Source organism: Neophocaena asiaeorientalis, unplaced genomic scaffold, assembly GCF_003031525.2.
Source record: "Neophocaena asiaeorientalis asiaeorientalis breed wild unplaced genomic scaffold, Neophocaena_asiaeorientalis_V1.1 scaffold283, whole genome shotgun sequence".
NCBI classification, from domain to species: domain Eukaryota; kingdom Metazoa; phylum Chordata; class Mammalia; order Artiodactyla; family Phocoenidae; genus Neophocaena; species Neophocaena asiaeorientalis.
This window is the reverse complement of record NW_020172827.1, coordinates 2,456,503-2,528,591: the sequence shown is the minus strand read 5'-3', so window position 1 is coordinate 2,528,591 and position 72,089 is coordinate 2,456,503. Positions and strand designations below refer to the sequence as shown.

General features: G+C 41.7%; 2 protein-coding genes across 3 annotated transcripts in view; one reads left to right on the top strand and one right to left on the bottom strand.

Moving 5' to 3' along the window:
* ALDH9A1 (aldehyde dehydrogenase 9 family member A1) overlaps nucleotides 1-5,800 on the top strand; it is a 28,733-nt gene extending 22,933 nt beyond the window's left edge. Inside the window, exons 9-11 of the mRNA XM_024741977.1 lie at nucleotides 412-553; nucleotides 3,351-3,463; nucleotides 5,046-5,800. Coding sequence (XP_024597745.1) covers nucleotides 412-553; nucleotides 3,351-3,463; nucleotides 5,046-5,140 — 350 coding nt within the window. The 3' untranslated portion in view covers nucleotides 5,141-5,800. The remainder of the gene's footprint in view (nucleotides 1-411; nucleotides 554-3,350; nucleotides 3,464-5,045) is intronic.
* Nucleotides 5,801-22,837: 17,037 nt separating this feature from the next.
* MGST3 (microsomal glutathione S-transferase 3) lies at nucleotides 22,838-44,131 on the bottom strand. Of its 2 annotated transcripts, none has more exons than XM_024741984.1 (6): nucleotides 44,113-44,131; nucleotides 28,211-28,334; nucleotides 27,027-27,100; nucleotides 26,116-26,173; nucleotides 23,793-23,865; nucleotides 22,838-23,083 (listed from the first exon to the last, which is right to left on the bottom strand). In XM_024741984.1, the coding sequence occupies exons 2-6, from the start codon at nucleotides 28,325-28,327 to the stop codon at nucleotides 22,947-22,949; spliced, it is 459 nt and encodes a 152-aa protein (XP_024597752.1). In that variant the 5' UTR covers nucleotides 28,328-28,334; nucleotides 44,113-44,131; the 3' UTR covers nucleotides 22,838-22,946. The 2 variants fall into 2 exon arrangements, with proteins under 2 accessions (XP_024597752.1, XP_024597751.1); XM_024741983.1 differs by lacking the exon at nucleotides 44,113-44,131 and adding an exon at nucleotides 40,977-41,100.
* Nucleotides 44,132-72,089: the final 27,958 nt, after the last annotated feature.

Here is a 72,089-nt window from a genome sequence, read left to right as displayed (position 1 = left end):
CCCCGAAACATTACTTTTTGATGCTTCATAGAAGTTCATCATTGGGTTGTGTACCATTCACGTGATCATCCCATCTATTTTGGATGTCTAGTGTGTTGCTTCTAGTTTTGACTGTCACAGGGATGTTGTGATGGAAGTCCTTGTATGTACATCCTTGTACACCTCATTAGCTATTTCCTTATGATGAATTCAAAAAAGTAGATTTAGAATGAACACAGAGGCCGTGGCTCCTTAATATGTAGTGTTAAATCGTCATGCAGAAAGGATGCTCGGATTTATATTCACACTGAAAATGTCACATTGAAATTTCTCTAAAGCCGTGTATTCACTGTTTACTATGAACAGGAAATTTTAACGTGCCAGAAATAATCATTCCTTTGCTGATGTTTGGTTTTTTAATAATGTTTGCAGCTAATTGTAGAGATGACATGACCTGTGTGAAAGAAGAGATTTTTGGACCGGTTATGTCCATTTTATCATTTGACACTGAAGCTGAGGTTCTGGAAAGAGCCAATGATACCACTTTCGGACTAGCAGCTGGTGTCTTCACCAGGTAGGTGGGGAAGGACACCCCAAGTGGCTTTGAAGAAATGGGGCTGCAGTGTCTTCTTAGATATTTAATTGATCTTATTCCCTCACTGGAGTTTGCCCTCACTGCATTTTCATCAGCACTTTCTATTTGCTTCAGCTAAAGTCAAAAGATGGCAAAGTAGCATTTCACAGTTAGCCCTGAATAGCCAGAGAACCCTAGTGTTGAGTTTAAATTAAGCTATTAGCTTTATTGATGAAAATTCTATCCTTTTTTCATTCATACATTGAATAAATATTTAAGTTTCTGATCTATGTAAAGCATCATGTTAGGTGCCTGTTAAAAACATGTATGTCAAGGAATTTAGAAATCCATAAGCATATGAATACTGGGCAGTATCCTTCAAAGCCATGATTTTTAGCTTTATAGAAGTCCCTAAATTGGAATGCATTGTAACACATGTGGGCCTTTTTTCTATTGTTGTGTATTTAGGGTGCTATTTCCAATTTTAACTGTTGCAAGTAATGTTGGGATTAATATCTTTGTACATAAACTTTAACCACTATAAGAAAAACAGAAAGTGATTTCGGAGAAAAATTTCTTAGAAAATTCTTGTAGGTTGCTTGTTTATGTACAAAATCTGATTAGTCTTTGGCAGTAGTAGGCAGTTTTCTAAGACTGTTTTACACTTGGGATTATGCTGTTTCTTTAGTGACATACAAGGTTATTATTTTTTGTAGATTTGTGGTCAGGAACGTGGGATGGAAGACCCAAGTCTCCCTTGAGGACCTGATGTAGTAGCTTCTTTTTGAGTTCTGAAGAAAAAAATGAGGAGCTACTTTTTTTTTTTTTTAATAGACTTTATTTTTAAGAGCACTTTTAGGTTCACTGCAAAACTGAGTGGAAGTACAGAGATTTCCCAGCTACTCCTGCCCCACACATGCATAGCCTCCCCCATGATCCACATCCCCCACCAGAGTGGAACAGTTGTTAGAATTGATGAAGCTACATGAACACATCTTTATCACCCAAAGATTATAGTCCACATTAGGGTTCACTCTTGGTGTGCATTCTATGGGTTTGGACAAATGTATAATAACTTGTACTCACTGTTGTAATATCATACAGAGTAGTTTCACTACCCTAAAAGTCCTCTCTGAGGAGCTGCTTTTTTGTTTGTTTTGTTTTGTTTTGCTTTGTTTTTTGGGGCTGTGCCTCACAGCTTACGGGATCTTAGCTCCCCGACCAGGGATTGAACTGGCGGGCTCTTTAGTTGTGGCATGTGAACTCTTAGTTGCAGCATGCGTGTGGGATCTAGTTTCCTGACCAGGGATCGAACCCAGGGCCCCTGCATTGGGAGTGTGGAGTCTTAACCACTGCACCACCAGGGAAGTCCCAGGAGCTGCTTTTTTTGATTTGAGGATTGAGTGGGATAAGTCTCTCCTCTTGCTTTGCTTCGCCACCAAAATACAGACAAAGGCCAGTTACAAAGGAGGGTAACTCCTTTTTTTCTTTTTTTAAACAGCTTTGTTGGGATAATTCATGTACCAAACAATTCACCTATTTAAATTGTACAATTCAATAGTTTTTAGTATATTTACAGATTGTACAACTGTCATAATCTAATTTTAGAACATTTTCTTCATTCTAAGAACAATAACAGTTACTCTGCATTTTCCCCTCCCCCCAGTCCCTGGCAACCACTGATCTACTTTGTCTTTATAGATTTGCATATTTTGAATATTTTACGTAGATGAAATCATACAGTATGTGACCCTTCACGACTGGCTTCTTTCACTTAGTTCATCTACTGGCTTCTTCTCAAAGTTCATTTACTGTTATAGTATGTATCACTACTTTATTCCTTTCTACTACTGAGTAATATTCTGTAGTATGGATATATCACATTTTGTTTATTCATTGACCCATTGACAGACATTTGGGCTGTTTCTACTTTTTGGCTATTATGAATAATGCTTCTGTGAGCATTCATATATGAGTCTTTGTGTGGATATTTGTATATTTCATTTCTGGTATATACCCAGGAGTGGAATTGCTGGATCCTATGGTGACTCTGTGTTTAACTATTTGAGGAACTGCTAAACTGTCTTCCGAAGTGGCAGTACCGTTTTACATTCCCATCAGCAATGTATAAGGGTTCCAGTTTCTCCACATCCTAGCCAGCAATTGTTATTGTCGGTTCTCTTGATTTTAGCCATCCTAGAGGTTGTGCAGTAGTGTCTTGTATCAGTTTTAATTTGCATTTCTGTGAGTTGTCTTTTTACTTTCCTGATAGTCTCATTTGCAGCACAAAATTTTTAAATTTTGTCAGTGTAATTATTCTGTTTTTTCTGTATCTGTTACTTTTGGTGTCATGTCTAAGAAGATTGTATCTAACCGAAGGTCATGAAGATTTATTCCTGTTTGCTTCAAAGAGTTCTGTGGTTTTCACTCTGACATTTTAGGTCAGTGACCCATTTGAGTTAATTTTTGCGTGTAGTGTAAGAAAGGGATCTTCCTTCATTCTTTTGCATATGTATATCCAGTTGTTCTAGCACTATTTGTTGAAAAGACTATTTTCCCCCATTGAATTGTTTTGGCATCCTTGTTGCTGCTGCTTATTTTATACATGCGTTTGGATGAGACTATAAAATTCAAATCCTTATCTATTTTGCATGGATGGTATAAGATTTAAAAACACAGTTTGAAGAAACAAGAATTTGGCAATGTCTTGAGACCCTTAGAAGTGACCGTCTAACTTTTCCTGGTAAGATTGTAGCAAAAGAAACTGTGAATAACCAATGCATTTTTTTCTTCATAGGGACATCCAGCGTGCCCACAGAGTGGTGGCTGAGCTTCAGGCTGGAATGTGCTTCATTAACAACTATAATGTCAGCCCAGTGGAGTTGCCCTTTGGTGGATATAAGAAGTCAGGTGAGGATCTGGGAACCGTGAAAGCAAACCTCCGTCTCTAGAAACACTGGTCATAATTCAGTCCTTATGGAACAGGTTCCTAAACCTGTGTGTGTATCAGAATCACCTGGAAAAGTATATGAATTCCTGGTCCTCCCCAGGCCCATTGTATCCGTCTCTGGGAATGGAAGCTGAGCATCTTTATTTTTTCCAGAAGCTCTCCAGAAGTCTTTGAGGTGTAGACTGGATTGTGAACAGCTGACATATATCTGAAAAAGGTTTATCTCGTGGGTAGGATTACTTTTTCCTCACAGTCTGTGATTGCCATTAAGTGTAAAACCACCCCTAGGCGTTCTAACCATGGCAAGTTTGTAAATCTAGTCTGTTAGGAGATTTGAGGCATCAGGAACATAGCCATTACTTTGAGGTTCTTTCTTTGGAGTTTGTTGCTAATTTCACCAATTCTGTATGAAAATTGGTTTGGACTTTGTAGGTGCGCCATTCTAAGAGTCCGACCCCTACTCTCCTGGCAGATATTTATGGCCATCACCGTGTTGGCAAACATATAAACACGGATGAATGATGATGAGATGGTGGGTGTTAATTTGACAGTTTTATTTGGTATTGCGTTTGGTATCATTCTGGCATTCTCTAGTCATACTTCACTAGTCATCCTTGTCCCTATGGGGTACCTGGAGGAGCTGTAACACAGACCTAAAGGCAGGGTAGGAACCAAGGCTCTGTTTTATTCATTCATAACCCTCAGTTTGTTTGGAATCTGCAGCTTTGGCCTCAGTGGGGCCTCTGAGGCCAGCTTTCCCTTCCCTAAACCTGAATCTTTGGATCAGTGCCCATGGATATGCCTATATGAGATGAGAGGGACAGAAAGCTGGCCTAACATGCCCAGTGGGCTCCATGCTGAGAGGATTTGGAAAGGAACAAAAGGCAGAGTGAGGCCTTAGCAGGGCCATTGTGTATGTCGCATTTGGAATGATGCCCCCTGGAGATGTGCATTTTTGGAGACTGGGCCTTGCTCTTAGGATGCAGAGCCTGCCTCAGTCTGGGGTAGGGGACACAAGGAAGGCTGTCCTGTAACCTCATCTACTATTGATTGGGCAGTGTCTTGGCTTTGAGTAACCTGAGAGCCTAAAGGGTCCACTCCCCACGTGAGTGGACAGAGTATAAATAGTAGGTGCTCTTACAGATTTAGTATAAGAGAAGGTTAATAAGCCTATTATGTAGAGTTAAGTTCTAAGTTAGCACTGACTTTCAAAGGCATCAGGTTGATTGATAATTGTAGAGAATGCTCTAATGCTTGATAAGAAAGTCTGAACATTTTTCGACCTTAGTCTAGAAGAGTAGATACTAGAAGTTAAGAGTCGTACTGGTAAGAAATGAAACCTAAATATTTCCCCGTCCCCGAAGGCTAGTGTGTCACTTTTCCCACGTCTAGCTCCACAGTTAATACATGCAGTTGAGGACTTGATCCCAGAACTTCTTGGCTCTGCACTCTTCTCCAGCCCTGGGAGCCGTGCCTGTTTCTGCAGGTCACTGTGGCTGGATTACCGCAATGGCTCACCCTCACCCCTTCTCTTCCTTTCAGGGTTTGGCAGAGAGAATGGCCGTGTGACAATTGAATATTATTCACAACTAAAGACTGTGTGCGTGGAGATGGGTGACGTGGAGTCTGCTTTTTGAAAACGTACAGAGAAGCCAGTGAACACGGCCGGGCCTGGGAATAATGAGAAGCGGCTCTCTTGTCCGCGGCGGTGCAGCCACCTACCAGTTTAGATCCAGAATGTTGGCCATTCAGGATAAGAGAATGGTTCAGTGTTACTCTTCATCTCTCAATCAATTTCCTAAGTGAAAATGTGCGTAAGTGCCTTTTAGATGCTAATCAAGAAAGCTGTGATTTTCCTTAAAGCAAATTTCTGGGAAATCTTTTGAGAGCCACTAGCCACTACTGGAAAACAGGGGGAGGGACCAGGATTGTTCTTCCACAGAGCCGACCCACTGACAGGTTCATTCTCTAGCTTGCTTTAAAGAACCCGTGCCTTTATAGAGGTTCCTGGGGGAATCAGCAGAGATTTCTGCTCCTTGACGTTTTTAAAGAGATGGCCCCTTGTCATTCCATTCAGAAGGCTGGCAGTCGGGAGAGAGGGCTTGGCTTATTAATAGACGGGTCTGTTTGGTGTGAATGCTGACTGGCCAGAGCCAGCGCTGTGGGGATGGGGGAAACCGGCTCCAGTCCTTGAGTTACAGCTTGCTCTCTTATGACAGAAGAGTTTCCTTTTAAACGTACAGATTATTTGTAATCCACTGCAGTATACTGGAACTAAATAAATCATACCGTCAGTCCTTTCAGTGTCATGTTTTGAAGCTATACACATCTCAGGGTTATAGGAGGACACAGGATAGGGCTAAAGTTAAACGTTTAAGGCAGAGGATTTGACCTTCTTTGCAGTGAGTACATGTGGGCAGGCTTCTGTTGCTGTAATGAACTTTCAGTGGCCCATTCAGACTTCTGGGCTCCATGTTCTTCCCAGACCAGATAAACTGGGCCTGTCCTTAAAGGGCTGTCAGATCATGGTGACTTCTCAGACTGTTGCAGTGATCCTCATCTTGCCCTCTTATCTTCCCTTCAGGGGAATAATTTAGATTTAATAGTGGTATTAGGGTTCTCCAGAGAAACAGAACCAATAGAATAGAACAGATACGTATAAGAGAAGATTTCTTATAGGAATTGGCTTACGTGATTATGGCGGCTGCGAAGGCCCACAGTCTGCTCTCCATAAGCTGGAGATCCAGGAAAGCTGGTGGTGTAAAACCAGGAGTGCTGCTGTCTGAGGGCAGAAGATGGATGTCTCAGCTCAAGCAGAGAGAGTGAGTTTGCCCTTCTTCTGCCTTTTTGTTCTATTTGGGCCCTGAATGGATTGGATGATTCCCACCACATGGGGAGGGCCGTCTGCGTTACTCAGTTCACCAGTTCAAATGCTGATCTCTTCTGGAAACACCCTCATAGACATACCTAGGCATCCCATCGCCCAGTCAGGTTGACATGTAAAATTAATAATCACAGTAGCTAAGAGGTAAGGGATGATTCTTGTTACTGGGCCTGCATCTGATTATCTATTATGATGGGCAGAAACTGTAGTTAGAGGATGAGAACAATTGAATCAGCCTCTCTCGATGGATATTCGCACAGCGGGCACATAACGTGATACCGAGCAAGGCCAACAATGATCTTACCCTGGGTCTTCGGGGGTCACCCTGGGTCCTTGTGTGACTTCCACAGTAGGAGCCGCCTGGGAGAAGACAAGTTTCTGGCAGTTCCTCTGAGGAGAAAACAGCCAGGGAAAGGGAACCAACATTTGAATACTCCCTGCGATCCATCTGCTACTTCCCTTCTCATTGAATACTCACACTAAACATGAGGAAGTCGTTAGCCCCAATTTTCAGGTGAAGAAGCTGAGAATTGGAGAAGCCTGGACCACAGCCAAGTCAGTAAGTTGAAGAGTAGAGTTCCAGTCCAGCTATGTGGGACTTTAACTCTTACGCTTCCTGCTCTCCGTCCCCGATTCCTAGACCTTAACTCATTGTATTCATTCCGTATGACTGCTGTAACAAATTACCACAAATGTGGGGACTTTAAAACAACACATTTATTATCTTGTAGTTCTGGAGGTCAGAAGTCCAAAATGGTTTCACTGGGCAAAAACCAGGGTGTTGGCAGGGCATGCTCCCTCTGTAGGCTCTAGGAGAGAATCTTTCCCCTCCTTTTCCAGTCTCTAGAGCTGCATTCTGTGGCTCATGGCCCCTCCTCTTTGTTTAGTAGCAGCAGCTTAGCATCAAGTCCCTGCTTCCATTGCCTTCTTTCTCTGTGTGGTCAGATCCCCCTCTGCTTCCCTCTTATATGGACACTTATGATAGCATTGAGGGCCCACCAGATGGTCCATAATAATCTCTTATCTCAAGATCCTTAACATAATCATGTCTGCAAAGTGTCCTTTTGCCATAAAATATTCACAGGGCCTGAAACTTAAGATGTGACATAGCTGGTGGGGGGCATTATGCAGCCTACCGCACCCAGTGTGGTCCAAAGTGTGTTCCAGGATGTCATCAGCTATCGTACTTCACAAATTTACCTGAACAAAGATTCTTGTTTGTTAATGAAGCATCTTAGGAGAGTAATAATATGTACAAAATGCACTTAAGGAAACATGATTTAACCAAGAGGCCAGGCCTTCCTTTGATGTGGAAGAAGCTGTATCATCTAGTTAAATGCTCCTGGAGTCTCCATTTTCTCTACTAGTATTTTTTTTTTTAATATTTATTTATTTGGCTCCACCAGGTCTTTAGTTGCGGCACACAGGATCTTCGTTGTGGTGTGCAGGATCTTTAGTTGTGGCGTGCAAAGTCTTAGTTGTGGCATGTAGGCTCTTAGTTGTGGCATGCGGGATCTAGATCCCTGACCAGGGATCGAACCCGCGCCCCCTGCATTGGGAGCATGGAGTCTTACCCACTGGACCACCCAGGAAGTACCTCTACTAGTATTTTGATTAACTTTTGAAAGTTAAGCAGAAGGTACCCTTCTTTTTCCTTCTCCCATCTAATATTATCTCCTAGAGGTAACTACTGTTAACATTTGGGTGCCTATCTTTCCTAGGATTTTCTTAAAGGTAATAACTGCCAACTAACCCTGTATCCTCATGAGGCCACATGTAAATTTATTCAACTCATGTCCTTTTATATGCATTTTAAGATTTATTTGGTTGACAGCTTCCTATGCTACAGCGTCCTTTAACTGCTACTGATAGAAATGGTTTTGGAATTGTATTAATGAGAGAAATAAGAAAACCAAGACCCATGTTGGCTTACTCCTTTGCAATAGCTCAGAGTCCTGATCTCTGGCTTGGCTTTTCTGTGACTCCAAACAGAGGCAGTCTCTCACTTCGGCAGGTTTTTTTCAGACAAAAGGTGGCCACTGGGTCCCTTCTTTCCTCCTGCTGCTCTTTATTTCTTATACCTTCAATCCTCTTGCTGCCTAAGGCACGAATCTGGCAGAAGGAAGGTGGGCTACAGTTTACTGACACCATCCACGGAAGTCATCCACCAGGAGCTTCCGGAGAAGGGGGGCAACCCTGAGTTCCTTGCCTGCTTCTTCCAATGGCAGAGTCTCCACCCTAGCTTCTCTGAAATGCGTAGTTCTGAGTTTGGCTTTCCTCAGAAGTAAAAATGATTCCTTGGTTTTTCTTATACCTAGAGACCTATCTTTGTATTTCTTTTTACAGTGTGAGGGGGAAAAAATCAGCAAAGGGGAAAGAGGAGACCAAGTCTTAGCAGTTAAATGATGCTGTGAAAAACTATCAGAAAGTCAGATCAGCAGTGAGCAAATCTCTTCAGAGTAAATCAGCATTCCTCATGCTCTTGCTTAAGGCCCTACTGCGGCTTTTAGTTCAGTTAGAACACAGTCCAAACTCCTCACCGTGACCACCACTGCCCTTCTCTGATTCCGCCCTCTGTCACTCTCCCCGGTCACCTGTGCGTTACTCTGCCAGGCCTTTTCTTGCCTCAGGAGCCTCACACTCACTGTCCCTCTTCCCCAGAGAGCATGTTTTTCTAGATCTTCACCTGTAGGCTCCTGAAAGCCAAAAACTAAACATTCACCTCCTTAAATCTGCAGTTGGCCGCACACATCCTTATCCCACTACACTGTTTCATTTACTTCAAAGCATTTATCACTGTTTGAGATTACAAGCTTATTATTTCTCCGATTAGAATGGAAACTCTAAAAGCCAGAACTGTCATGCCACTGGGCTCAGAAAGTACCTAATGTTTGCGTGAGTGAAAGGATTCGAAGGGCTGGGGTAGAGCCTTGGTACTCAGTGTGGCCCAGGGGCAGCAGCCTGTGCTTGTTTGACCTGTGGAATCTCAGTTCTCACCTCAGGCCTCTGAATCAGAACCTGCATTTTAACAAGACCCCCAGGAAGTTCTTACGCAGGACAGTTTGCCAAACGCTGGTTTTAGAGCAACATGATCGAAATACCCAGAAAGAGCTTAAAAAATACCGAGATTCTAATTTAATTGATTCGGGGTGTGGTCTGCTCATCTGGATTCTTAAAAGGTCCCTGCTGGGGTGAATTTAGGGGACAGACAAGGTTGAGAACCACTGCTTTACTGCTGTGCTATCCAAGTACAGTCGCCACTAGCCACATTTAGCTATTTAAATACGATTAAAACGAAATAAAAACTCAGGTTTTTAGCTGCCCTCGTCACATTTCAAGTACTCGATGCCACACATGGGTTGTGGTAACTATAGTGGACAGTGCAGTTGAATAATACTTCCATCATGTCAGAAAGTTCTATTGGACAGTGCTGCCTAAGAGAGGGAACTGAGAGAGCTGTTTTTGACTGAGTTAGGAGAGCATCTTTGGAGGCAAGTGATACAGGGATGAAAGGAAAGTGGGGCAAACTCTGGGGGTGTCCTTGGAACATAAGAAGATAACCTGGTTGCTGACTTTTGATGGATGAAGTTTCACCAGCAGGTGGCTCTCCTGCTTCCTACCACACCTTGTGCTGGCAACTGAGCTGGCCCTTGGCCACGGGAGCACCGCGCTAGGTTTGATCCTCAAGAACCTTATACAGTAAGGACAGGTGGAGGTCAAGATGGCGGGATAGAAGGACGTGGAACTCACCTCCTCCCACAAATACATCAAAAATACATCTACATGTGGAACAGTTCTCACAGAATACCTGTTGAACGCTGGCATATTTCAGACAACCAAAATTGCTAGATCTTAAAAAAAAAAAAAAAAAGAAGTAATTAGGACAGCACCTCCCCTGAGAGGGAGCTGTGAAAGAGGAAAAGTTCCCTCACTCTGGGAAGCCCCTTCAGTGGATGGGAGATCAGCTGGGACAGAAAGGGAGCTTCAGAGGCTCGGAGGGCAGTGCAGTAGCTGCATTGTGGTAGGCAGAAAACAGACCTACACAGACGGTCCTGGCCATGGGCAAACTAAATGATGCAGAAGAATGAATAAGTGATCTGGAAGATAAAATAATTGAAATCACCCAGTCAGAACAGCAGACAGACTAACGAAAAAAATGAAAGCAATATATGAAACCTATGGGATAATATAAAGTGAGCCGATCTACACATAATAGGGATCCCAGAAGGAGAAAAAGGGGATCAAAAATGTACTTGAAGAAATTTTGGTGGAAAACTTCCTAAACCTAAAGAAGGAAACAGATATCCAGGTACAGGAAGCACAGAAGGTCCCAAACAAGATGAACCCAAACTGACCTACACCAAGACATCTAATAATTAAAATGGGAAAAGTTAAAGCAGGCATCCTGAAGGCAGCGAGAGAAAAACAGAGGGAACCTCCATAAGGCTATCAGCTGGTTTCTCTACAGAAACGTTGCGGGCCAGAGGGAGTGGCAAGATACATTCAAAGTCCTGAAAGGGAAATATCTGCAACCTAGGATGCTCTACCCACGGAGAGTATCACTTACAATAGAAGGAGTGTTGGGCTGCATCCTGCAGGCCTACAGGCCTTGTACTTGCCCATCCTTGAGACCAAAGAAAGATCCTGGAGTCAGTGATAGAGACCTCAGTGGTTTAATGGGTGGTGGATCTTTCATGTCTGAAGCAAGACCCTGGAACGACACCCCACCATGTGTGGCAGACAGTGGGTAGGACATGGCAGCAGTCTTTGTTCCTGGGGCGAGGGCGAGGTTACCAGTTATAGGGGGAATTGAGGTCAGGATGGCTTATCAGTTACCAGGGAAACTAGCAGAGGGGCATGCTCTTCACCACCCCATTAATAAGTTATCATGGTGGAGATATTCTGATCTGAAGATTAGAACAATCACTAGCTGGGTTGGGGGCAAGTATGTAGGAAGGTCAGTCATGTGAGTAGGGTGTAGGTGAAGCAGGCACTGGTTGAGCAGGGGATGTACAGAGAGCAGCCATCTTGGTGGCCTGATCATACACTCCACCCGTACATAACGCTGCACGACCCTCACAATCTTGGTCTGCCCTTCTGTGATATCCCTGGGGTCAGGTATGTAGGGGGGCACTGCAGCCAGATGCCACAAATACAGATGGCAGCAGCCAAAGAGCATCAAGAGTAAGATACCTAGTAGGCTAAGAACAGTCATTTGCCAGAATATGGGCAAATTTTGGAGCCAAGCACTTACTGGGGTAATGGAGAGGGAGTCAATAGCAGCAGTGCCCTGTCTGGTTATAAAGAAGGTAAGGCCAACCCTGTTTTTCACAAATCCCGAGCAACCCCCATGGGGAGGAGAAGGCCTCGGCTCTAAAAAATACATTCTGGTGGAGTTAGCAGTTACCCCATGTTTTGTTAGGGGTGGACGCATTAGGTCTTTCCAAACAAAAAAACAGTTAATCACACTAGTTGGACTTGTGTGTCCAGAAGCCAGCCTATTCCACTCCACACAGCATAGCCTGGGTGGGGGGCTCATGGGCAGTCAAAGTATATGATGTGTTACATGGTAATGTTTACCGACAGGGTCCTTCTGACGTACTGGCATGTGGGATAGGAAGATGGTAAGGGTCTTCCCCCGCCCCTCCCCCACCCCGCCACTGTCAGTCGTCTCCACATGGTCACATTAGCCAGGTCGATTTTTCACGGAAATCCAGAGGGAGACAACAACGGCATCTTGCTGTTGCCATTAACCCAGCAATTAGACTCTTTTTTCAGTGAGGTTATTGTTGCTGCTCAGTCCTCAAATAGATTTCCTCCACTCGGGCTAGGGACAAAATGTAAGACACCTAACAGGCACAGCACAGGGAAGATCATGACCATTAAGCAAAATACAAGCCGTATCCGTATTCTGAGATAATATCAACCACACCTGCCTGTCGTTTTTGTCCAGGTCTGTAATATAGTTCAGAAAACAAGTTTTCAGTAATACAGGAATATGTCCAAAATCACACCTACAGTGGCCACCTAGGCTCCTCCAAACTGGCTGTTGTGGAATTCCTCAGAAGTCTCAGACTGAGTTCCCAAAAGGCCTTTCAAGGCCAGGAAAGCCATACCAGGGCCTGCCATCAACTCTGCCTCGGTGGAGTCCTCTCTTGTAGAAGTCCCCCAAATATTGAGATTCCTGCACATGCCAGGAGACAGTCTTTCCCATTCACCTGCTTGGAACCCAAGAGTCTTCAATTTCTGGAGGGACCAGGTAGAGAGAAAAGAAAAATGTTTCAATTCTACCCATAGGTATAGTTTAACAAATTGCTGGAAGTCATAACTAACTTGAAGGGAAGGGCTTCCCTATATCTGAAAAACATAGATCAAAACCAGTAATACTCCAGACAAAAACCATAAAAATTATAACCATATACACCAGTTCACTCAGTAACGAATCCTTTTAACTTTTTATGAAATCATCAGGTTTTCCATTAGCATTGTTTGATTTCTTACCCAGTTCAGCACGATGAGCTGAAACTTATGAGACCTGTGCTTGTCAAAAAGTCCTTCCTATGAATCTTCTTGAAGATGGAGCACTTTTTGCAAGAGCATCAGAGTACAACAATAATTGTCTATAAATGACAGAAGACTTAAAAAGGTATAGTTAAACACCTGATTACAATGTAATCAATAAAGAAACTTGGTTATAATAACTAGAATTATGACATTATAATCTTAACCCTTAAAAACCTTAATCTCTGGCAAAAACCAAGGAGTAATTGTGAACTTTTTTTATACCAGCATTTCCTGATTGGAAAACTTACGCTTTAGTCTTCCTCTCCTAAGAAGGCAAAGGTAGGTAAACTTAGACCCACCTGGCAATTAATGTTCCAATATTTTATCCTATTTGAAATGACCCAGACAGTCAATGAATTCTCTTCATTTAGTTTCAAGTTGCCAAAATCTGGAGAGACTATTTTAGATAGACATTCCCAAAACATAGTAATTCCTAGAGAGTTTGTCCCAAATCTCTTATCTCATTTACGTTTCCTTAAAGTTTCATTATATCAAGTTCTTTTATTTTTTTATTTAATTAATTAATTTTTGGCTGCGTTGGGTCTTCGCTGCTGTGTGCAGGCTTTCTCTAGTTGTGGTGAGCGAGGGCTACTCTTCGTTGTGGTGCATGGGCTTCTCATTGTGGTGGCTTCTCTTGTTGTAGAGATGGGCTCTAGGCGCACGGGCTTCAGCAGTTGTGGCATGTGGGCTCCAGAGGGCAGGCTCAGGAGTTGTGGCACACTGGCTTAGTTGCTCCACAGCACGTGGGATCTTCCCGGACCAGGGCTCTATCCTGTGTCTCCTGCATTGGCAGGCGAATTCTTAAACCACTGCGCCACCAGGGAAGTCCTCAAGTTATTTTCCTTGCTGACAGATTTGCAACAGATATATTAAGGTCTTATTTTACCTCTTGTAAACCTAGGTACAACAGAAGTATTATACTTAACACTGATGACTCTAAAGACATATCTATATTAATCAAACCAACAAGCTTAAGTAGTTTCAATAGCAGATATCAGTTCAGTACTGAATATTTCCCAGATCATGTGAACCTGAAATTCATTCTGGACAGTTTCTTTTATCTTTCTGAGAATTTATGTAAGTGCTTAATTTCTTTTAAGCCAATTAAACAGAGCTCATCCACAAACCAATCTTCGCCATGCCATTTGGAGACAGAGACACATCATATTTATAAGGTACACATAGACATACATATATCTATATAGACACAGAGACCTCACAGTTTTCCTAGAATTTAAGAGGGTCTCTTTTTCCCCCTTCACTCTCAGGTAGATTATTTACATCTCAAAGGCACAGGAAGAGAAATACCATTTCCTTCTAGAAAGCTAATTTCCTCTAATGGCATATGCAGAAACCAGTTTTAGAATGTCAAGAGTCCCATCTTGGACATTTTCATGGAATTTTTTCAATTTCTGAATAGCTAATTCAGTTTAAACAAATAATAGTGATAGACAATAGTACATATCATTCACTCACATTCATATCCATCACTTTCAGAGGAACATGCATCAGCACTCAAGTTACCAGGACCCCCTAACAAGGGTCAAAACCAAGGAGAGACAACAGGATTTGGACTCATATACTGGGGCACTCATGCACACACCCAAGATTAAAGCCAAACCAATTATAAAAGGCTCATTTTAATACAGTAGCAGAGCCTAGGCCATTGTTCTCCATACTCTCTTGGCAGACCTCATTCATCAAGGACAGCCACCACAGGGCCCCACGTACTAGTGGATAGCCACCCCAGGATTTCCCCTGCAACTTATGGGCCCCATGTGTAGTGGACGGCCACACTGGGATTTCTCCCACAACTTTTGTACCCCATGTGTTAGTGGACAGTCCCTGCAACTTTCCATTTCCTGATATCTCTGTGCCCACAGGAGTTTCCTGGGTCTCCTTGCTGGCTTTGTCAATTGTTGGGCTGCACCCTGCAGGCCTACAAGCTCTGTACTTGTCCATCCTTGAGACCAAAGAAAGAGCCCCGAGTCAGTGACAGAGACATTAATGGTTTAACGGATGGGGGAATCTTACATGACTGAAGCAAGGTCCTGGAGCAACACCCCACTGTGTGTGGCAGATGGGAAGGACGTGGTGGCAATCTTTGTTCCTGGGGTGAGGGCAAGGTTACCAGTTATAGGGAGAATTGAGGTCAGGTTGGCTCATTGGTTACCAGGGAAACTAGCAGAGGGGAACACCCTGTCACTGCCCCTTTGATAAGCTATCAGTCATGGTGGAGATATTCTGATCTAAAGGTTAGAACAGTCATTAGCTAGGGGCAAATATGTAGGAAGAACTAGCTGAGGTGGGGGCAAGTATGTGTAGGAAGGTCAGTCATGTGAGTAGGGTATAGGTGAAGCAGGCACTGGTTGAGCAGGGGATGTACAGAGAGCAGGAGAACAACCGTCTTGGGTGGGCTGATCATACAAGGAGAGAGAAAGAATTTCTCAGACATGCAAAAATTTAAAAGTACAGCAAGACTAAATCTATCCTGAAAGAAAGATTAAGAATCTTCTCTAAATAGAAAAGAAGCAAGAATCTATAAAGGAAAGAGAAAATCACAATAGGAAAGTAAAACACTAAAATAAGCCAGTATATAGATTTAAAAAAATCAAAAATTTTTTTGTGGAAGTGATTATAACTACAATGAACAGCAAAAGGATAAGCATGAAGATGTAAAAGAGGATATCAGAATCATAAAATGTGGGGGATGGGAGTAAGAAAAATACAGATTTTTTTCTTAGAATGTGTTTGAGCTTATATGACTACCAATCTAAAGCAAATAGATATAGTAATGGGTTAACATACTTGAAAACCAGGGTAACCACAAACAAAAACATACAATAGATTCACAAAAACCAAAAAGAAGAGAACTCAAGCATAATACAAAAATAACCATCAAACCACAAAATGAAAAACAAAAAGAAAGGAACAAAGAAGAAATACAAAATCAACTGGGAAACAAGGTTTAAAATGGCAAAAAAAAAATACATATCTATTAATTACCTTAAATGTTAATGGACTAAATGCTCTGATTAAAAGACATAGAGTGGCAGATTGGATAATAAAACAAGAGCCTACAATATGTTGCCTATAAGAGATCCACTTTAGGATGAAGGACACACAGATTGAAAGTGAGGGGATGGAAAAAGATTTCTTGCAAATGGGAATAACAGGAGAGCGAGGGTAGCAAGATCCATATCAGAAAAAAATAGACTTTAAAACAAGACTATAAAGAAAGATAAAAAAGGACACTATATAATGATAAAAGGATCAATAAAAGAAGAGGATATTATACTTCTTAACATATATGCTCCCAATATAGGAGCACCTAAATACATAAAACAAATACTAACAGACATAAAGGGAGAAATTGATGGGAATACAATAATAGTAGGAGACGTTAACACCCCACTGACATCAAGGGACAGATCTTCCAGACAGAAAATCAATAAGGCAAAAGAGATCCTAAATGACACAATAGAACAGTTAGACTTCATTGATATTTTCAGGACATTACATCCAAAAAAAAGAAAAAACAATACACATTCTTTTCAAGCACACATGGAACATTCTCTAGGATAGACCACATACTAATACACAAAACAAACCTCAACAAATTTAAGAGGGTAGAAATGATTTCAGTCATCTTTTCTGACCACAACAGCATGAAATTAAAGATCAACCACAGGGACTTCCCTGGTGGCGCAGTGGTTAAGAATCCACCTGCCAATGCAGGGGACCCGGGTTCGATCCCTGGTCTGGGAAGATCCCACATGCCATGGAACAGCTAAGCCCGTGATTCACAACTACTGAGCCTGTGTGCTGCAACTACTGAAGCCTGCACGCCTAGAGCCCATGCTCCGCAACAACAGGAGCCACCACAATGAGAAGCCTGCACACCACAAGAAAGAGCAGCCCCCATTTGCTGCAACTAGAGAAAGCCTGTGCAGCAGTGAAGACCCAACGCAGACCAAAAAAAAAAAAAAAAAAAAAAAAAAAAAAAAAACCACAGAAAGAGAAACAAGGAAAAAAAATGATTACACGGAGACTAAACAACACGCTACTAAAAAAAACCCAATGGGTCAACAATGAAATCAAAGAAGAAATTTTAAAAATACCTTGAGACAACTGACAATGAAAACACAACTAAACAAAATCGATGGGATGCAGCAAAAGCAGTCCTAAGAGGGAAGTTCATAGCAATACAGGCCTTAATCAAAAAACAGAAAAATCTCAAACAACCTAACCTACCACCTAAAAGAATTAGAAAAGGAACAAACAAAACCTAAAGTCAGCAGAATGAAGGAAATAATAAAGATCAAAGAGTAAATAAATAAAATAGAGAGTAAAAAACAATAGAAAAAAATCAAATCAAGAGCATGTTGCTTTTTTTTTGGCTGAGTGGGGTCTTCATTGCTGCGCACAGACTTTCTCTAGCTGTGAGCCGGGGCTACTCTTCGTTGCAGTGCACAGGCTTCTCATTGCAGTGGTACCTCTTGTTGTGGAGCATGGGCTCAGTAGTTGCAGCATGTGGGCTCTAGGGTGCACAGGCTTCAGTAGTTGTGGTGTGGGGGCTCTAGAGTGCAGGCTCAGTAGTTGTGGCACACGGGCTTAGTTGCTCCGCGGCATGTGGGATCTTCCCGGACCATTGGCAGGCAGAGTCTTAACCATTGCATCACCAGGGAAGTCCCAAGAGCATGTTTTTTGAAAAAATAAAATTGATAAACCTCTGGCCAGGCTCACCAAGATGAAAAGAAAGAGGATCCAAATAAAATAAATGAAAGAAGAGAAATAACAACTGATACCACAGAAATATTAAAAACCATAAGAGAATACTATGAACAATTATATGTCAACAAATTGAACAAGCTAGAAGAAATGGACAAGTTTCTAGAAACATACAGCCCACCAAAACTGAATCAAGAAGGAGTAGATAATTTGCACAGACCAATCACTAATCTGCAATTTAAAAAACTCCCTGCAAAGAAAAGTCCAGGACCGGATGGCTTCACTGGAAAATTCTACCAAACATACAAAGAAGAACTTATACCAATCCTTCTCAAACTCTTCCAAACGACTGAAGAGGAGGGAACACTCCCAAAGTCATTCTATAAAGCCATCATCACCCTGATACCAAAACCAAGGACACTAACAAAAAAGAAAACTACAGGCCAATATCTCTGATGAGTACAGATGCAAAAATTCTCAACAAAAATATTAGAAAACCAAATCCTACAAAACATAAAAATGATCATACACCATGATCCCAGGGTCACAAGGATGGCTCAACATATGCAAATCAAAACAAAACTGCTTAGTTTACTTGGAAAAAGTATGCAGCTTATAGCTATCTAATCAAAAGTCAGAAGTCTTTACTATTGGCATAGAGAAATCAGGTGAACTGTTAATTTATAGTCCAGTTACAAGCATAATTTATCCTTCAGTGTTGGTCACATGAAAATATTAACATCATAGTAATACTTCTTTGTTTATTCAAAGTATATGTAATCTAATATGTACATATATTTCCCATTACCTGTTGGAGCTCATGCAATATAATCTATTGTAAAGTTTACTTTGGTTCAACTTTTCCTTTGTTTCAATGGGATAAGCCTTAAAACTTTTCCATAAAATAAATTACTTCTCCCAATACGATTTGATTTTAAAAAATACACAAGTCAATTGATGTGATACACCACATCAACAAAAGAAAAGACAAAAACCACATGATCATTTCAATAGACACAGAAAAAGCAATTGATGAAATTCAACATCCATTCATGATAAAAACTCTTACCAAAGTGGGTATAGAGGGAACACATCTCAACACAATTAACAGTCAACATAATACTCAGTGGTGAAAAGCTGAAAGCCTTCCTGCTAAAATCTGGAACAAGAGAAGGATGCCCACTTCTGTTCAACATAGTACTGGAAATCCTTGCCACAGCAATCAGAAAAGAAAATGATATAAAAGGTATCCAAATTGGAAGGGAAGAGGTAAAGTTGTCATTACATGCAGATAACATGATACTGTATTTAGAAAATCCTAAAGATGCCACATAAAAACTACTAGAACTGATAAAACGAATTCAGCAAGGTAGCAGGATACAAGATTAACATACAGAAATTGGTTGCATTTCTTTATGCTAACAGTGAAATATCAGAAAAGGAAAGTAAGAAAAAAGTCCCTTTTAAAATCACATTTTAAAAATACATAGGAATAAACCTGACCAAGGAGGTGAAAGATTTATATCTGAGAACTATAAAACCTTGATAAAGGAAACTGAAGATGATTCAAAGAAATGGAAAGTTATCCCATGCTCTTGGATTGGAAGAATTTGTATTGTTAAAGTGGCTACACTACCCAAAGCAATCCACAGATTTAATGTGATCCCTATCAAATTACCCATGATATTTTTCACAGAACTAGAACAAATTATCCTAAAATTTATATGGAACCATGAAAGACCCAGATTGCCAAAGCAATCCTGAGGAAAAAGAGCAAAGCTGGAGGCATGACCCTCTCAGACTTCAGACAATACTACAAAGCTACAGTAATCAGAACAGCATGGTATTGGCACAAAAACAAACATGGATCAATGGGACAGAACAGAGAGACCAGAAATAAACCCACACACCCACAGTCAATTAATCTTTGACAAAGGAGGCAAGAATATACAGTGGAGAAAAGACAGTCTCTTCAGCAAATGGTGTTGGGAAAGTTGGAAAGCTGCATGTAAATCAATGAAGTTAGAACACTCCCTCACACCATACACAAAAATAAACTCAAAAGGGCTTTAAAGACTTAAATATAAGACATTACACCATAAAACTCCTAGAAGAGAACATAGGCAAAACATTCTCTGATATAAATCATAGCAATGTTTTCTTAGGTCAGTCTGCCAAGGCAATAGAAATAAAAGCAAAATAAACAAATGGGACCTAATCAAACTTATCAGCTTTTGCACAGCAAAGGAAACCATAAAGTGACAAGACAACCTATAGACAGGGAGAAAATATTTGCAAATGATGCAACCCACAAGGGCTTAATTTCCAAAATATACAAACAGCTCATACAGCTCAATAACCAGAAAAACAAAACCCAATCAGAAAATGGGCAGAAGACATAAACAGGCATTTCTCCAAAGAAGACATACAGATGGCTAACAGACACATAAAAAAAAGCTCAACACTGCTAATTAGCAATGGATTAGAAAAATGCAAATCAAAATTACAGTGAGGTATCACCTCACACTGGTCAGAATGGCCATCATCGAAAAGTCTACAAATAATAAATGCTGGAGAGGGTGTGAAGAAATGGGAACCCTCCGACACTGTTGGTGGGAACGTAAATTGGTACAGCCACTATGGAGAACAGTATGGAGGCTCCTTAAACAACTAAAAATAGAGTTGCCATGTGATCCAGCAGTCCCCCTCCTGGGCATATATTTGGAGAAAACCATACTTCGAAAAGATACATGCACCCCAATGTTCGTAGAAGCACTATTTACAATAGCCAAGACATGGAAGCGATCTAAATGTCCATTGACAGATGAATGGATAAAGAAGATGTGGTGTGTGTGTGTGTGTGTGTGTGTGTGTGTGTGTGTATAATGGAATATTACTCAGGTATGAAAAAAATGAAATAATGCCATTTGCAGCAACATGGATGGATCTAGAGATTATCATACTAAGTGAAATAAGTGAGACAAAGACATATCAAATAATATCACTTATATGTGGAATCTAAAAAATGATACAAATGAACTTATTTATAAAACAAATACACTCACAGACATACAAAACAAACTTACGGTTACCAAAGGGGAAAGGGGATGGGGGAGGGATAAGTTAGGAATTTGGGCTTAGCAGATACAAACTATATGTAAAATAGATAAGCAACAAGGACCTACTGTATAGCACAGGGAACTGTATTCAGTGTCTTGTAATAAACTATAATGGAAAAGAATCTGAAAAGAATATATATATATATGAAACTGAATTACTTTGCTGTATACCAGAAACTAACACAACATTGTAAATCAACTATACTTCAATTTTAAAAAAAGAACCTTATACAGTAAGTATTATCATTATCGTCAACCTACAGCTGAGCAAATGGAGGCTTAGGGAGGCTAATAAACTCAAGGGCATATAGCTACCTGCGGAGGGAGGGATACTTGAGGTTCAGTATGGAGCAACGGTAGACTGGTATGGTTCTCTAATTTCCACCTGTAACAGAACTCAGAATGTGTTTTTCCATAGAAATAAACTGACTCTTTGGAATGTACCCTGTGGAACAGCAGTGAGTGGAAGCAGTACTTATGCCCTTTTTTTTTTCTCCACGAGACCAGGGAATTTAATAGAAACTAGCTTGCCAGGCATGGTTATTCTCTATGGCATTGATACACACTGGATTCTGCCCAGCCCTTGCGTGCCCTGGAAGTGTGTTGGTGGAGGAAACAGGGAAATGAAAAGGCAGAGCTCTGGGTTCCCCACTTCAACCACAGCACCCTTTCATGTGTTGGGTTCCTTATAAAACTTCCTTTGGGCCCATTCTATAATAGCAAAATGACAAAGATGGATCATATTACTTTGAAAAGCATACCCTGTTAAGACTTCAAACAAAGGTGAAAACCCAACTTTGTCTCCATGTCTCCCCTGCCCTGCTTCACTGATGCCTCCTATACTCCGATGAGAAAAGAAACCTTAACAAGTTCTCCAATTTCTTTAGGTGCATTTCTTATCAAACAAAAACCAAAAAGGCAAATATCAAAATAAAAAACAACCCAAACCACAACCCTAGCTTATTACAAGTTTTTAATTATATTATCTTTTTAAGTCAGGAACAAAAACACCGTACTATTCATCACCGCCATCATTTCATAAAGGCACATTTTAATGTAAAAAAGAATACAAGTTAAAGCTTTATGAAAACAGTCCTCATTTTTCTTATTTTGCTCTCCACTGGTGAAAATTTCTCATGAACAAACACTGATCTAGTCCAGCTTTTTCATCCAATGCCCTGAGGACTCCAGGCAGTCACCTGGCCAAAGCTGACCATCTTCAATTGTTGACCAGGGCATTCTATCCTTAAATGTTTTAGCTCCTCAAAGTGGTAGTGGGGTACAATGGAAAAAGCATGGATTTGAGAGTCAGGCCTGGGTTCAAATCCTATTGAATCCTCAAAGGCTACTGAACACTTGAAATGTGGTTAGAGCAACTAAAGAGCTGATATTTTTGTTTGTTTTATTTATATAGTACAGCATAAATTTAAATGTAAATCGTCTTATGTGGCTAGTGGCTGTATTGGAAAGCACAGATCTAGACACTATTACGGTCAAGTAGTTTAGGGCCACATTCATTTCTGGAACAGCCATCTCATTCTGCCAACTCGCATTGTTCTCCAAGTCAGCTAAAACCTTTTAAGTCTTCCAGATTTTGTTGCTAAGGGTGTCCTTCCCCACTTGTACCTATGCAATCAGATCTTTGCATCCAAATGCAGGAAATTAGATTCATCTCTATTAAGTTTCATAACCTTAAATTTAGTCTATCATTTCAGTTTTTAAGCATTAGAAGCAATCTTCAATCGAGATTTTTTTAAAAATCCTATTGTTATCCTATGTATTAGCAAGTGATAAGATAATCTTATATCATAACTAGCAGTAAAAGACTTTCTTCGAGCCCCAGTTTTTCACTGCTGTGGCCTGACTATGAACATATTTCCACAATTAGACTTTTTTCCAGCTCACACATTAAGTAAACATCCTCTGGCAGGGTGAGAAGGGGTGCTTAATACCTGTGGCCCCTCTCTCATCTACTAGGAACAGGCTACTTATATCTTAGATAAAGACTCAAAAAGAAATAAGTGATAGAGTCAGGGTTAGGTATGAGGCTGATGCCAGGTAAGTTTTTATTTAGGGAAAAAAAAAAGTCACTGAAAATAAAAGTCACTCAAAATGAATGAGAGGTTCAAAACACCCTATAACTCTTTAATGGCAGCTTTTGCACCCACTGCTCAAGCCAGTTCTAACCCAACCAAGATGCTGGAAAGCAGAGCACACAGTGGTGCCCATCAGGCCAATGAGGGCGATGAAGCTCAGGGCTCCCCGTTTCCGCTTTCTAGGCTCTAAAAAAGAGGAAAGAGCAGAAGTTACTGGGGGTGTTCCAGAGTGACAATGCTGTCAACATCCACCAGCCATTCTGTCAAGGCACCTGGAGCTGTACATTAGACCATCTAGTCTTAGGAGGTCAACCAGCTCTTCAGCCTAAGCTGTCAGTATGTCAGATACTGCATGCAAAGTCGTGTGCCACAACAGTATTGAACTTTAAAACACATTAAGGGATAATAATTAGAGCACCTCTGCTCCAGGATCTTTTGGAGTTTTCCCTCTCCCGAGAGGTAAGGACAGCCAGAAGAATCTCTTCCTCCTTCTCTCAGGCACACCATTTATAGCACTGATTAGGAGCAGGGGATCTGGGCTCAGACTGCCTGGGTTTGAATCCTGGCTTTCCAGTTTACACTTAGTAGCTCTGTGACCTAGAGTCTTAATCTTTCTCAGCCTCAGTTTCCTCATCTATAAAATAATATTATCTATGTCAGAGAATTGTTGTAAGGCTAAACAGCATATGCAAAGTTCTTAGAACAGCAATTGACACACTGAAAATGCAGAATGCGCTTTGTTACTATTCAAAGGTTAATAAAAAGAAAGAAGATAACAGATCTTTCACCCAAATATCAAGTTACTTTCCCTTTTCTTAAAGCCCTGCTAAACAGGAAAATGTAATAATATAAGATTTTAAATTTGTTTCCTTGACAGATGTCACCATGTCCTTACCTCCTGTGTAATAGCCATAAGCATAAAGAACTCGTCCAACAATCCAGGCCAAGCCCAAGCCAGAAACTACACGCTAAAATAAAAGGGCTCCATTAGTTTTTTGCATGAAAGAAACGGGCAGAATTTTATTAACATCTAGGATTGATTACAGAACGTTTTAACAAAAAGTTAACAGTTTCATGGATATAGTAAAATACTCCCTACCAAAGTTAGGGTAGAATGAAGTTGTTTCAGTCAGGAAAATCAAAGCGCTGTGATCCTTCTATGAACTGCTCAGAGACCTGGGAGGTGATTGCTGGCCTTCTCCTAGGTAGGTGGGATGGGAGGAATCTCCCGGCCTGCCCCAGGGGACTCAGCGTGCTAGAGCACAGGGGAAGGAGAGGCAGGCCTGAGGGTCACAGAGTAAGCCAGGAGAGGAAACCGACTGAAAGGCAGGACTAGGGGAGGAGCCCTGTGGACAGGAGATGGACTGTGCACTCCACGGCTGTGTGCTGCTTCGTCTCAGCCAGGTCTCCCCTGGGAGGGCTCTAAGGGGCTGTGCTGCGGCCCACGCATAGGCATGGGGCTCCACTAGAAAAAGTCGGGGGAGTGTGTCATGTTGTGAATCCCAGAACATGTGGTGTTGGAGGGGAAAGTCTCCCCATTCCCAACACCCTTGGGAAGAGAGAGTGAAAACTCATGCAACGTGGGAAATCCTTCCATTTGGACACCCTGCTGGGGTGACGAACCCATTTGGTCTAAAGGAGACGGGAGAGGAAGAGAGAGGGTGTGTGAGGACATGAGTCACTGTGTGTCACTGTCCCCAACTGTCCTTTCAATTTAGCAGTGGAATCAGTGGGGGTGAGGTTCCTACTTTATGATTTTTATTTGTTTTTTTTTGATGATTTAATGGAAGTTAAGTATCAGTAGGAGAATGAAACAACTATAAATAAACCCCCAGGCACACAAGTCCCTATCTAGAAGCTCTGTAGTTTCTGCCTGGTCTCTCTTTAAAGCCGCATAATTACCATCAACCCGGGAACAATATCAGGTGCTTGTCTTCGGAGTAGTCTCAGAGTATTTCCAAGAACTAAGCACAAGGAATAGGATCTAGGGGAGTGGGACAGGAACGGGGCTGGGGCGGACATCAGGTGACGCCTAGAGAGACCAGCTAGTCTGTTTAGACCAGTTAGCCTAGTTACTTGCTAGGACTGGGGCTCTTTAGAGGCACAAGAAAGAAATATCCTCTCTAAGAGAGTAGCAGACTTTTCTTTGAAACAAATACAAGACTTGGAGGTCATGAACTATAGATGTGCCATTCTGGCAGCTGACAAAAAAAGCACAAGGCCATTCAGGTACAGACCAGAGGCTTATGAAAGTCTCAGAACCAGAAATGTGAGGTGCCAGCACTCTGGTCTGAACTCAGTGGAGGGGAAATCTGGGCCCTGAAAAGGAAACACTTTATGTGTAAGGCAAGACCCCAATGGCAACTAATCAGCCTCAGATAAACTTGCTTTATTTAGATAAGGTGTAGTGCAGACCAAACCTAAGGCTCACAAGGGCCTTAGCGGCCCACAAGGCCCCGAGGTCCACCCTCACCTCCAGCCCTCACCTCCTGCTCACCACTGAAGCCGCCCTTACTCACTGTGCACCACACAGACCGGCCAGGCTCCTGCCCCAGGGCCTCGCCCTTGCTCGTCTCCTGCCTGGAGGTGTCTGGAGACATCTGCAGCACCTGCTCCCTCACCTACTGCTTAAGTGTCACCTTCGCAACAAGGCGCTCCTCCTGACTGCCCCACTCAGCACTGTCCCCCCCAGTCCCCAGGCACTCCCTTTCCACCATCCCTGCTTTTGCTTCCTCTGTGGGGCGCATCACCTTCTAACATGCTACGCGATGTCCTTGAATTGCTTTTTGTCTGCGACCCCCAACTAATAGTCAGCTCCACGAAACCAGGAGTCTTTGCCTGTTTTGTTCACTGCAGTAACTTCCGGTGTCCAGGAAATGTTCGTTGCATGAATAATGTGGCAAAGGAAAACTCAATGGACATGAACCTCCTAGGATCAGAGAGACCTGGGATCAAATTCTGATTCATCTACTCTGTAGCTATTTGATCTTGAGAAAGTTACATAGTATCCAAGAGGTTTCTCCTTATCTGTAAAACACGGGAAAAATGCTACCTACTTTAAGGAACTTTGTAAGAAGTAACTGAAATTCTTTTAAATACATGGTGCCTAGACATTGAAGATGTTCATTAAATTTTCATTTCCTCTTCCCTCCTGAATGGCTCAGTGAATTAAATCTATTCAATCTAATTAGATGAACCCCCTCCCCGGAAAAACTTACTGGGTGGTAAACACCTCCGACAGCTAGAAAAAATAAGAAGGGAGGGTACACTTCCAACCTGGAATAGATAAAAAAAAAAAGTTTTTTTTTTCCTTTTAAGTGCTCTATATAAGTATGTCTACGTAAAACTAAGAACCCTTTACATTCTTACTTGCCAAGTTAGAAACTTGAGAATAAAAATAAACATTGACCAGAGGCAGAAGGCCTGACCACTAAGATCCACCTTCTTTTGCTCTGCTTGGGATTAGATTAGAGGTAACTGAGAACACAGTGAGTCAAAGACCTCAAATCTAACAAACTGATGGGGCGAATTAGAGTAGATTTCCTTGCAGAGCTCAAAGCCTCTCACCCCCTAGGCTGAGAGATTCAGTATCAGTTTAGAGTGAACGTGGTGCAAATACCGCAGAAGAGTAATGCAGCATTAAATTCAGATTTGAAAAGGGCATTGGGGGAGGGATGAAGTGGGAGTTTGGGTTTAGCAGATGTAAGCTATTATATATAGAATGGATAAACAACAAGGTCCTACTGTATAGCACAGGGAACTATATTCAGTATCCTGTAATAAACTATAATGGAAAAGAGTATCAAAAAAGAATATATATATTTATAACTGAAGCATTTGGCTGTACAGCAGAAATTAACAACATTGTAAATCAATTTTACTTCAATTAAAAATAAAAGAAATGGAAGAAAAAAAGAAAAGGTTATCTAGAATCCCACCATCCTAACAACTCTTAACTTTGCTTAATATTTAATCTGTTCACTTATACATTTTTAATGATACTTTTGATGAGTATTCATGATCATCATCATTGCTATTACTCAGCAAACAGAGTACCAAGGGTTGAGGTGTTGTACAGAAAACACCCGCTCTGCAGATGTCTTGGGGGCCGGGCAGGGCCAGCACTCACGTGTTCTGGTGGGCCCGCTGAATGCAGTTGAAGAGGTGTCCGTTTTCAGGGTCATTGCTGTACATTGTAGGATACTGTTAAAACAAAGTGTGTGTGATCAAATGGTCAGGTGTAGCATTCAGTGCTGAGAGTTAAAATCAACCTTAAAGATAATGTATCCCAAAGCATCTTCTGCCATAACCTTGGTAAGATGATCATTCAGTTTCTGCTTACATGCATGTGGTGACAGAGGTCTCATTCTCAGAGGCAGATTCAATCTGTGTCTATTAATATCCAGTGACGAGAATATATGTCTGTGCCATTCAAGGGATAGAGGCGGCTTGTGCCAAATTCAGGGTTTTTGTTGACGTTATGCCACCACTGGTGGCTTTGGGATGGATTACAAGGATGCCATTGGGAAATAGCTCCTTCCCAAGAGTCAGCAAATACCACATCCTTTTAAGGTTCCCCTTAATGGGGGAACAGAAACTGAGTGTGTGAGAGTTTCAATGTGTCCATCAAAATAATGAACTAGACGTGAAAACTTTAAAAGGAGCTCTAATTAGAAATTGCTCAAAAGAAGTAGACATTTTAAATTGCTCACCAGGGACAGCTTCAGTAATTATCCCTTCTAGATCAGCTAGAGCTAAAGGAAGCATTCAGTAGACCTCCTCCCTATGTCTGATGTCCAAACACAGGCTAACTCAGCACCATGTGCTTCGTTTCTACTTGGGAAACAGGAAAATCACCAGAAGACGTCATTTTAAAGTGGCATACCAGGAAACAACTGCTATTTAACTCCAACCCCCGTTTTCCTTCTGTGCAGCTTGTGGGATCTTAGTTCCCTAAACAGGGATCGAACCTGGGCCCTTGGCAGTGAAAACGCAGAGTCCTAACCACTGGACAGCCCAGGAATTTCCTATTTAACCCCCTTTAGAAAATAGCTGTCTTCCTAGCAAAGAGCTCCAGCCAAAAGCACACCTGGTCTTTTTACAGAAGAGACAAAAGTAAAACAAGATGGAAATGACTCTCCAGAAGGGCCCCATATTTCTTGGCTTCCTCCTGCCAGACAGGGGCAGAATTTCTAATAGGAACAGGCCGGAAACTGCCACCGCTGACCACTAGCACCTCACCTTTCCCTCCACAACTGAAAACAAGTTCTTGCCACGATGAACCCACAGAGGCACCGCTGTGTTCCCACTCACCTCCACTTTGTACTTCTTGCGGGCCTTGGAAACGTTGATGGCTAGATGAGTTACCATTAGGAAGCTGGCAGCACCAGTTAGAATCACGAAACCATATTCCTTAGAGAGGACGGCCATCCTGACTCTGTGGGAGAAAGAACACATTAGGCCGCCACCTGGCACTGTGGGCTCCAAGCTGCAGGAGGCCTCAAGAGTGGGATGTTTTGTTACCAGCAAACATATCCCTACAGATCAAGAAGAGGCGTGAGCGACCTGGTGGTTCTAAGAGGTAGAGATATTACTGTATACCGATATTACTGTATACCACCCAACAGAATTAAAAAATGATTCAAGTCTGCAATATACACACAGAAAAGTTCACGATCACATTGTATATTCCCTTTTGCGCCTGAGTTCTTTTGATCAACATCGCATGTATGAGATTTATCTAAACCACTGCAGTAGCCATTGCTATTGGATGGTCTGGCCACTAAAAACCACAATTTAAAAAAATATTTAGCAAGGCAAAATGCTAAAAGATATACTAAGTTACAGAGAGAGAGAGAGAGAGAGAGACAGAGAGGGAGACAGAGAAAGAAAGAGAAAGAGAGAAACAGAATATAGTCAGTAAGTACATAGTGATTCCAAGTTTTTCGCTTGTATGTCTGTTGGCATCGGGGACACTCAGGGCAGGAACCCTAGGGCCTCCCTTGGATCCTGAGGCACGTGCTGGTACAGCAGCAGAAATATCACACTGGTAGGGAAGGGATCAGTTATAGTTCTTTGAAAGCCAGAGCAAGGCTCTGGGCAGCTCTTGGAGAACCCAGATTCTTCATCAAATTAACACTTCAAAACTAACCCCATGATGTGTTCTAGTGTCTGCAATGCAGCTTATTTTGAAATGCATCAAAAAATGATGATGCAAGCTAATATAGCAAAATATTAATGCTAGAACCTGGGTGGTAGCTATATGGATGTTCACTATACAATTCTTCCAACTTTTCTGCATGTTTGAAAAATTGCATATGAAATGTTTGGAGAAAAAGCTCATCTCAGCATTTTTCAGTGTTCAGCAATTTCAGCTCTTTTAGCTCTTGTCCTGCTCCAGCAGGAAAGAAGAAAGAAGGAAAGAAACAGACTGGAGATCAAGGAAAGGAAAACCTGCTGGGTGGGAAGAAGCCCTAATAAATTCAGAGTAAGTTATTGCTGCCCTCCAGTCTCTCTGAGCATTGATCACCAGATGTCTGAAGGGTCAGAGCACAGCAGGACACAGAGAAATAGCTACAATGCTTCCAGAGATCCTTAGCTGCTGTCCCATCACGTGCATGGCTGCCACAGGCCAACAGCTCCTGTGTGTATTCTGTCTTCAGTTTAAAATTTCCATCCCTAGGAATTCCCTGGTGGTCCAGTAGTTAGGACTCCGCGATCCCACTGCAGGGGACACAGGTTCGATCCCTGGTCAGGGAACTAAGATCCCGCATGCCACGTGGCGTGGCCAAAGAAAAAAAAATTTCCACCCCTGAAAACTGTTTGGCTGCAATCTCTCCTGAAAGCCTGGGAAGGTTACCCTGCTCCAAAATGTTTTAGCCATCCTCACAAACAACCCAACAAGATGCTAATATCCCTATTTTCCAAAGAGCACCCAGAGGTTAAGTAATATTCCCAAGGTCTAAAAGAGAAAGTATCCGATTTGGGATTCAAATTTAGGTTCCAATTCAGTTCCAATGTCCCCTTTCAATCCCACTTGATGATTTAGAGCTGAACTGACACTGGGATCACAGAATCTTTCTCAGTGTGGAATTTGGGGCCAGCAAACAGGTCAGTTCTTTAAAAGTAAGCTTCCCTTAGGTCTGCAAAATAACATTTGGAACCAAAATCCTAAAACCTGCCCATCCCCAACCATGTTTCACAATAATTCCCGTTAGTTTCCCCTGCTATATTCTTTCTTTACCTGGAGCTGCTTGTGGAGGGGCACCCAGCATCCCCTCCTCCGGGACAGGGGACACACACACTGGAAAGGGCCATCCCCAGGACTCAGCATGGGAATCACCTCCAGGTCAGCCTCTCCTGGGCCATCTTGTGTGGCTGCGGAGAGCAAGGAGTCTTTGGCTGCCTCCCAAGCTTCCCTGCCCTCATTCTCTTTTAGAATTAGTCCTTTCCAGAGTTTAGAAAATCAGCTTGGGGAGGAAGCTTTGGTAGTAGTTATTAAATCAAAAATATGGGGTGAATACTGAACACCTCTTTGAAAATAAATAAATATGACTACCTGATATCCCTGGAGTTCAACCCATCTGGGCCAAACAGGCCACTGAAAATGGAGCTATCTCTAACTTTGTCAAAAGCCGCCTGTTTAAGAATGATACAATTAAGCATATCCGGTTTAGGTCAAAGTGTGCAAGTTGAAAGTCTGTTCAGACCTCACCTTTAGACAGGAGGCTAGGCTCTCACGCAGCCTGGGGTCACCTTGTGTTGGTGCAGAATTTTCAGCTCATTTTTCATCTCCCCCCAAATCCCATAAGCTCCATTTTACAGAAAAAGAAATGGAGGCTCAGGTAGAGAGATGAGGGCAGAGCTAAGACCAGAGCAGGTTTTAGAATTCTTCCCCAAATACTCCAGCTAGCCCAGGCAAAACATTAGAATTCGGTGGCTCGGTCACTGGCCTCTGTTTTTCTGGCCTGTAAGGATTTGGGTAGGAGAAGCTAGGTGGCAGGACAGAGAAGTATCTTTTGAGTAGATGTTTCTGTTGCAGGCAATGAACACTCAGAAAGGCAACCGCTCAAAAACCTGCAATTAGAAATTAATGTTTACTACTGACCTCCTCTTCCAAAGTATAAATGCAACCTGGGAGGTTACACTCTTAGGCAGTCACACCCTAGTGAAAGTGACTCTCTTGACACTTTGCTATGGTGATAGGTACTGAGGGGGAAAGAATCTAGGTGAGGGCAAGCAGAGCCGGGAACAAGACCTTTGAAGGACAGAGAATTTACAGTAGGGGAGACCCAGAGTCCGATGCTAAAGTGGGTAGTGTGCAAAGGACAGTGTAATCGGTCAGGAAACAGTGAGCGTACTAGGGGCGGGAGGAGACAGGCGGCCCTCCCCAAGGCTCTCCCTGCATGAGCCCTGGACACACCTGCATAGGTGCCGGAGCCAAGCCTGTTCAGCTCTCCCCGCCACACACACCTCCTTGCACTTTCACCACGTGAGGAGCCCTGTTTCACAGGCCATTGTAGCCAGCACTTCCCAGCTGCTGTGATCAGGGCTAGAACAGAGAGAGCAGCCAATTGCATCAGACACTAAGCTCCCGTGAGGGAGGGACCGTGTGTGTCCAGCATCCCCCGTGCCAAGCACAGAGTGTGTGCTTATAGAAAGCTGTGGAATAAATGAAGCAAGCTGTAAGTCCAGGTAGCTTTCAGAATGCCTCCTCTGCTCTGCACAGTGCCTGGCATAAAGTGTGTGCCTAACCCATGTCAGTTTCCTTTTTCCCTCTCAAAGCCTCTACTGAAACAATGGAAGCAACTGGATGTATGAATTCCTGGAGAAAGAGGAGATCAGAACACAGAGAAAAGCTCTGTCGCTACAGCTGCTGAAAACATAAATCCAGTAGGGACTGCAAAATGCTTAAGTCTTGTCCTTTAAGGAAAGAATCAGTTTAATTCACTTAGGGTTCAAAAAAAACTTTGTCATTTGCTGAATTCTTATTTTCTGAGGGCAAAGAGATGCACGCTCCCGCCCCGTCGTGGGTGCGGGTGCGTACACTGGCGAAAGGGGAGGCACCTCGGCTCACAGCAGCCACGTTCCAGGCAGCTCCAGCCACGCCCGAGGTTGGGCCGGTCCCGCAGCTAGCCGATAGCTCCCAGAGCACAGGCTTGAGAAGCTGATACGTGCAACACAACCTCTTTCTGACATGAGCACGCATTCGGACTGCACACTATAGTTTGTTGATTACATACCTGCTCTGTGTCACTGGCAACCCCTATATCCACCCAACAAGATAAGGTTCTTGGGGGTGGGAACTCTGCCCTAGAGTTTGCCTTCTACATGGTGATAGATACACAGCATGCAGTCCAGTGGTCCTTTTGGAGCTGAACTTTCATGACTGGTATAGATTACTTTGTAACTCACTTGGTTGTATAATAGCACTTGTTAATTATCACGCAGTTTCCGAGGTTAGCTGCACACCAGCTGTAAAGATTAAAATTTAAGACTTGTACAAATAAAAATTTATTTAGTTACTTGGTAGTATTACACGCTGCTGGGAGAAGTGTAAAACAGAACCACCTGGAGGACAGCCTGGCGGCAGGCAATATGCTTTACATTGTTCATAACCTTTTGCTCATTAATTCTACTGGGAATCTATCCTGGGGTAATAATCAGGAAGGCAAACAGATTTGGTTCAAAGACATTCACTTCAGCACTATTTATAACAGCAAAAACAGAAATGGTATAGATGTCCAAACAAAGAGGACTAATTAAATAAATAATAAATCTGTAAAACAGAATAGTATATAACCATTAAAAATGGTGAAACATTAAGGATGGTGAAACAGACTTAATATACAGCATGTTAAATTAAAAAAAAAGAAAACAAAAAGAGTATATCTAGTTTTCTCAATAGAAAAAAATTAAAGAAGAAAATATCAAAATCATAAGCATAGCTATTTCCAGATGGCTGAATTATAGATTTTCCTTTGTACCTTTCTATAATGTGCAAAATGAGCAAATATATACCAAAAAAGTTATGTAAAAAAATGGCCTGACAGTAATTAGTAATTGAGGAGACAGGAGGGATAGACAGTATGTTACAAAGGGAACCAAAGAATCGGACCTGATTTTTAGCTTGAATCCTGTCACTTATCCACTATGTGCAGTATAGAGACAGTCTTGCAGGTAAGGGGGCAGTTTTGGAATCACATTGTCTGGGTTTAGAACCTGGATCTCATATTCCTAGCTGTGTGTCCTCGGGAAAATTACTCAACGTCTTTCAAGCATCCTTGGTTTCCTCACTTGTTAATTGGAGATAATCACGACACCTACCCCACACCATATAGTTGTTGTAAAGATTAAATGGGGACACTGTCTCTAAACACCCATCAGGATGCCTGTCACATAGTAAGTACTCAATAAATGTTACATATCAGGTTATACTATGTGTGCTAATGTTCTGTTAACTGTCTCTGCCCTGATTCAGTGATAAAAGCGGATGTTCGAATACATGATGATGAGATACATTTAAGAATTTATAATTTAGAATTATCATTTTAAAATAGCAAACAAAACTCAGAACTACATATATTCCCCTCCTTTTTGAACTCTTAATAGCCAGCCATGTTATAATCTATTATCTGAAGGGCAGGAGTATTCAGAAGGAAGCAGGCTTCTAGTACAGACTATGGAAATCAGCAAACTGCAGTCATGCAGACCCTCCCTGTAGCCAGACATGCTTATCCCCGCATGGGGCTGAGCATTCATTCATTTACTTGTTCAAGTTTATTGAGTGCCTACTATGTGCTACTCAGTGGGCCCATGCTGGGGATGAGGTGAACAAGCCAGACTTTGGTCCCTGCCCTCAGGAAGCTCATGCTTTACTGGGGGAAGCAGGCAAATAAGTAAACAAATACCCAATTCCAGATTTTTCCTTCATACCAACGATCAGAAACTGAGTACAAATCCCCCCAACCCCCCCAAAAAAATGAAACTAAAAGGGTTGGGGAGAGGCAGAGATAGGACAGAAGTGTTTCTGTTCTGTCTTCACTTATTAGTAACTACAGAGGTGTATGTTCCTAGTTAACTGTTTCCTGGCAGGCTTGAGTCAAAATAGTTCAGTTGAGAGAACATTAAGTTGAAGGTTTAAAAGGAATTAATTTTTCTTTGTATTTAGAAAATTCGTGTCACTTATTTAATGATAGAGATCCTTTTGGGAATGTTTTGTTTGTTTGTTTTGCGGTACGCGGGCCTCTCACTGCTGTGGCCTCTCCCGCTGCGGAGCACAGGCTCCGGATGCGCAAGCTCAGTGGCCACGGCTCACGGGCCCAGCCACTCCGCGGCATGTGGGATCTTCCCGGACCGGGGCACGAACCCGTGTCCCCTGCATCGGCAGGTGGACTCTCAACCACTGTGCCACCAGGGAAGCCCCCCAGTGGATTTTTAAAAAGCTACAAGGCACCATTGTAAAGTCTTACTTTAGGAGTGATCAAGCTTGGACTTCAAATGAGGCAGTGTTGGTCTCACCCCTAGAAGGTATGCTCTATTCCAGTGCCTGAGTTAGCAACATGAAGTTTCATTATGATATTTGGCTAAGGTACTCTCTCACAGGAATGTGACTGACAGATTCACCTGGAAGCATAACTACTCCAGCGCTTATACTTCACTCAACTTTTCCTCCAATTCCTGCTTCTGCCACCACTTGCCTTATCTCACTGGGGCAGGGGTTCCTTCAGTTACAAAAGGGTTACTCAGAGAACTTCCTGAACTACATTCAACGGAATACTCCTGGGGTAAAGGTCTCCTTCACTTATTTACTCCACTCCATCTTAGCTGCCAATAGAAATTCCCCAGGGCACAATCAACACTGCACAAATGGAGCAAAAGGTAGGCTTTATCATTTGGGCACTGGCCTCAAATAATTTATGACTTCTGAGTCATGAAGTTACAACTTATCTTCTCCTAAATGAAAATCTATCAAATGTCTTAAGGGAGAGAGGATTTCAACTTTCAGCTCTCTCTTTGCCCTCAAACAAATAAAAACCAGTGTGGACAATGGTAACCATTACTTCCATTTTCAAGATTGCTCCCCTCCAACTGTACTGCAATTTCTCAGCAGTCTTTTTTTTTTTTTTTTTTTAATGCATCAGTAATGGGACAATGCTAAAGCACTTATAGACTGACTTGGAGCCATTCCCCAATGTTTCATTAAAATACTTATTTGGCTGCTGTATTATTAATCCAATCTTCCTTATATATGGTCCTTTATTTTTAAAATTTAGCTATTTTATTTATTTATTTTTGACTGTGTTGGGTCTTCATTGCTGCGTGAGGCTTTCTCTAGTTGCGGCGAGCGGGTGCTACTCTCCCTTGCAGTGCGCAGGCTTCTCATTGCAGTGGCTTCTCCTGTTGCAGAGCACAGGCTCTAGATGTGCAGGCTTCAGTAGTTGTGCCACGTGGGCTCAGTAGTTGTAGCACGCGGGCTCTAGAGCGCAGGCCCAGTAGTTGTGGTGCACAGGCTTAGTGGCTCCAGGGCATGTGGGATCTTCCCAGACAGGGCTCGAACCCGTGTCCCCTGCATTGGCAGGCGGATTCTTAACCACTTTGCCACCAGGGAAGCCCCGGTCCTTTATTTTACATGGCATTTTCATGAGAATAATACAAGGATGGTAACTTAAAGGGCTTCATCTGATCACATCAAATGGACCACCATGAGTCCCCAACACTGGGAGGTGGTTCCAAAAACTCTGAGGTTGTGCTAGGGGTCTACTCAGCCTGTACTCTTTTAATGAGGTAGCTGTCCAGCCTCGTTTCTGCCTCCAAATGTATCTACAAAGGAATAGTCCTCAAAATTATTTCTAGGCAAGGCAGCTGAGCCCATATAAAGCTAAACGGAAGAGAGATGGGAACATTATATGTATAACTGATTCACTTTGTTATAAAGCAGAAACTAACGCACCATTGTAAAGCAATTATACTCTAATAAAGATGTAAAAAAAAAAAACAGCTAAATGGAGAAACTTGAGATCCTAGAGGCAAGCAGCACAAAAGTTAATTCCCTGTTTCCATGATGGGAGAGAAAAAAAGGAGAGTCACAGAATTTCTTTGGGTCCATCCTACATTTTCAGAACGCCAGTCTGGTCACTTCTACAGTACACAGATGATAAAATCTGTTTGAGTGTCAAAGTCTCAAATGGCAGTGAGATTTTAGAAAGAGTACACGGGGGCTACCCTGGTGGCACAGTGGTTAAGAATCCACCTGCCAATGCAGGGGACATGGGTTCGAGCCCTGGTCCGGGAAGATCCCACATGCCGCAGGGCAACTAAGCTCGTGCGCCACAACTACTGAGCCTGCGCTCTAGAGCCTGTGAGCCACAACTACTGAGCCTGCGCTCTAGAGCCCACGAGCCACAACTACCGAGGCCCATGCACCTGGAGCCCGTGCCCCGCAACAAGAGAAGCCACCGCAACGAGAAGACCACGCACCACAACGAAGAGTAGCCCCTGCTCGCCGCAACTAGAGAAAGCCTGCGCACAGCAATGAAGAGCCAATGCAGTCAAAAATAAATAAATAAAATAAATAAATTTATTTAAAAAAAGAGTACATGGACAGTTGAGAGAAGGAATAATAACCATGTGAAGAAAAATAACTATTCCCCACAATTGTTTTGCATATTCAGTAAATATCACTCCAAGGGCTAAAAATGAAAAGTTAGTTGAATAGGCAGGCCATTATTTGTCCAGCCTTGAATATTAACTCAAGTGAGGCAAACAGCAGAGGCAGGTAATAAAGTGGGTCTTTCCCGGTTTCTCATATTCTTTAATTCCTCATCAGTGTTGCTGGCAGAACACCTGGAAAGCGGAAGCACACTACAAGTTAGAGGGATGGAAGATCTGTCTTCTTAAGAGATAAATGTCCTATAAATTCAAATATATTCAATTTTATAGTTAAGTGGCCACAGCTTGGAATATAAAATATTCAAGTTCCACGTGTCATTTTAATTCCAACACTCTCGTGAACTGTCAGCGCTGAGGACAGCTACATTACTGCACTGGCTGAGAGCGGGAGGGGGGAAGGAAGGACCAGCTTGATGCTCAAGTCCAAGTGAATGTTCCCTGGTTACGTGGGATGAGCCTGCAAAGGATGTAAAGGCCAAATAAGCAAATTACCTGCTCTTTTCTTCTCTGGAGTCTGACTTCTGTGCAAAAAGGCACTAGACACATATGCTTAACTGAGTCTCCCCTGGGAAAAACTGGTAATTCAGCTCTTCAGGAATCTAAGAATAGTAGATTGTAAGATAGAACAAATCCTAGGTTCCCCTGTTTGTAGAATGACAAACTTTCCCAAACAGACTCTTGACCCAAAAGGCCTTATGGGCGAGAGTTCCTTGATGTGCTGACCTAAAAGCCTTGAGCCACGCTGGACCATCTGGAGCCCAGCCTCCAGGGAGGTGTGATCCCAGGGACAGGCTGCAGGACATTTCCCATAGTCTGAAGGCACCAATCTCAGAGGACAGGGAAGAGAACGGGGAGAAGTTATGGGATGCAGAAGAAAATAAAAATCTCGTAACAATTCATTCGAGGGAGCTGATCTGACAAAGTCAATGCAGGACAAAGTGTTTCACCTAAATGGAATGCTCACTTTAAGTCCACATCTACCACCTTCCTCAGTAGTGCCTTAGAATGATTCCTTTCCTGACGTATCCCCTACTGAATGCTGGGTACCATGTGCAGTGCAGGGCTACAATAGCGAACAAGACTGAGAAAGAAGGTCCTGACCTGCCAGAATACAGAGTCAAATGGAGGGAGACAACTTAGGAGGATCATGAAACAGGAAGGTAACAGATTGAGCTAAGGGCTCTGAAGGATGTAACAGCGATGTGAGAGTGAGCACACAGGTAGAGAAAACAGCAAGTACACAGGCACGGAGACAGGAAAGGGGTTTACTTGTATAAGGATGAAAAGGAAACCAGTGTTGGCTGAAGGGTAGTGATATAACCTAGAAGAAGAGTGGTAGGAGAAATCAATGGTTATTAATAACATTATTAGCACATATATTACTTAATATGCGTCAAACACTAAGTAGTTCATCAATATTAACTCATTTAAACCCGCACAGCGTCCCTATGATATATTATTACTCCATTTTACAGGTGAAGAAACTGAACATCAGAGAGGTTTAGTAATCTGCCCAGGGACACGCAGCTAGAACAGAGAAAGCCTGCATTCACACACAGCCAGGCAGTCTGGCTCCACAGTTATGCTCTCAACCCTTGGCTGTATTGTCTCTCAATGAGGTTGGGGAGCAAGTTTGACCACACTTGACCTCTTTTGAAACTTTTCTACCTCTCCGGACCCTCTCCTGAGCATAAAATATATTAACGAGAACAGAAAGCTAATAACTCCAAGTCTGTGGCTGATTAAAGCCTGAGAGCTTTCTAATTGGAAGAAGAAAAAAACTTGGAAAAGGTCCAAAAAGGAACTTTTTTTTTTTTTTTTTCTTTTTAATGAGTGTCAGCACTGCAGTATGACAGGAGGAGAGATTACAGGGGAAAAAAATCCTCCAAACTTTCGGGCATTCGGGTTTGCAAAGGGCAAAGCAACACAAAAATTGGCACTTCATTTTTACATCACGATTTCCATACAACCTGTCCCTTAACTGGCATTATATAGGAACTGAGGGGCAGAGTGAAACTAAGCCCTGACTTCCCAAAGAGGAAAAGAAAAATCTCTAATGAGTCACATGGACACCATTTGGATTTTCCATCACAAGAAATGTGGGTGGACTGTATGCAGTGAATTCTTAGCAGCTGCTGAACAAGTCCCCACCAGGCTACCAGCCATTCTGAATGAAGGAACTGCATAGGCTGCAGGCTCCTGCCTGAAACAGGGGTCTAACTCTTCAGGCCTGTCTGTACTTAGAATGAAGTTGTGTCACAATCATTCACATTTCTTAGGCTGGAGAAATAAAATAACACTATTAAATCAAAAAGAGTGAACTAAGTCACCAAAATATTAGAACACATGTTCCAGTTAATAAATGGGTCGACTCTAGAAGGAACTCTTAGCGTAACATGGGACGGTTGACTCTAAATGCTGAACTCCTTAAAGGTATTTGCAAATGTATTTGGAAGGTAGTACAACTTCCCCATAGGAAGATAGGCACATAGACAGTGTAAGAGAGAGCCAGGGAAACGCAAAAATTCTATTTTACATAGCAGTAAACTACCTGGTAACCGCTGAATTCTTCTTTTTCAGAAGGATGGTATACTCATAAGTAGTATTAATGAAACCAGTTGTAAAAACTGGTTGTAGCAGTATATTCTTTTAAACACATATTGCTTTAAAAAATGCTAAATGGTTCATGGTCAATTGTGGTTGGCAAGGGTGATCTGAATACAGATTCAGAATATTTAAATAGAAATATAGGGAAGAATATATTTAAATATTGCTAGCTGTGCAGTAGGCACTAAATTACTCTTTGCCACGTTGATTTGTCATTCACTTCATTCCAGATTTCTCCACATAGGTTCAGTGTCTTTGCGATCCTCCAGGTTAAGAGGCTCCCCTTCATGGATTGTGTCTCTGCAGAACTCTAAACTGGCAGGATTAAGTCTAAATAAGGGGGAAGGCTGCCCTTCTCCAGTTTTGTTCCTTAATCTAAGCAGGCCCCTGCAGTGCCGTTTCTATGACTGGCCACAGTACCTCTACACAGTACCTCTGTTTTATATGTAGTAACATCATTTGCGGGGGGATTCACTTGACAAAGTTTTCTATTTCTGTAACATTGTCAGGAGGGAAGCTTTACAGAACGTCTTCCCCAGCTGAAAGTATTTGTTTGGGTTTTAGATGTAAACTTATTTAACTCTGTTAAATTTAACTCCCGTGAGAATAAACGTTCTTGATCCCCTGACTCAGATACTATGCTCTCAACACTGAATTCGTTGACCTAAACATAGTCTATAATTTTGACCAATAACCTTGGGTGCTTCCCAGAAACTGTAGGCTCCCAGCGATCTACAGATCTCCCAAGAGATGCCCTTGCTTCCACCGACAGAGGAATCGAAGATCTGCAGCAATTCCACATGACCACGCCCAGGTCTACAGCACCTGCAAAGAGCCACATATCTGCAGAGCAGTAACTGTCCTTCCCTCCAGATCTCCCTTTCTCCAGTTAGCGGATTAAAGCCGCAAGCCCGTAGTTCTTTTCCTACCCACCCTCCTGTCTCTGCTTGCCTTTTACCTCCCTTTCCACACTCACTTGTCCCCTAAGCTACAATGTAGCGGTAAACTCGTGACTCCCAAGGAAAGTGACAGCAGAAGCCAGAACTTCGGAGAATGACTTACCAACCAGCCTCCAGCCCCATCCACCGCCCCGCAGCTGCCCCACCGCTGTGGCCCTAGCGCTCCCTGCAGCAACACCAGATGAGGGAAATTCTCTGAAATCAACCTAAACGAAGACTCCGCCTCCTCTCCTGCTCTAAGGCAGCGGTAGGAAATGACCCACTCGTAGGTTCCAATTCAAACATACGACAAACGTTTCTATGAAACCGGAGGAAAACAAACACAATTCCCTGGGAGGCCCTCCCGGAATGTCCCTAGCAACACATGCACATTCGCAGCTGGCGCAGCGCTCGCAGGCCACTTTAAAAACCTGTGTTACCGATCAGGCCTGCACTGCCAGCTGCCCCTGCAGTGCCCTGCCCGCCCCTCCTGTGCACCAGAGATGCAGTTGGCAAGGTCAGGTGGGTTCTGGGAGGCAGAAAGAAGGAGCCCGGCGTCCGCACAGCCCAGGGAGCGGAGGAGAGAAAAGGAAGTAACTGAGGAAGGGTTGACCTTGAGAATTTCCCTGAGTTTTAGATAGCGTGGCCGGCCCAGCTTAGACGCTCCAAACCCACTACATCATGCGAAGGATGGAGGGCAAAGGGGATGGGAAGGTAGAAAGAAACCTACAGACAAGAAGGGAGAGAGAGCGAGCGAGCCCCTATTCAGCTTGGGATGGCCGAGATATGGGCGGTGCCCAGCGCAGGAGCTGAAATGCCTCCGAGGCCCACGCTCCTCGCTGCCCGCAGGTGCGGGGACTCACCTGGATCACCTTCGCTCGGCTGGTGCAGAACGCAGTGCGCAGCGGAACTGTAGGTGCGGCACCCTTGGTCTCCTGCAGAGTTGGGCGTGGCCCGGAGTAGTCCCCGCCCTCTCCCGGGGCAGCGCGAGGCCACGCCCTGAAGGTGGGGCTCTGGGTGTCAGAGCTGAGGATCACTTCTGGGCCGCTGGTCTTGAGGCAGAGACTGCATTTTCTTCCTCCTCACCGTGGTCCACAGATTTACCCCTCCTACTCCCAAATGCATTTATCTGTTCCTTTCTGCAAAGGCCCTCGTGGCGGCCTTCCAAACTGTCCCAGCCAGTTCATACTTCTCGGTAAAACTGGAAAAGGGCCAAAAAGGAAATTTTTTTTTTTTTTTTCTTTTTAATGAGTGTCAGCACTGCAGTATGACAGGAGGAGAGATTACAGGGGAAAAAAATCCTCCAAACTTTCGGGCATTCGGGTTTGCAAAGGGCAAAGCAACACAAAAATTGGCACTTCATTTTTACATCACGATTTCCATACAACCTGTCCCTTTTTTTTTTTTTTTTTTCTTTTTAATGAGTGTCAGCACTGCAGTATGACAGGAGGAGAGATTACAGGGGAAAAAAATCCTCCAAACTTTCGGGCATTCGGGTTTGCAAAGGGCAAAGCAACACAAAAATTGGCACTTCATTTTTACATCACGATTTCCATACAACCTGTCCCTTAACTGGCATTATATAGGAACTGAGGGGCAGAGTGAAACTAAGCCCTGACTTCCCAAAGAGGAAAAGAAAAATCTCTAATGAGTCACATGGACACCATTTGGATTTTCCATCACAAGAAATGTGGGTGGACTGTATGCAGTGAATTCTTAGCAGCTGCTGAACAAGTCCCCACCAGGCTACCAGCCATTCTGAATGAAGGAACTGCATAGGCTGCAGGCTCCTGCCTGAAACAGGGGTCTAACTCTTCAGGCCTGTCTGTACTTAGAATGAAGTTGTGTCACAATCATTCACATTTCTTAGGCTGGAGAAATAAAATAACACTATTAAATCAAAAAGAGTGAACTAAGTCACCAAAATATTAGAACACATGTTCCAGTTAATAAATGGGTCGACTCTAGAAGGAACTCTTAGCGTAACATGGGACGGTTGACTCTAAATGCTGAACTCCTTAAAGGTATTTGCAAATGTATTTGGAAGGTAGTACAACTTCCCCATAGGAAGATAGGCACATAGACAGTGTAAGAGAGAGCCAGGGAAACGCAAAAATTCTATTTTACATAGCAGTAAACTACCTGGTAACCGCTGAATTCTTCTTTTTCAGAAGGATGGTATACTCATAAGTAGTATTAATGAAACCAGTTGTAAAAACTGGTTGTAGCAGTATATTCTTTTAAACACATATTGCTTTAAAAAATGCTAAATGGTTCATGGTCAATTGTGGTTGGCAAGGGTGATCTGAATACAGATTCAGAATATTTAAATAGAAATATAGGGAAGAATATATTTAAATATTGCTAGCTGTGCAGTAGGCACTAAATTACTCTTTGCCACGTTGATTTGTCATTCACTTCATTCCAGATTTCTCCACATAGGTTCAGTGTCTTTGCGATCCTCCAGGTTAAGAGGCTCCCCTTCATGGATTGTGTCTCTGCAGAACTCTAAACTGGCAGGATTAAGTCTAAATAAGGGGGAAGGCTGCCCTTCTCCAGTTTTGTTCCTTAATCTAAGCAGGCCCCTGCAGTGCCGTTTCTATGACTGGCCACAGTACCTCTACACAGTACCTCTGTTTTATATGTAGTAACATCATTTGCGGGGGGATTCACTTGACAAAGTTTTCTATTTCTGTAACATTGTCAGGAGGGAAGCTTTACAGAACGTCTTCCCCAGCTGAAAGTATTTGTTTGGGTTTTAGATGTAAACTTATTTAACTCTGTTAAATTTAACTCCCGTGAGAATAAACGTTCTTGATCCCCTGACTCAGATACTATGCTCTCAACACTGAATTCGTTGACCTAAACATAGTCTATAATTTTGACCAATAACCTTGGGTGCTTCCCAGAAACTGTAGGCTCCCAGCGATCTACAGATCTCCCAAGAGATGCCCTTGCTTCCACCGACAGAGGAATCGAAGATCTGCAGCAATTCCACATGACCACGCCCAGGTCTACAGCACCTGCAAAGAGCCACATATCTGCAGAGCAGTAACTGTCCTTCCCTCCAGATCTCCCTTTCTCCAGTTAGCGGATTAAAGCCGCAAGCCCGTAGTTCTTTTCCTACCCACCCTCCTGTCTCTGCTTGCCTTTTACCTCCCTTTCCACACTCACTTGTCCCCTAAGCTACAATGTAGCGGTAAACTCGTGACTCCCAAGGAAAGTGACAGCAGAAGCCAGAACTTCGGAGAATGACTTACCAACCAGCCTCCAGCCCCATCCACCGCCCCGCAGCTGCCCCACCGCTGTGGCCCTAGCGCTCCCTGCAGCAACACCAGATGAGGGAAATTCTCTGAAATCAACCTAAACGAAGACTCCGCCTCCTCTCCTGCTCTAAGGCAGCGGTAGGAAATGACCCACTCGTAGGTTCCAATTCAAACATACGACAAACGTTTCTATGAAACCGGAGGAAAACAAACACAATTCCCTGGGAGGCCCTCCCGGAATGTCCCTAGCAACACATGCACATTCGCAGCTGGCGCAGCGCTCGCAGGCCACTTTAAAAACCTGTGTTACCGATCAGGCCTGCACTGCCAGCTGCCCCTGCAGTGCCCTGCCCGCCCCTCCTGTGCACCAGAGATGCAGTTGGCAAGGTCAGGTGGGTTCTGGGAGGCAGAAAGAAGGAGCCCGGCGTCCGCACAGCCCAGGGAGCGGAGGAGAGAAAAGGAAGTAACTGAGGAAGGGTTGACCTTGAGAATTTCCCTGAGTTTTAGATAGCGTGGCCGGCCCAGCTTAGACGCTCCAAACCCACTACATCATGCGAAGGATGGAGGGCAAAGGGGATGGGAAGGTAGAAAGAAACCTACAGACAAGAAGGGAGAGAGAGCGAGCGAGCCCCTATTCAGCTTGGGATGGCCGAGATATGGGCGGTGCCCAGCGCAGGAGCTGAAATGCCTCCGAGGCCCACGCTCCTCGCTGCCCGCAGGTGCGGGGACTCACCTGGATCACCTTCGCTCGGCTGGTGCAGAACGCAGTGCGCAGCGGAACTGTAGGTGCGGCACCCTTGGTCTCCTGCAGAGTTGGGCGTGGCCCGGAGTAGTCCCCGCCCTCTCCCGGGGCAGCGCGAGGCCACGCCCTGAAGGTGGGGCTCTGGGTGTCAGAGCTGAGGATCACTTCTGGGCCGCTGGTCTTGAGGCAGAGACTGCATTTTCTTCCTCCTCACCGTGGTCCACAGATTTACCCCTCCTACTCCCAAATGCATTTATCTGTTCCTTTCTGCAAAGGCCCTCGTGGCGGCCTTCCAAACTGTCCCAGCCAGTTCATACTTCTCGGGTTGAGTTTGCAGCACGGTAGCATGGTAATAATTTATCCCCAGCAGAGCCACCGTAGCTTGCTTCTAGGGGCTCTGGGGTGAGGGCGGGGACACGGGTTTGTAGGGCGCGTGCGGACAAGTGGCAGGTCACCAGAGCCGGACTGCAAGGCTGGGATGGGTGCGTTCTGGCTGCGTCTAGGGTGTGCGGGGCGCTCAGTGTCTCAGATTGCTACAGTCGCCAAGTGAAGGCATTTAGGGATGTTAGAGCCTATTTCCCTAACTAATGTTGTTAGTTTTGCGAAGATCCGGAAGCGAGCGCTGCCCGTGTGGTGGCCGCACCCATCCTCGCCCACGCCGCCCGCTCGCCGGGGTACAGCTCTTCGGGAACTAGACCGCACCGCCTCGGAGATCCACAGATCTTCGATAGCGAATACAAGCTCCAGTTAGGCCCTCTAGTCCAAGTCCGATGAGGTCTTGAGTGAGGCCTGCAGGCAGGGTCGAGCCGGAGGGAGTAGAGCTTGCATCTAAGTGCCGTTAACTCAGCCTTGGAACCGCCGACGGCAGAAGGCACCAAACTTTACAGTTTTCACGTGCCTTAAGTGCGCCCGTCACCCCTTTCCTCTGGATACCCCACATCCTACTAGGGATTGCCACATCTGGGCCACCCCTAGTGTCTCTTATGTGGGAGTACTTCCGCTCTCTACGAGAGCCTGTGCTTCCAGGTTGAGGTGTAGAAAGGCTGGAATCTATATCTTACAAGGCTGTAGGCTGGGTGTTGGTTCCTTTTTGTTGATTTGTCATATCCACACATCCGGAAGTATTTTGAGGTCTCGTAAAATCTTTACTATTGTTGTTTAAACAACTTCCAACCATTCTCACGCTTTTAACTTTTTCAGTACAAGAAGGCCTTACATGGTAGGGTTTCTGGCATGTTGATTGTAAAGGACTTGTTTGCACTGAACACTGCAAGTAGAAAAAGTAGGAAAGCATTTTTACATTATTGAGGGACATTTTTTCCCCCTTGCGTCTATAGACTGATGGTGTTCTCTGTTGTACTCTTTGTCTACCTCCCCCCACCCCTCCCCACGCAAACCTCATTTCATATGTTGAAACCTAATCCCCTCTGCCATGGTATTCATGGCTTGGGCCTTTGCCAGGTATTAGTTCGTGAGGGTAGAGCCCTCATCAATGGGATTAGTGTCCCTATAAAAGAGACCCCAGAGAGCTCCCTTGGCCCTTCTGTTGTGTGAGGACACAGGCAAGACAGCCATTTATGAACCACGAAGTAGGCTTTCATCAGACACTGAATCTGCCAGCACCTTGATCTTTGCCTTCCCAGGCTCCAGAATTTGGAGAAATAAATGTTTGCTGTTTAAGTAACCCATCCTATGGCATTTTTGTTATAGCAACAAGTCAGAAGTAAGACACTTACTGACTTATATATAAGAAGACGTGGCCTGAGGTGGTAGAAGGAATGATTGAAGAGTCAAGAGCATAATTCTGGCCCCTCCTTTCCCAGTTATCCCTGTTTGACACAGACAAGTACTTAACCACACAGGACCTTACTTTTAAAAAATCTCATTATAAGAGTAATATTTGTTTATTGCAGACATTTTGGAAAATATGGGGAAAAAATCCACAAGAAGCAAAAATGGAATCATAGTGTATATACTTTTTGTTGTCTGCTTTTTCCATTTCATAAATTATAAACCATTTCCCTTTTTCTTTCTTGAACAGTTTATTCTGCAGCATTATTTGGTACTGACTGCACATCATTTCACAGCACGTACATACCAATCCCCTCTTGTTGGAACTAGCTTGTTTTCAATTCTTCACTATTACAAGCAACATATAACCTTGTAGATAAATCTGTATGCGTGCTCTTATTTCTTTCGGCTAAATACCCTTAAAGAGGAGTTTCTGGTTCAGAGAATACATACATTGTAAGGTCTTTTGATATCTATTAACAAGATGCACTCCAGGAAAAGATTTATAATCTCCAACACTGAATATTAGATATCATTTTCCTCCATCTCACAGTGAGGATAAGACCTGTCTCACAAGGTTATTGTGAAGTTCAAATGAAATGAGGACAGAAGTCCTATATTCCTTTTGACACAGGATAATATATTTTGCAAGTTCCTTTATAACAACATGAATTATGATGTAGAACACTTTGGCTCAGAGGTTACCCTGTCCCTACTTCACTCACCATTTGGTTCTTTCTCCATTTACAATGTCTTCTTCCAAGCCTCTTCATAAAGTCACCATTGACCTCGTAAGCTCTCTCCATCCTTGGATTCTCCAACATTGCTCTCTCCAGATTCTTTTCTTTCTGCTCTCCTTTACTAGTTCCTCTTCATCAACCTGCATCTTCAGATGTATTCAAAATTCTCCAAAGTGCTATCCTTTATTTTTTCTTCTCACTCTTCTCTTTGATGAGTCTCTTCTTTGACTCTCTTATTGGTTGCATCCACTCCTGTGGTTATTTGGGTTTTTAGAGGCCAAACACTCATCTCTTTTGGGAAAATCTCTCATTTTATGTATGTGCTTTGTAGGTAGTGCTTATCAAAATATACAAGTTGAAAGGCAATTCTTCCTCTCCCTCATTTCAGAAGAGATAAGGGGGTGAGCACATGCCTTCATCTTTGCCAATCAGATGTTACTTCCAAGAGAATGAACAGCAACAAGGGGACATTTGGAGTTCTCATTCATTCACGTGGCTGCAGCAGTGGATGGACCAGGACTCTCCGAGGGGCTTTTCTGACCACTCCATTGAAAATTGCAACTTCTTTCTCCTCAAGGCACTCTTTATCCCCCTTCCTTGTTTTATTTTCTACCGCCTGACATCTTTTTGGATTTAATTAACTGATTTGTTTATGACCTGGGTGCCCCATTTGAATGTAAGTTGCATGAAGGTGGCGGTATTGACTCTTCACTGCTGTGTCCCCAGTGCTCTGAGGTGCCTGGCATGGAGTATGCACTCAATGACTCTCTGTTCAATGAATACACATATGGCTAGTTCTTGTTGTCTCACTGTCCGGAACTCCCTGGGTTTGTGACCTTTTCATGAAGCCTGTCCCTCCAGCCTACCAATGATTCTGGGAGTCCCCATAGCCTTCCAAGAAATACCCTATTTGGCGAGTTAACCAGAGTCAGTTTCTGTTTCAGGCAGAACCACCTACTGTATTACAGGCTTCTAACCCACAGGGTAACTAAAACCACATTCATTACCTTTCCCAGCAAACCTGTACGTATTTCAGCAAAGGACATCCTAAGTAATTACCTTAGCTGGAAACTTAGCACCACTCCTTGTCTTTCACTCCCTGGGCTTGGGAATCAGATAGTCCTGCAATGGAATTCCAGAATAGTCATTTATTTAGCTGTGAGATTCTGGGGGGAAATTATATAAGTTCTCTGAAATATTTTTTTTAATCTGCAAAATTAGTATACCAATTCCCATTTTGCTTGGCTTTTGTAAAGATAGCATAAAGTCTGGGCCTACTCTAGGCACTTAATAAATGCTGTTGTTATTAACCGATTCTTGTTGATGACACCTCAAAGCAGTCTCCCTTCTAGTCCCTCTGCCCTAGTTTATGCCTCAAGTCTCCTCTAACCTAGACAATTACAGTAACCTTTTAACTGCTTCTCTTTAGACATTCATCACCCAGCTACCATCATAGTTACCCTTCTAAAGCAGACCTCTCCTTTGGTGACTGACTAATGCCTTTAGGATGGAGTCCAGACTCTCCTACATGATATTTCAAGATCCTTTAGCAGTGTAGCCTCAAACTGCTTTTCCAGAATCCTCTCATTTAACATTAATTTCATAAACAGTTGTTGAATGCCTACTAGACGCCAGGCAGGAACAGAACCTGCATTTTCATAGGGGCAATTGCCAGTAAAAACAAGATAATTATGAATCGTGACTGAGATTTCAACCTGAAGCTTTAGGAGGCATGGACAACTTCTGTCGTCTCTTTTGTGCTCTGCCACCCATGTGAAAAGAGCATGTTTCAGGAAGCCATTGCTTCTTCACTCTGAGTCCCAGAATGGGACACATGGCTTGCAGACCCAAACCTGATTTGCAATCTGGAGCCAAACTAGGCTGAACACAAACAAGGTCAGTCAAGCCTAGCACAAGCACAGCCAGCCTGCAGACTTGTATGTGAGGCGTACATATTTACTGTAACTCACTGTGAGTCTGAGTTTGTTAGTTATTTTAGCAAAACTGGAATAATACAGAGATAGAACCAAGAGAGCTTGTTTGTGGGCTGGATGTGTGGATAAGGAAAAGAAAGATATCAAGGCTTCTGTCTTGAGTAATAAAATGGAGAAGGGCATCAGTTACCAAGGAATTACCAAGGTAGAGAAGATTGGTGGGGGAAGGAATTTGGGTCGGGGAGTCAAGTTCAGTTTTTGACATCTGTAATAGTCTGTGTAGGCTAACTGTTGTTGAGCAAATAACCTCAAAATAGCAATGGCAGAACACAATAGATTTTTCTTTTCTTGTTCATAAAACAGTTCAATGTGAGTATTCAGTGAGTGATGTTTTGTTCACTGATTCATGAATCCAAGCTCTTTCTGTCTTGTGACTCTGCCCCGCTCTAGAGCTACATCCAGCTGCATGGGAAGCTAGGAAATGCTTGGCTGGGAGCTCAAGGTAATAAGGATTTGGTGAACAACTAGCTAGTCTCTGCCACTGCATCTTATTTTGAGATACCTCTTAGATATCCAGGAGAAGACTGAGAGTTACTATAAGAGTCTGGCTCTCAGGTCTGAGCTTGAGATACACTTTTGGAAATGAAAGACATGTGGATGGTATTTAAGATCACATGTAGATGGAATAGAATGAGGTCAGGCTAGAGATCCCAACTGTTGGGCTCTTCAACATTTGGAGGTTGGTAAAGGAGGAGGAGCTGGCAAAGGAAAACAAGAAGAAGGTAAGAATTCATTACCAGTGAGGTAAGAGGGAAACCAAGAGAGAGTGATTTACAAAGGCCAGAGAGGAAGAAGGAGTGGTCAACTGGCAAACGTTGCTGAAAGGTCAACTAAGATTTGGAAAGAGAAAGGGCACCCCGGGGAAGGAAGAATGCTTGATTGAAGATGGGTTGAAGAAAGAATTGCAGGAAGTATGAATATGAGGAAGTAGAGACATAAGAGTGTGTAGACAACTCTTTGATATGCTTGGCTGTGAAGGAAGTGGAAAAATAAAGGGTCAACAGGAAGATGATGAGTGGCCTAAATAAGGCAATAAGGAGAGATTTTGATGATGTAAGAAATGGTATAACTAAAGGAGGCAAATCCTTGGACAGCCAAGAGTAGATGGAAGAAGTGGAGAGACTGTACTGATAAGAGAGCTACTTTATAGTAGCAGGAGGGGAGAAAAAAAAATAAAAAGGATGTATTTTTACTAGGGAAATAGTATTAGGGAAGGACAGGTATCCCCATGCTTCCCTTCCTTCCAGGTGGCGGGAGCTCAGCTATTGTGGCTCTTAGTTTCCCTCTTTGTCCCTGCCCATGCTGTCCCCGGGAAGGTGAAATGACTTACTTGATTGGTGACTCTGGGAAGAATAAACTGAATATAGTTGGCTCAAGTTCACTCTTCTTACTCTTGGGAAGAGAAGATAAACACACATTTATCAGTCATAAAAATAAATGTGAATATATATATATATATATATATACACACATGCTCTGTTTGGGCTGCTATAGCAAAATACCACAGACTGGGTGGCTTACAAAAACAATAGAAATTTAGTTCTCATGGTTCTGGAGGCTGGAAGTCCAAGATCAGGGTGCCAGCATGGTCAGGGGAGGGCCCTCTTCTGTGTCTTAGATTTCTCACTGTATCCTCTTCACCCTCGTGACCTAATCACTCCCCAAAGTCCCCATCACCTAATACCATCGTCTTGGAGGTTAGGATTTCAACATATGGATTTGCAAGGGGGACACAGATATTCATATCATAGAATACGTGTGTGTATATACAAACATATATATATTTATAGCTTTGTCTGCTGAAAGGGTAATAACATCCAAGTAGCAAAGAACACACCTAGGACCCAGATCCTGATTGTTTGATTTCTAAATACCATTCTCCACTAGGAGAAACCAGGGATTCTTGGGAAAATGGCTGAAACCTAGGTCACCCTGGAAAATTTTGTTGTACTAAAAAGTAAAGGTGTGCTAATAAAAATTTGATATTTAATATAAATAAGGATAGTATGAAATTACAGTTATTTAAATAGAAATCTGTAAGCCATATTGATAATGTATAGGTAATATGTAAATGCACACATATATTTATATGTATGTACATAGGAGGTATATGGGAGTTCTCTGTAATATATAACTTTTCTATAAGTTTGGAATTGTTATAAATTTAAAGTTAAAAATATTACAACTACCATTGTCCTTACCCTGATAAACATATTTTTAAAAATATAAAATTTATATATGTATTGTACATTTAAATATATTTAACTCCCATCTTATCCAGCTTCTCATTCTCCCAATAGCACTTTTCAGTATCTATCACATTCTGTAATTTACATATTTATTACATCATTTATTATTGTTTGTCTTCCCTCCCCCACTGCTTCTTTAAAGGATGCAGGCTCCACAGTAGTTCACTGACATATGCTAGAGGGCCTAGAACATCATCTGGCATGTAGTAGGTGCTCAATAAATATTTATTGTTGAATGGATGAATGGACTAGAACTTTCTGGGTCTCATAGGTCATTATGGCTGACTCTCTGTGGGCCTTTCTCCTGGTTTCTTCAGAGGCACCACTGCTGGCACTTCTCATGGTGCAGGTGATGTATATTATCCCCTCAGCCTCTGGTTTTCCTGTGGTGTCTTTTGGTCAGATTTTCAGTAGGGTTCCCATCGTCCTTCTAGGAGATCCTCTTTGGTCAGAATTTAGAAGGGTTCCAGGCCTGATCCCTCTCCATGTTGTGACCTACATGTGGTCCTTGGCAGCACTCATACATCGTTTACCCTCATTAGGGAGGTAAGCAGGCTTCCAGTACAGTCTGGTCTTTCACCCATTCGATTTATCATTCTCCACACCAATCAACACATACCCCTCCAACTAGGGAACACCTGTTTAGCTCTTAAAGCAGTCTGCTTAAAGGTCCTCACACCATGCTTGAGGTGTGAAGGAAGCACCACTCACCTATACCCCTTGCGGATAGATGGGAACTTCAATACAGAAACCTTTTCCTAAGCCCTTTCTAATCTTCAACCTCCCAAACCCTTTTGTAATTTTGATAGGCATTACTCATTTAACTGGGTTTTGTAAACCTGCTTATACCTTCCTGCATGGTATTCTGTCTCTCCATTTACTTTGGTATCTGATACATGGTGTCTCAGTCAAAACTTCAGGTTTAACATCTTGTTGCACATGTAAATCCATGACCCACTGTGGCTCAAAGATATATTGCTACCAAATAAATAACTCATTAATCAAAAAGCAATTTCAAAATAATTCAGGTGCTTTTTTGCATTTCTCCCCCAAATACCATGAAGGGGATTTAAGATTACAGTGATATATCTAAAAGCTTCCTTTCCCACTTCTGTTTATATTCCTCATACATCACAGCTGTTCTCATTCCTCTGTCTTCCAGATTTTCCCTAAATTCTTCCCCTGGTCTTAATAGGGACCATTTTTTCCCCTCCCTTTCCATTCCTGCCATATTTTGACCCTAAAAATCCCAAAGAGAGCTTCCCTGGTGGTGCAGTGGTTGAGAGTCCGCCTACCAATGCAGGGGACACGGGTTCGTGCCCCAGTCCGGGAAGATCCCACATGCCATGGAGCGGCTGGGCCCGTGAGCCATGGCCACTGAGACTGTGCGTCCGGAGCCTGTGCTCCGCAACGGGAGAGGCCACAACAGTGAGAGGCCCGCGTACCACAACAAAACAAAACAAAACAAATATGTATCAATAATTAAACACAAATGGATTAAATGCTCCAAGGAAAAGACACAGACTGGATACAAAAGCAAGACCCTTATATATGCTGTCTACAAGAAATTCACTTCAGATCTAGAGACACATACAGACTGAAAATGAGGGATGGAAAAAGGTACTCCACATAAATGGAAATCAAAACAAAGCTGGAGTAGCAATACTTATATCAGACAAAATAGACTTTAAAATAAAGACTGTTACAAGAGATAAAGGACATTACATAATGATCAAGGGATCAATCCAAGAAGATATAACAACTGTAAATATATATGCACCCAACGTAGGAACATCTCAATATATAAGGCAAATATTAACAGACATAAAAGGAGAAATTGACAGTAACATAATAATAGAAGGAGATTTTAACACTGTACTTACATTTACATTGATGGACAGATTATCCAGAAAGAAAATCAATAAGGAAACACAGGTCTTAAATGACACATTAGATCAGATGGACTTAATTAATATTTGTAGAGCATTCCATCTGAAAGCTGCAGAATACACATTCTTTTCAAGTGCACATGGAACATTATCCAGGATAGATCACATGCTGGGCCACAAGGCAAGCCTTGGTAAATTTAAGAAAATTGAAATCTTATTAAACATCTTTTCTGACCACAACACTATGAGATTTGAAATAAACTGCAAAAAACACAAACACATGGAGGCTAAACAATATGCTATCCACATAAATGGAAATCAAAACAAAGCTGGAGTAGCAATACTTATATCAGACAAAATAGACTTTAAAATAAAGACTGTTACAAGAGATAAAGGACATTACATAATGATCAAGGGATCAATCCAAGAAGATATAACAACTGTAAATATATATGCACCCAACGTAGGAACATCTCAATATATAAGGCAAATATTAACAGACATAAAAGGAGAAATTGACAGTAACATAATAATAGAAGGAGATTTTAACACTGTACTTACATTTACATTGATGGACAGATTATCCAGAAAGAAAATCAATAAGGAAACACAGGTCTTAAATGACACATTAGATCAGATGGACTTAATTAATATTTGTAGAGCATTCCATCTGAAAGCTGCAGAATACACATTCTTTTCAAGTGCACATGGAACATTATCCAGGATAGATCACATGCTGGGCCACAAGGCAAGCCTTGGTAAATTTAAGAAAATTGAAATCTTATTAAACATCTTTTCTGACCACAACACTATGAGATTTGAAATAAACTGCAAAAAACACAAACACATGGAGGCTAAACAATATGCTACTAAACAACCAATGGATCACTGAAAAAATCAAAGAGGAAATTAAAAAAAAAATACTTAGAGACAATTAAAATGAAAACACAATGATCCAAAACCTGTGGGATGCAGCAAAAGCAGTTCTAAGAGGGAAGTTCATAGTGATACAAGCTTACATCAGGAATCAAGAAAAATCTCAAACAAACAACCTAAACTTACACCTATAGGAACTAGAGAAAGAAGAACAAACAAAACCTGTAGTTAGTAGAAGGAAAGAAATCATAAAGATCAGAGCAGAAATAAATGAAATAGAGACTAAGAAGGCAATAGAAAAGATCAATAAGACTAAAAGCTGGTTCTATGAAAAGATAAACAAAACTGATAAAACTTTAGCCAGACTCATCAAGAAGAAAAGGAAAAGGGCCCAAATCAATAAAATTAGAAATGAAAAAGGAGAAGTTACAACCAACACCACAGAAATACAAAGGACCATAAGCAACTATTACAAGCAACTAAATGTCAATAAAATGTACAACATAGAAGAAATGGACAAATTCTTACAAAGGTACAATCTCCCAAGACTGAACCAGGAAGAAAGAAAATATGATCAGACCAATTACAAGTACTGAAATTGAATTTGTGATTATAAAATCTCCCAACAAACAAAAGTCCAGGACCAGATGACTTAAAAAGCAAATTCTACCAAACACTTAGAGAAGAGTTAACACCTATCCTTCTGAAACTATTCCCAAAAATTGCAGAGGAAGGAACACTCCCAAACTCATTCTATGAGGTCACCATCACACTGATACCAAATCAAAGAAACCACAAAAAAGAAAAATTACAGGCCAATATCACTGATGAACATAGATGCAAAAATCCTCAACAAAATACAATCAAACCAAATCCAATAATACATTAAAAGGATGATACACCATGATCAAGTGTGATTTATCCCAGGGATGCAAGGATTCTTCAATATCTGCAAATCAATTGGTGTGATACACTACATTAACAAACTGAAGATTAAAAAACATATGATCATCTCAATAGATGCAGAAAAAGTTTTTGATAAAATTCCACATCCACTTATGATAAAAACTCTCCAGAAAGTGGGCATAGAGGGTACATACCTCAACATAATAAAGGCCATATGTGACAAATCTAAAGCTAACCTCTCACTCAATGGTGAAAAGTTGAAAGCATTTTCTCTAACATCAGGAAGAAGACAAGAATGCCCACTCTTGCCACTTTTACTCAACATAGTTTTGGAAGTCCTAGCCACAGTAATCAGAGAAGAAAAAGAAATAAAAGGAATCCAAATTGGGAAAAAAAGAAGTAAAACTCACACCGTTTGCAGACAACATGATACTATACATAGAAAATCCTAAAGATGCTACCAGAAAACTTCTAAAGCTCATCAATGAAATTGGTAAAGTTGCAGGATACAAAATGAATACACAGAAATCTGTTGCATTTCTATACACTAACAACAAGAGATGAGAAAGAGAAATTAAGGAAACAAGCCCATTCACCATCACATCAAAAAGAATAATATACCTAAGAATAAACCTACCTAAGGAGGTAAAAAACCTGTACTCTGAAAACTATAAGACACTGATGAAACAAATTGAAGAAGACACAAACAGATGGAAAGATATACCATGTTCTTGGATTGGAAGAATCAATATCATTAAAATGGCTATACTACCCAAGGCAATCTACAAATTCAATATAATTCCTATCAAATTACCAATGGCATTTTTCACATAACTGGAACAAAAAAATTTTTTAATTTGTATGGAAACACAAAAGACCCCAAATAGCCAAATTAATCTTGAGAAAGAAAAACAGAGCTGGAGGAATCAGGCTGTCTGACTTCAGGCTATACTACAAAGCTACACTAATCAAAAGTATGATACTGGCATCAAAACAGATATATAGATCAATAGAACAGGATAGAAAGCCCAGAAATAAACCCACACACATATGGTCAACTAATCTATGATAAAGGAAGCAAGAATATACAATGGAGAAAAGACAGTCTATTCAGTAAGTCTGGGGAAAACTGGACAGCTACATATAAAAGAATGGAAATTAGAACATTCTCTAACACCATATACAAAAATAAACTCAAATGGATTAAAACTTAAGTGTAAGACTGGATACTATAAAATTCCTAGAAGAAAACACAGACAGAACACTCTGACATAAATCACAGCCATATCTTTTTGGGCCCGTCTGCTAGAGTAATGGAAATAAAAAGAAAAATAAACAAATGGTACCTAATTAAACTTAAAACCTTTTGCACAGCAAAGGAAACAATAAACAAAATAAAAAGGCAACCTACAGAATGGAAGAAAATATTTGCAAATGATGTGACTGACAAGGGATTAATTTCTAAAATATACAAACCACTTTACAGCTCAATATCAAAATGATAAACAATTCAATCAAAAAATGGGCAGAAGATCTAAATGGACATTTCTCCAAAGAAGACATACAGTTGGCCAACAGGTATGTGAAAAATTGCTCAATATCACTAATTAATAGCGAAATTAAAATCAATACTGCAATGAGGTATCACCTCACACCAGTCTGAATGGCCATTGTCAAAAAGTTTACACATAATAAATGCTGGAGAGGGTGTGGAGAAAAGGGAACCCTCCCACACTGTAGGTGGGAATGTAAACTGATGCAGCCACTATGGACAACAGTATGGAGGTTCCTTAAAATAGTAAAAATAGAGTTACCATATGATCCAGCAATGCCACTCCTGGGCATATATCCAGAGAAAAATCTATTTTGAAAAGATGCATGCACTGCAATGTTCATAGCAGCACTATTTATAATAGCCAAGACATGGAAGCAAACTAAATGCCCATCAACAGATGAATGGATAAAGAAGGTGTGGTATATATATACAATGGAATATTCCTTAGCCATAAAACAGAATAAATAATGCCACTTGCAGCAACATGGATGAACCTAGAGATTATCAGGCAAAGTTATGTCTGGATGTAATCCAGACAGAGAAAGACAAATATCATATGATATTTCTTATATATGGAATCTAAAAAAGATACAAATGAACTTATTTACAAAACAGAAATAGACCCACAGTCATAGAAAACAAACTTTTGGTTACCAAAGGGGAAAGCGGGGGAGGGATAAATTAGGAGTTTGGGATTAACAGATACACACTAATATATATAAAATAGATAACCCACAAGGACCTACTGTATAACACAGGGAGCTATACTCAATATTTTGTAATAGCCTATAAGAGAAAAGAATCTGAAAAAAAAATATCTGAATCACTTTGCCATACACCTGAAACTAACACAACATTGTAAATCAACTATACTTCAATTTAAAAAATTAAAAAATAAAACTATCTGTTTATATTCTTAAAAAAAATATGAGAGAGATGAGTCCAGGCAAGAACTGACCTGTTTTCAAGCAGAAAAAGACCAGATAGAATAGACAGAGTCCAGAATTGGGGGCATTTCTCAAATGTATCTCAAACTGTAAGAAATCAAACTGTCCTTGCTCAGACACTTCCTGTTAGGCTTTCTCAGTCAAAAAGAGCCCAGCTCTGAGGTCAACATTAGAATAAGGCTATTGTTTTCCTGCTATGCCTTTGTTTCAGATGGCCTTGAAAAAAATCTTTTCATAGCTGCATATCTGTATTCATCTCTTTGTATAAAATAGTTTGTACAAAAAGGTTTCTACTAAAAATTTTTTTTTTTACATAATAGAAAAATTTTAGAAATCTTTTCATATCAGCACTTAGAACACATTCTATTTAATTGTGGCATTTTAATATAGCAGTTGAATGTACCTATACTTTGTTTAACAAACCCCTTATGGCAGACAATTTAGTTAGTTCCATTTTTTCTCTCTCTCACTATTATGAAAAAGACTGCAGTGAGTATCCCTGAAGAGTTGAAGAGATACTCTGGCATATTTTGCCAGTATATCCTTAGGGTAAATAACTAGCAGTGGGATTGTTGGGTTAATGAGTCTTTACATTTTAAATATTGAAATCAATTGTCAAATTTTTCTCCAGGAGGAGTCGACAAATTTACCCTTTGGCAACATTCCAGAACAATGTGTGAGAATGATTGTATCTCATGCTCAACAACTCAGGCTTAGGGCTGCTGTGCCATACAACTCCAGAGGAAGTTGTGGGTGTTCACAGCCTCCGTGGATCCATGAAGCCACCCTACATTCTTGCCAGTCTCACGGGAGAAACATTGCATTCCATCATCTTTGTTCTCATTTCGTTACCTTTGTGTAAGGCTGAAGATCATTGTTCATCTACACTTTTATTTATTTACTAACTACTTGTTTATCCTTTGCTTATTTTTCTATTTAGCTTTTTTATTTGAATTTATTTTGTCTACTTATATAAAGTTTTGTGAAAATTAAGAACATCAGCTATTTGCTTTCCTATACTGCAAATACCTTTCCCCAGTTTGTCAATGATTTTTAGGATTTATTTATTTATGTATTTGTTTATTTGTCAAGGAGAAATTTATAAATTTGGTGTGGTTAAATTTATCAAAGTTTTGCCTTATAACTCACTGCTTTGATATCTTTCTTGGAAAGGTCTTTTTCTACTCCAGGATTAAATATAAATTCATTCATTCTTTATTCAGGAATTGTATAGATTTATTTTATACAAAATCTTTGATACATCTGTAATTAATTTTGGTATATACAGTGAGATTTGAATCCAGCCTTATTTTTCATAACATTCTTCAATTCCCCCAACACTATTTTATTTATCCCACTGACTAGATTACATATAAATTCAGATCAGAAATGACATCTTTATTATGAACAAAAACAGTATGCATATTTAGGTTTATTTCTGGATTCTCTCTTCTGTTCCACCGATATCTTTTAAACAATTTTAAGCATGGCAGCACTATCTAGGTTTTTAAAATATTTAATCTTTTTGATTGGTGCAGTCAACATGGTTGGCAGAGCTAGGGATGAGGAATTAGCTGATGATTGGTGGTGGCAGTACTAAAGAATTAGCCAGTGTGTCCAGGATGGCGAGGGCTGAGTATTTGACCTTTGTGGTTGGTGTGTTTGGTGGCACTGGGGCAAATGGCTCAGCCAGAGAGGCTGGGGCTGCCAAGGCCAGGGCCAAGAAAACAGTCTGAATGGTCAGAATATTGCTTACATACTGGGGCATTGACTGAAGAATGAAATATATTGAGAATAATGGAATCCAAATTTCTCACAATGTGAGAAGGGAATTAAAAGTATAGAAAAGCAGAGGCTGGAAAAAAACCCTGTGGTGTTGGTTTGGAATTGGAAATATTGGTGTGAACCCATGTTTTTGAATCTGTACAAGTAGATTGACATAAAAATAGATTTATAAGTTGTATGCATGTATTCATATACTTCTAGCTCTATTTCCTGTGAGGACCTAAAAGCTATAATATCCCATTAACAATGAGTATAACCAGTGCCCAGATCTTGGTTTCTAAATACTATCTTCTACTAAAAGAAATGATCCTTGGATAAATAGCTAATTCCAGATATGGGAAAAAACAACAAGTACAAAATGAACCTGGAAGATATTTTTTTTGTTCCAGACAGTTAAAATCGCTCAAAGAATATTAAGGGATGTGTCATAAGGACATAAGAATCTGCTTAAAGGAGATTCTTCTTGTTAAATCTGGGACAATTCAAGCATCAAAACAAATAATAATAGTGACATATGCAATCCACTCAATAAAATAGAAATCCATGAGTTCTTACTGGTATAAATAAATGCATAAATAAGAAAGAAAAAATTGGCGGAGAAGGGAAAACTGCCTCACAGTAAGATGCCAACTAAGTGTAGAGGAAAAGAGGAACTAGAAGCATTTTGCAATCATTATAGTAATAATTCATTCAGGGAAGATTCATCAGTGGATGATAAAACCAGTGAATGGGGACTTTCCTGGTGGCGCAGTGGTTAAGAATCTGCCTGCCAATGCAGGGGACACGGTTTTGAGCCCTGGTCCAGGAAGATCCCACATGCCACAGAGCAACTAAGCCCATGCACCACAACTACTGAACCTGTACTCTGAGAAGCCCGGGAGCCACAACTACTGACCCATGTGCCACAACTACTGAATCCTGTGTTCCTAGAACCCGTGCTCCACAGCAAGAGAAGCCACCAGAATGAGAAGCCCATGCACCACAACGAAGAGTAGCCCCCGCTCACCGTAACTAGAGAAAACCTGTGTGCAGCAACAAAGACCCATTGCAGCCAAAGATAAATAAATAAATAAATAAAAATAAAACCAGTGAATGAATGCTTGATGAGGAACAGATATTTACATATTTTCAGAATTATCTCCACACAGACTACATGTTAATTGTTTATTAATTAATATCAAATACTTGTCAGTTAATTTTATGGCAGAGAAATCTGATACACTGTCTTATAAACATCCCCAGTATTGGGGCAAATTGACATTGTGTACTTCCTGAAAGGATGCCATTAGAAGAACATAGCATCACTTTTGGGGTATTTCTGCCAAAATATAAAACTTGTACGTAATTATGAGGAAATATCAGATAAACCCAAACTGAGGGACACTCTTAGCCAGCTCTGGCTGTGATAACAAAATACCATAGTGTGGTTGGCTTGAGCAACAGAAGTTTATTTCTCACAGTTCTAGAGGCTGAGATCAAGTGGCCAGCATGATCAGGTTTTGGTGAAAGCTCTCTTCATGGTTTGCAGACAGCCACCTTCTCAGTGTATCTTCATGGCAGGGGGGGAGAGAGAGAGAGAGAGAGAGAGAGAGACAGACAGACAGACAGACAGACAGACAATGCTATGGTCTCTTCCTCTTCTTATAAGGACACTAATCTCATCATGAGGGTCCCAATCTCACAACATCATCTAAACCTATTTAGCTCCCAAAGGCCCCATCTCCAAATACCATCACGTTGAAGATTAGGGCTTTAATATACAAATTTGTAGGGGGTGGGTACAAACATTCAATGCATTATAGGGATTTTCTAGAAAGTAATTGGCTTGTTCTCTTTAAAAAATGTCAAGTTCGGGGCTTCCCTGGTGGCACAGTGGTTAAGAATCCGCCTGCCAATGCAGTGGACACAGGTTCAAGTCCTGGTCCGGGAAGATCCCACATGCTGCGGAGCAACTAAGCCCGTGTGCCACAACTACTGAGCCTGCACTCCAGAGCGCATGAGCCCCAACTCCTGAAGCCCGTGCACCTAGAGCCCGTGCTCTGCAACAAGGGAAGCCACCGCAATGAGAAGCCCATGTTTCTGCAACAAAGAGTAGCCCCCGCTTGCCGCAACTAGAGAAAGCCTGCACGCAGCAACAAAGACCCAACTCAGCCAAAAATAAATAAATAAAATACATTAATTTAAAAAACATGTCAAGGTCATAAAAGTTGGGAAAGACTGAGGAACTTGAGATAAAAGAGACATGACAGTTAAATGCTATGTATGATCCTGGACCTATAATAGACATTGTTGGGATAATTGACAAAATTTGAATGTGATCTGTGGATTAGATTAGAATGAGCCCTTTAAAATGTGAAACATCAGGGAGACATTTTCCTGTTAGCCTGGAAGAAGACAAACAGCCATGTGGTGAACTGTTAATGGAGGGGCCACGTGGCTAAAACCTGAGGGTGGTCTGTAAGAGCAGAGGGTGACACCCAGCTGACCGCCAACAGGAACCTCAGTCCTACAACCAAAAGGACCTGAATTCCGCCAAAACCTGGATGAACTTGAAGAGGACCCCAAACTCCAATAGGACCACAGCCCGGTAGACAGCTTGGTGCAGCCTCATGAGACCCTGAACAGAGAACCAAGTTATGTTGTGCCAGACTTCTAACATACGGGAACTGTGAGACTGTAAATGCATGTTGTTTTAAGCTGCTAAATTTATGATAATTTGTTACACAGCAATGGAAAACAAATACAGATACTCAGAATGCAAATGAGCTGCTGGGAAAGTTTCTTGACCAATGGGAGAACTGTTAACCCTCTGAAACCTGGTACAGATGCTACTACACTACCTGTGTGTTTTGAAGCTTCTGCCAAATCCAAATTGAAAAGGAACACTTTGCATACCAGATAATGTACAACATAGAAATTTAGGCAGCCGGTATGTTAGAACTGTTATACTGAGGGGAAGGTTTGATTTCATTAAAAATGGTGGTTTTCATAAAACTCCTGGAAGAGAAAATAGGCAAAACATTCTCTGACATAAATCATACCAATGTTTTCTTAGGTCAGTCTCCCAAGGCAATAGAAATAAAAGTAAAAATAAACAAATGGGATCTAATCAAACTTACAAGCTTATGTATGCAAAGAAAACCATAAACAAAATGAAAAGACAATGTATAGACTGGGAGAAAATCTTTGCAAATGACGTGACTGATAAGTGATTAATTTCCAAAATATACAAACAACTCATACAACTCAACAACAAAGAAACAAACAACCCAATAGAAAAATGGGCCAAAGGCCTAAATAGACTTTTCTCCGAAGAAGACATACAGATGGCCAACAGGCACATGAAAAGATGCCCAACATTGCAAAGAGGCCTCACCAGAAACCAATCCTGACAGCACTTCATCTTGGACTTCTAGCCTCCAGAATTGTGAGAAAATAAATTTCTGTTGTTTATGCCACTCAGTCTGTGATATTTTCTTAAAAGCAGCCCAAGCCAACTAATATAGTGGCTGGTTGATTAGTCAGTCTTATCTAAATAAAGTGCAATCAAGATATGTGAATACGATTTTCAGCAGCCATATTGATAGTGACCCAGTTTCTGAATGGAGGAGGAACTGGGTGGAGTAAAAGTTTGGTTTTCTTACATACTCAAAGAATGAGTCACTACAAATAGCTCAGTTTTCTGAAGTGCTAAATGCCTTTAAGCACTCAAATATCCTTTGAAAAATTATTCTGAATAGACAGCCAATTTTATATGCTTCTTCCTCTTTTTAATTTTAAAACCTCTTTCATAAATATAATCAATGCAAACTATTAAAATCAGATGGGGGGAGAGAGAAAGAGGCTTATCATGAAAATACTGATTCATGTATTTTCTGTATGAGGCTGTCTCCTGCCTCCACTCCAATCCTGTTCCCAGATACTATTTTAATCATTTCTATAATTTTTTCTTGTGGTGGTTAACTCCATACTTCTCAACAATAACATTATACCATTTAAAAAATTTATCAACTTTACACCTTGCCATTTTATGATGAGTGAGGATTTAGTTCACTTCCATCAATCCCAATTTCTCCACCCTTTGAAAAGTTTCTGTCACTAGTCTCAGTTCCTCCACTTGTATTCAGGCATCTTTAAACAATACGTTTAAATCTCTGCTTTGTTTTCCACAAACAAGACATAGTATTTAATTTCACACTTTGGATCTTGATAATTCCACTGCCTGTCTTTACCCCATTTCCATGGATCTTGATAATTCCACTGCCTGTCTTTACCCCATTTCCATGGATCTTGATAATTCCACTGCCTGTCTTTACCCCATTTCCATGGATCTTGATAATTCCACTGCCTGTCTTTACCCCATTTCCACTCTTCTTTTGATAGCTATAGATCTACTTTGACAATATTCAGATTAATAGCATTTATACTTTGTTCTGAAACTATGGTTAATTTCCCCATAATTTGTCTATAGTTTAATTCTATAAGTTACAAGTCAATAGCCAATGTTAATATTATTATGATGGTGTAAATACTGTTTATGATAGAACCAAATATTGTGTTGGACTTCCTCTTATTTCATGTCATGATCCCTATACCTCTCAATGGATAATGGTGCTAAACAGAAATATAATGAACATAATTAATGTTCCTTTGTAACTCTGGATCATAACTGTGAACACCAAATAATTTGCTTGCCATAATCTAGTGGTGTCCTTAGAGTTTACCGAGGTACACAAGGCAGTTTTCTCCTAATATTAACAATAGTTATCATTTATTGAGTACCTACTAAACATCAGGCATTCTGATATATAATATTCCTGTTTTACCTTAATAACAATCCTGTATTACTCCTGTTTTTACAGATGAGAAACCATAAGGTATTAGCTGGGAAGACTGGATGCAAATAAAAGACTGACACCACGTTGGGTTGACCAACTCATCTGCCTGGGACTTTCCCACTTTTAGCATGAAAATCCTGCATCCTGGGAATTGCCTCAGTATCAGGGAAACTGGGATTGTTGGACATCCTACAAGTCCAGACTCTATTGCTCTCTTTCTTCTTTTTAAATTATTAACAATAATAATAATTATCCATTTCCATGGCTTGAGATTCATTGCTCTTCTGCTAGTCAGTTATATCCATTTGCTAGTGGATCATCTAAATTGGGAGCTTTTACTAAAGCCTGGACTGATGTCAAAACTGTGTATATCTGCAGTACTGAATGCCACTGTTTTTTTCAGTATATTAAGAGATATTCTTCTCATTCAGTTTTTATTGGATGGTAATTTTTCTATATGCAGTGTCCTTTAGGAGCCTTCCTTTTGCTGGTTCCCCCTCATGTTCTGCCTCTACCATGGAGCACCTCAGAACTCAGACCTTGAACTTTTCTCTCTGTACACTTGCATGCTGATTCATCTTCTCCCATGACTTTAAATGTCATCCATTTGAGCTAATAATTTCTAAATATATATTGTCAATGTAGTTTCTCCCCTGAACTCCCAAGACAGATACTCAATTACCTATTGGACATCTCCTTTTAGAGGTGAAATAACTTAAGCTTAAAATGTCTAAAAGTGAATTCCTCTTATTCCCTGGAAAACTTGCTTCTGCCACAGCCTTCTACATTCCCAAAATGGCGACTCCATCCTTCTAGTTGCTCAGGCCAACTTTAGAGCCATCCACAACCCTTCTTTCAATCTCTGACCCTATATAAAATCTGAAAAATCCTCCAAAACACATCCAGAATCTGACCATCTCTCACTACCTTCACTCTAACAACATGTCCAAGCCATGTCTCACTTGGATTATTGCAATAGCCTCTTAATGGTGTCTTCAATTCTGTTCTTGCCCATCTATAGTCTATTCTCAATAAAAATCCAGAGCTATTCTTTTAAAACACATGTTGAGTCACTCCACTGCTCAAACCCCACAAACTGCTCTCCATCCCACCTAGAGGATGATCTCACATTATGTGGCACATCATCACCCCATTACTGTCCTGACTCCATCTCCAGTCTCCTTGGCCTCCTTGCTCCTTGTAAACTCCAGATATGCTCTTTGTTATTCCCCCTTCCTACAAAGCTCATTCCCAATTATCTGAAAGCAGGATCCTCTACCTAATATGCAGGACCAATATAAAATGAAAATGTGGGAGTTCTTGTTAAAAATTTATTAAGATTTTCAAGACAATGAGGTAGTGTGTCAAACCAAGTATGGGGCCCTTCTGAGCATGTGACCCTGTGTGAAAGACTGAAAGTCTTCCCCCTCCCCCAAGTCATCTTCTCATTGAATCCTCCTTCCCTGACCACCCTATTGAAAACTTCAGTACGCACCTCTCCACCTGTAACTCCTTTTTTATCCTCTACAATTTTCTTTTTCTCTTTAGCACTTCCCACCCTCTACTATACTGTATAATTTACTTACCTTTATTTTACACTTTCTGACCTCTCCCTGCATTAGAATATATGAGGCCTGGGGTTTTGTTCTGGTCAATCCTTTATGCTCAGCACTTAGAAGAGTGGCTGGCACATAACAGGTACCCAAGTATTTGTTGAAATAAAGGATGAACGAATACGTTGATTTTGTAGTCTTCTGGTGGAATCCATCCTTTAGAGGGAAAATCCTGTGAACTTGCAATATTTGTAGAAAAATTGCACAAATTGCTTTCATTTACTTCATTTTAACCCCAGAGCATGCTTGGACCACAGAACAGTTGGGCTATTTTGCCTTCCCAGAATTTAGCCTCTCCACGTGTGCTTTTCCTTATGCAATCCTGTCTCTCCTTATAAGGTTCTAAAAATTAAAAAAAAATTCTCAGCTCTTTTTCCTTTTTAAAAGTAACTTTATAGATAATAATATGGTTTAGAATTTAAAAGTTATAAAAGTGAAAACCTTCTGTCTTTGCTTGTCCTATCACCTAGCTCCTTTCCTCAGAAAAAACAAATATTATCTTTTAACTCTCTTGTGAACCTTCTCAGAGATATTCTATGCAGAGAACATACTAGTAAATATGAGTGTGATGCATATGTATGCTCTTTTTTCCTCCAAAAAATGATTTGACAATAGGATATGAGAATGGGACTCTGCTGTCTCAGTTTTGACTAAGGTTCCAGGACTCTGGGTTTCAAATATTCCCATGTTTCTCAGGGAGATGCCAGTGGACCTTTGTAGTACTTGGAAAAGTACTGAAAACTGGTGTTGCAAGCCTTGAGCCCTCACCAGTTAGGGTATGAAAGAGTCTGGGAAGGCCTACGTGGAGTTTGAATTGACAATACTATTGCATTGGCGGTTAGGGTTTGAACATATAGATTTTGTGGGGAACACAAACATTCAGTCCATAGCTCTCCATTAGACTACATTTCCCATCTTTCTTCGTAGGTGGTGTGTTTATGTGACTGAGTTATATCTTTGCTGAAAGACAGAGTCCACCCAAGCTTCCCCGCATGTCTTTGGTGAGTGTGCTGGACTTACTTGTCCACTTTGTAGGTCAAGGTGACTGGCTTTTTTATTCCCATTTCTGTGATAATTCCACACACAGGCTCAGGTTACATCTCCCACAGTCTCAGAGAACTCTTCCATCCACTCAGATGTGTTAGGATGATATTAGGATTGAAAACACTTACCCAGATACTCCGTTGTCTCTGCTAGAAGTCAAATCTACTGGGATCATGCATGGGAATCCTAGGATGTTACAAATGCTTATTAAGCCTTCTACCACTGTATGAGCATCAGGGGCACCAACGTTGAAGCTTCAGTACACCCAGTGACAAACAATTCTCTCCCAGTAGCAGGGAGATTTTTCTCCACTGCACATGCAGTTCTCAGCAAGTAGCTCCATCTCCGCTTCCCACACCCTTGGCTGGGACTCCATGGGTTCTTTGCTGTCCTGCCACTTCACGAATCCTGGCTTTCCATGACCTTCCCCCTCAGGGCTTAGCCCTGCTGGTCCTGGCGCATTCCTGGAAATTCAGCCATGGTCAGCTTGCAGACCCTTCTGCCTCCCGGATGCTCTGCTGGGTGTTCCATGGCTTTGGGGTCTGCTCTGGCTCCTGCTTCTCTCTCCTGCCCTTGCTTCATCAGTGAGCCTCCTTCCACAGCAGCTACTCGCTCAGGCTTTGGACCACAGCTATTTTTCTAACCTCTGCCCCCAAGGCTCTGCGTTTGACTTTAAGATCCATTTTGGACATACACAGTCTCTCATGGTGGTCAGAGCCTGGGTAGTGATCTCATCTTACCCGTGGGTGTGAGGTGTGTCAGGAAGAAGAACCCCAGGTGATCCTAGTGATACTGGACTGGCCATCAATCTCATGGAAACACCTGTGGAAAGGAGGGAGGTGGATTGTTTTGAGAAAGCAGCCTAATGGGCAGATAACTGATCACACCAAGCTGCTGTTCCTCAGAGGAGTGAATGTTGTGTGAGATCCTAAGTCGAAAGCAGGAGGGGCACCGAGAGGGGTGCACAAGGGGAGCTCCCAGGCCACACCTCCTTCCTAGGCACTGGAATGTCCATGATAAGGCCATGGCGATTCATTCCCAGAGGTATGGAAGGATCAGAAGAAGGTGATGCTGTCATAGGGCCAGAGGTGGACCAAAACTGCTCCAACAGTCTTACAGTTTAGGAGTGCAGGTGTGGGACCCTAGCAGTTCTCTCCTAATCTATGAATCTCCAACTCTCTCTCCCAACTTTTTCACCCCTCAGGTGGTAGAAGCCCAAAGGTTGCAAAACCATTTTCCAGGAACCTCCTTCCCAGCCCAGCTTTAAATGTGAGAGTGGTTGTTACTCAGCAAAAAAAATCTAGTAACATTTACTGCCTCTGGGGAGGAAAGTGGTGGCAGGAGGACAGGAAAAGGAGAGGCGCTACGCTTGTGAACTTGAGTTCAACACCTCTATTACTTACCCACAAATATAAATTTACTTAAAAATACAACAAAGAATTACCAAAAACATTTTTTTAAATGTCCGTTGGGTGACCTCAAAAGGAGAGGCGGTATTGCATAAGGGAGGAGCTGAAATAAAAGATACAGAGTCGGAATCAGGAGCTCTGCAGGATTATCAGGGGAAACCAGTGTCTGCAGGCATACACATGTCCTGGGGTGAAAACCAACCAGATGAGAAAGAAGCTCACGCAGTTTTCACATGAACGTTGCAGGTCCACGGGACTCCTCTGAGAGCAGACTTTCGTACTCGAAGCTCTTCTCACCCAGCGCAGCTCCTAAAGTAGGTTTCATCACTGAGAATTTTCATGTAGACGATGACTGGCTATTTTCCAAGATAGACGGTCTGCAGCCCTGCAGGTCCACACCGCTCTGAAGGCAATCTGGTTCTCTTACCTGCTCCCCTGCTCCTGATCTCAATTTAGCAATCACAAGGAATCAAGACTACAGAAGGCCAATCTATTGAAAACAACTGGGCATTTGTTTGCCAATCTTTTTTGATCACTTTCTCACAGTGAGAAATAGCTTTTACACTGCAACCTAATACACATGTTCATGCAAATTGACACACATATATACACATATGAAATAAGTTTTTGTAAAATAATACTTCCTTTATTACTTGAGATGGGATAAATTTTCTATTCTATTTTTTCCTGTTTTGTAATTTTTGAGTTTTTTTGATTAAGTAGTAATAAATTACCTACATTTATTTTTAGATATGAATTAGTGAATTCAATTGGTTTCAGGTGAAATCGGCACATAGGGACATACTTAAAGTGTGAAAAACTTTGAAAAACTGAGTTTCAATGATTTTGTGAATATCCTCCATGGTGAATATTATTACAACTGTATTTTAATCATATGCAATTTATTTCTCATTTGATGAAGTCAGTCTTTAAAAAGTCAGATAAAAGTGCATCCCTTTTGAAATTACAAAGTATCTATTTAGTGGAGTGATTTGGAGATGGCATTTGGCCATGGAAATATGATAGTACTTTTATCTTTTATTATGAGCTACATATTTAAACTAGTGGTGAAAACAATGAGTGGTGTGGAAATATGTTTTAGAAATACATAAAGCAAAGTTAATTCACAAAATAAAATGTTAACAACAGAATTTTTGTAGCATCTATTACCAGATAATGATACAAAGAAGACTGCGATAAAAATATCATTCATTGGTTGGACTTCCCTGGTGGCGCAGTGGTTAAGAATCTGCCTGCCAATGCAGGGGACATGAGTTTGAGCCCTGGTCCGGGAATATCCCACATGCCGCGGAGCAACTAAGCCCTTGCTCCACAACTACTGAGCCTGCACTCTAGAGCCTGCAAGCCGCAACTACTGAAGCCCATGTGCCTAGGGCCCATGCTCCGTAACAAGAGAAGCCACTGCAATGAGAAGCCCGCGCACCACAACAAAGAGTAGCCCCTGCTCGCCATAACTAGAGAAAAGCCCGCATGCAGCAACGAAGACCCAACACAGCCAAAAATAAAATAAACAAAATAAATAAATTACAAAAAAATGCAATACCATGAATGTTACAGGTTACACTTCAGTTATTATTTTGGAAGCAAATAATGATTCAATCTTTAGTGGGTCACATATTGTTTTTTCTGGTTTATGTGCTTTTATGATGTGAACTATGTCCTATTCATCTTTGCATCCCCACCTTGGAGGGTGATGCACTGCACCTTGATTGTCAAACAAAAAAGCAATAAATCAATATCTACTATATCAAGGTGAAAAATCTCAAATATTCAAAATCTTTTCTAAGATTGAGCTTTAAACCGTAACTAAACAATTCAATCCCTTTTTCCTTTCCCAACATTTTTATTTTTAGGACCAGTTCGATCCCTACATATATCTAAGTTAGTACTTAAAAATTTGGTACCCAGTATCTATTACAATAGTTTTTAATCCTGTAATTTTATAGAATAGGTTCTACTTCTAGTTGAAACAGCTGAAAGGAAATGAGCAATTATGGATGAAATCATTTAAACTGATATATTGAAAATCAATCAATCTCATGTATTTTTTGGGTGTTTCTCACACATCTACTCTAACTTGGTACCACTGATTCTTTCATTCAACATATAACTGAGTACCTATTCTCTAGCATGCATTATGTCATACAAATAATTTAGGAGAGTGGAGTGGAATGTGTTTATATGTTTTTGTGAAAAATCTGTCCCCATCCACCCAGATGTAGGGAAGACAGCCAAGGCAGAGTCTTTGGGGTGCCATGTTGGGAAACAGGGGAGACTGCCCAGGATGCCTCCTCTCAGAGGTGGGATAGTACTGAAGGCTTTGGATAGAAGGCCACATCCAACAGATCAGATTAATGGCATGCACGCTCCATGGTTGATTTGATTACTACCCCTCTTTAAAAATAATCAGCTTTATTGGGACTTCCCTGGTGGCCCAGTGGTTAAGACTCCACGCTGCCAATGCAGGGGGCCCAGGTTCGATCCCTGGTCGGGGAACTAGATCCCACATGCATGCTGCAACTAAGAGCCCACATGCCACAACGACGATCCCATGAGCCGCAACTAAGACCCAGCACAGCCAAAATAAATAAATAATAGACAAATATTTTAAAAATAAAATAATCAGCTTTGTTGATATATAACTTATATGAATCAAAATTCCCCCATTCAAAGCATGCATCTCCATAAATTTTGACAAATGCATACACTTGTGTAACCACCACCCAATGAAGGTGTAGAACATTTCAATAATCCAAAAAATCCCCTGCGCTCCTTTGCACGAGATGGGTCCATCCCCCACCACACTCCTGGCCCTAGGCAACCATTGATCTACTTTTGTATCCTTTTATTATCCCTGTGAAATGTGACAACTGATCTGCAGCAAATCAAAAGAGAACTGTTGGGTCAAGGTGGGAATGGAGAACTGTGCGCTGATGAGGCTGGCGTGTGGGTGGCAGTGTTGGCTTGTGAGAGATGCCCAAGGAAAGTGAATCCTGAGGGGTTGGAGTTGGTCGGTCTAGCTGGGTCTTACTAGATGGAGACATACCCTCCTTTGGAAGCCTTGGAGAATTGGGTCAAATTGCCGAGATCAGTGGTCTTTTCAGGCTATGGACATTTAGATGAGGGTGGGAGGACTGACCCTGATGGAGTGAATAGATATATTGGAGGTACTCTTTATTTCGGAGGGGGGGTGATGAAGAGTTTTACTGACAATATGAAGTGAACAGAAAAATCCGGAAAGCATAAAGAGTTAATTTATGCTATTTATATTACAGAAACAAGTTTATTAGATTCACCAATTCATCTCTGGAGGCATGGCAGGAATCAGTGAGCCAGCTGCTAAGCTTGTAAAGTAAGAATATGGTCCTAAGAAGGTTAAAACTGTACTACAATTTCAGTTCTTAATTTGTTTTTCAGAAGCAGGGTCTATATTTCACTTAGCTATGGACAAGATCAAGAACAAAACCAAATTGTATTCAGGAGAATGACATAGACTTGGGTTGGAAGTAGCTGTATATAGACAGAAAGGAGATGGTCAAAAAATTCATGGGACAAAAAACAAACTAGTTTCTTGTAGAGATCATGGTTTGAGCCTAAATTGAGTTCTTGCTAGAATTCGGGCATGTGTGGACCACTATTGGATGTGCTCTTTTGGGAAAGCCTAGTTCCCTATGGGTAAGGGACTAGAGTTAGGAGTTCAACCAAAAATTCTGAATCCTGCTGAGGCCCCAGTGGGCCTTTATCTGAGCTTCTTTAAATTATGACATATTTAGGTCAGGATCAATAGCTGGAGTTCAAGAAAAGGTATAGGGCTGCAACCAGTGAGCAATCATGCAAGAAGAACTGGGAAGGTATAGACTGCCAGAGTATTCAAGAGAGTGGTTTACAAAGGCTGGATAGGCAGTATGGAATATGGAAGCCAATGGAACTTGGAAATAGGCACAGTAGGCTTGAATCAAGTCATCTAAACCGCAAAGGGAGGAGTTGGGAGTCTTACCAAGTAGTCAAAACAACTCTGTAGTGGTGGTGGGAGGCATTTAGAATTTGAATCAAGACCTACTGAATAAAACCACACCACTGCTCGCAACCAATATAGCAGATGCTGGAGGTGTCCACTCATATCTCCTCAGTGTTTATCATTTCCATAAATTAAGGTTTCCAATCACCAGCAGCCGTTACTCTCTGCCTGAGGGCATCCACTGGCTGCTGAAGCCTACTCTGCATGGGCATGCTGTGCACTTGATCTTAGCCACAAGGCCGAGAAGCGATGTGCACGCTATAGGTACTGAAGAATTACCTGACACTTCCTCC

What these genes read in the sequence shown, in the direction of transcription:
- MGST3 (XM_024741984.1), bottom strand. Translation starts at nt 28,327, where the DNA reads ATGGCCGTCCTCTCTAAGGAATATGGTTTCGTGATTCTAACTGGTGCT. An exon ending in GCAAGAAGTACAAAGTGGAG is followed by an intron (nt 27,101 to 28,210) that starts GTGAGTGGGAAC and finishes TTGTTTTAACAG; the next exon opens with TATCCTACAATGTACAGCAA. An exon ending in TTATGGCTATTACACAGGAG is followed by an intron (nt 23,084 to 23,792) that starts GTAAGGACATGG and finishes CCTCTTTTTTAG; the next exon opens with AGCCTAGAAAGCGGAAACGG.